Source organism: Diplotaxodon limnothrissa, linkage group LG23 (genome assembly GCF_057381915.1).
Source record: "Diplotaxodon limnothrissa isolate DT_005_m linkage group LG23, D_limnothrissa_male_GT1.1, whole genome shotgun sequence".
Lineage (NCBI taxonomy): Eukaryota > Metazoa > Chordata > Actinopteri > Cichliformes > Cichlidae > Diplotaxodon > Diplotaxodon limnothrissa.
In genome coordinates this window covers 9,929,285-9,990,232 of record NC_140617.1, presented here as the reverse complement: position 1 = coordinate 9,990,232, position 60,948 = coordinate 9,929,285, and the positions used below count along the sequence as shown (strand labels likewise).

Genomic DNA, 60,948 nt, shown 5'->3' with positions numbered 1-60,948 from the left:
AGAATGAAAACAACGGAATTTGAATGAAAAGAACAAAATTTGAATGAAAAGAACAGAATTTGAATGAAAGCAACATAATTTAAAGGAAAAGAATGGAATTTAAATGAAAACAAAAGAATTAGAATCAAAAGAACGCAATTTGAATGAAAACTAAAGAATGTGAATAAAAAGAGTAGAATTAGAATGAGAAGAATAGCATTTGAATAAAAACAACAGAATTTGAATGAAAACAACGGAATTAGAATGAAAAGAAGAGAATTTGAATGAAAACAACGGAATTAGAATGAAAACAACGGAATTTGAATGAAAAGAACGTAATTTGAATGAAAACAAAAAAAATAGAATGAAAGCACCGGAATTTGAATGAAAACAATGCAATTAAAATGAAAAGAACAGAATTAGAATGAGAAGAATCGAATTTGAATTTTAAGATTTTAAATGAAAACAAAAGAATTAGAATGAAAAGAACACAATTTGAGAACAAACAATAGAATTTGAATGAAAAGAACAGAATTTGAATGAAAGCAACAGAATTTAAAGGAAAAGAATGACATTTGAATGAAAAGAACAGAATTTGAATGAAAACAAAAGAATTAGAATGAAAAGAACAGAATTTGAATGGAAAGAACAGTATTTGAATGAAAAAAAGAATTAGAATCAAAAGAATGGAATTTGAATGAAAAGAAAAGCATTAGAATGAAAGCACGGGAATTTGAATGAAAACAACGGAATTAAAATGAAAAGAACAGAATTAGAATGAGAAGAACAGCATTTGAATGAAAACAACAGAATTTGAATGAAAACAACGGAATTAGAATGAAAAGAAGAGAATTTGAATGAAAACAAAGGAATTAGAATGAAAGCACGGGAATTTGAATGAAAACAAAAGAATTAGAATGAAAAGAACAGAATTAGAATGAAAAGAACAGAATTTGAATGAAAACAACAGTATTTGAATGAAAGCAACGGAATTAGAATGAAAAGGACAGAATTTGAAAACAAACAATAGAATTTGAATGAAAAGAACAGAATTTGAATGAAAACAAAAGAATAAGAATGAAAAGAATGCAATTTGAATGAAAAGAATGCAATTTTAATGAAAACAAAAGCATTAGAATGAAAGCACGGGGAATTTGAATGAAAAAAACGAAATTAAAATGAAAAGAGGAGAATTAGAATGAGAAGAACAGCATTTGAATGAAAACAACAGAATTTGAATGAAAACAACGGAATTAGAATGAAAAGAAGAGAATTTGAATGAAAACAAAGGAATTAGAATGAAAAGAACAGAATTTGAATGGAAAGAACTGTATTTGAATGAAAACAACAGAATTAGAATCAAAAAAATGGAATTTGAATGAAAAGAACGCAATTTGAATGAAAACAAAAGAATTTGAATGAAAGCACGGGAATTTGAATGAAAACAACGGAATTAGAATGAAAAGAACCTAATTTGAATGAAAACAAAGGAATTTGAATGAAAGCACCGGAATTTGAATGAAAACAACGGAATTGAAATGAAAAGAACAGAATTAGAATGAGAAGAAACGTATTTGAATGAAAACAACAGAATGTGAATGAAAAGGACAGATTTTGAATGAAAGCAACGGAATTTAAAGGAAAAGAATGGAATTTGAATGAAAAGAACAGAATCAAAGAATGGAATTTGAATGAAAAGAACGCAATTTGAATGAAAAGAACAGTATTTGAATGAAAACTACAGAATTTGAATGAAAAGAACAGTATTTGAATGAAAACTACAGAATTTGAATGAAAAGAACAGTATTTGAATGAAAACAACGGAATTAAAATGAAAAGAGTAGAATTAGAATGAGAAGAACTGCATTTGAATAAAAACAACAGAATTTGAATGAAAACAACGGAATTAGAATGAAAACAACGGAATTTGAATGAAAAGAACGTAATTTGAATGAAAACAAAAAAAATAGAATGAAAGCACCGGAATTTGAATGAAAACAACGCAATTAAAATGAAAAGAACAGAATTAGAATGAGAAGAATCGAATTTGAATTTTAAGATTTTAAATGAAAAAAAAAAAGAATTAGAATGAAAAGAACACAATTTGAGAACAAACAATAGAATTTGAATTAAAAGAACAGAATTTGAATGAAAGCAACAGAATTTAAAGGAAAAGAATGACATTTGAATGAAAAGAACAGAATTTGAATGAAAACAAAAGAATTGGAATCAAAAGAATGTAATTTGAATGAAAACAAAAGGGTTAGATTGAAAGCACGGGAATTTGTATGAAAACAACGGAATTAAAATGAAAAGAACAGTATTTGAATGAAAACTACAGAATTTGAATGAAAAGAACAGTATTTGAATGAAAACTACAGAATTTGAATGAAAAGAACAGTATTTGAATGAAAACAACGGAATTAAAATGAAAAGAGTAGAATTAGAATGAGAAGAACTGCATTTGAATAAAAACAACAGAATTTGAATGAAAACAACGGAATTAGAATGAAAACAACGGAATTTGAATGAAAAGAACAAAATTTGAATGAAAAGAACAGAATTTGAATGAAAGCAACATAATTTAAAGGAAAAGAATGGAATTTAAATGAAAACAAAAGAATTAGAATCAAAAGAACGCAATTTGAATGAAAACTAAAGAATGTGAATAAAAAGAGTAGAATTAGAATGAGAAGAATAGCATTTGAATAAAAACAACAGAATTTGAATGAAAACAACGGAATTAGAATGAAAAGAAGAGAATTTGAATGAAAACAACGGAATTAGAATGAAAACAACGGAATTTGAATGAAAAGAACGTAATTTGAATGAAAACAAAAAAAATAGAATGAAAGCACCGGAATTTGAATGAAAACAATGCAATTAAAATGAAAAGAACAGAATTAGAATGAGAAGAATCGAATTTGAATTTTAAGATTTTAAATGAAAACAAAAGAATTAGAATGAAAAGAACACAATTTGAGAACAAACAATAGAATTTGAATGAAAAGAACAGAATTTGAATGAAAGCAACAGAATTTAAAGGAAAAGAATGACATTTGAATGAAAAGAACAGAATTTGAATGAAAACAAAAGAATTAGAATGAAAAGAACAGAATTTGAATGGAAAGAACAGTATTTGAATGAAAAAAAGAATTAGAATCAAAAGAATGGAATTTGAATGAAAAGAAAAGCATTAGAATGAAAGCACGGGAATTTGAATGAAAACAACGGAATTAAAATGAAAAGAACAGAATTAGAATGAGAAGAACAGCATTTGAATGAAAACAACAGAATTTGAATGAAAACAACGGAATTAGAATGAAAAGAAGAGAATTTGAATGAAAACAAAGGAATTAGAATGAAAGCACGGGAATTTGAATGAAAACAAAAGAATTAGAATGAAAAGAACAGAATTAGAATGAAAAGAACAGAATTTGAATGAAAACAACAGTATTTGAATGAAAGCAACGGAATTAGAATGAAAAGGACAGAATTTGAAAACAAACAATAGAATTTGAATGAAAAGAACAGAATTTGAATGAAAACAAAAGAATAAGAATGAAAAGAATGCAATTTGAATGAAAAGAATGCAATTTTAATGAAAACAAAAGCATTAGAATGAAAGCACGGGGAATTTGAATGAAAAAAACGAAATTAAAATGAAAAGAGGAGAATTAGAATGAGAAGAACAGCATTTGAATGAAAACAACAGAATTTGAATGAAAACAACGGAATTAGAATGAAAAGAAGAGAATTTGAATGAAAACAAAGGAATTAGAATGAAAAGAACAGAATTTGAATGGAAAGAACTGTATTTGAATGAAAACAACAGAATTAGAATCAAAAAAATGGAATTTGAATGAAAAGAACGCAATTTGAATGAAAACAAAAGAATTTGAATGAAAGCACGGGAATTTGAATGAAAACAACGGAATTAGAATGAAAAGAACCTAATTTGAATGAAAACAAAGGAATTTGAATGAAAGCACCGGAATTTGAATGAAAACAACGGAATTGAAATGAAAAGAACAGAATTAGAATGAGAAGAAACGTATTTGAATGAAAACAACAGAATGTGAATGAAAAGGACAGATTTTGAATGAAAGCAACGGAATTTAAAGGAAAAGAATGGAATTTGAATGAAAAGAACAGAATCAAAGAATGGAATTTGAATGAAAAGAACGCAATTTGAATGAAAAGAACAGTATTTGAATGAAAACTACAGAATTTGAATGAAAAGAACAGTATTTGAATGAAAACTACAGAATTTGAATGAAAAGAACAGTATTTGAATGAAAACAACGGAATTAAAATGAAAAGAGTAGAATTAGAATGAGAAGAACTGCATTTGAATAAAAACAACAGAATTTGAATGAAAACAACGGAATTAGAATGAAAACAACGGAATTTGAATGAAAAGAACGTAATTTGAATGAAAACAAAAAAAATAGAATGAAAGCACCGGAATTTGAATGAAAACAACGCAATTAAAATGAAAAGAACAGAATTAGAATGAGAAGAATCGAATTTGAATTTTAAGATTTTAAATGAAAAAAAAAAAGAATTAGAATGAAAAGAACACAATTTGAGAACAAACAATAGAATTTGAATTAAAAGAACAGAATTTGAATGAAAGCAACAGAATTTAAAGGAAAAGAATGACATTTGAATGAAAAGAACAGAATTTGAATGAAAACAAAAGAATTGGAATCAAAAGAATGTAATTTGAATGAAAACAAAAGGGTTAGATTGAAAGCACGGGAATTTGTATGAAAACAACGGAATTAAAATGAAAAGAACAGTATTTGAATGAAAACTACAGAATTTGAATGAAAAGAACAGTATTTGAATGAAAACTACAGAATTTGAATGAAAAGAACAGTATTTGAATGAAAACAACGGAATTAAAATGAAAAGAGTAGAATTAGAATGAGAAGAACTGCATTTGAATAAAAACAACAGAATTTGAATGAAAACAACGGAATTAGAATGAAAACAACGGAATTTGAATGAAAAGAACAAAATTTGAATGAAAAGAACAGAATTTGAATGAAAGCAACATAATTTAAAGGAAAAGAATGGAATTTAAATGAAAACAAAAGAATTAGAATCAAAAGAACGCAATTTGAATGAAAACTAAAGAATGTGAATAAAAAGAGTAGAATTAGAATGAGAAGAATAGCATTTGAATAAAAACAACAGAATTTGAATGAAAACAACGGAATTAGAATGAAAAGAAGAGAATTTGAATGAAAACAACGGAATTAGAATGAAAACAACGGAATTTGAATGAAAAGAACGTAATTTGAATGAAAACAAAAAAAATAGAATGAAAGCACCGGAATTTGAATGAAAACAATGCAATTAAAATGAAAAGAACAGAATTAGAATGAGAAGAATCGAATTTGAATTTTAAGATTTTAAATGAAAACAAAAGAATTAGAATGAAAAGAACACAATTTGAGAACAAACAATAGAATTTGAATGAAAAGAACAGAATTTGAATGAAAGCAACAGAATTTAAAGGAAAAGAATGACATTTGAATGAAAAGAACAGAATTTGAATGAAAACAAAAGAATTAGAATGAAAAGAACAGAATTTGAATGGAAAGAACAGTATTTGAATGAAAAAAAGAATTAGAATCAAAAGAATGGAATTTGAATGAAAAGAAAAGCATTAGAATGAAAGCACGGGAATTTGAATGAAAACAACGGAATTAAAATGAAAAGAACAGAATTAGAATGAGAAGAACAGCATTTGAATGAAAACAACGGAATTAGAATGAAAAGAAGAGAATTTGAATGAAAACAAAGGAATTAGAATGAAAGCACGGGAATTTGAATGAAAACAAAAGAATTAGAATGAAAAGAACAGAATTAGAATGAAAAGAACAGAATTTGAATGAAAACAACAGTATTTGAATGAAAGCAACGGAATTAGAATGAAAAGGACAGAATTTGAAAACAAACAATAGAATTTGAATGAAAAGAACAGAATTTGAATGAAAACAAAAGAATAAGAATGAAAAGAATGCAATTTGAATGAAAAGAATGCAATTTTAATGAAAACAAAAGCATTAGAATGAAAGCACGGGGAATTTGAATGAAAAAAACGAAATTAAAATGAAAAGAGGAGAATTAGAATGAGAAGAACAGCATTTGAATGAAAACAACAGAATTTGAATGAAAACAACGGAATTAGAATGAAAAGAAGAGAATTTGAATGAAAACAAAGGAATTAGAATGAAAAGAAGAGAATTTGAATGAAAACAAAGGAATTAGAATGAAAAGAACAGAATTTGAATGAAAACAACAGAATTTGGATAAAAAGAGTAGAATTAGAATGAGAAGAACAGCATTTGAATAAAAATAACAGAATTTGAATGAAAACAACATAATTAGAATGAAAAGAAGAGAATTTGAATGAAAACAACGGAATTAGAATGAAAACAACCGAATTTGAATGACAAGAACGGAATTTGAATGAAAACAAAAGCATTAGAATGAAAGCACGGGAATTTGAATGAAAACAACGGAATTAAAATGAAATGAAAAGAATTAGAATGAGAAGAATCGAATTTGAATGAAAACAAAAGAATGTGAATGAAAAGAACAGATTTTGAATGAAAACACAAGAATTAGAATGAAAAGAACAGAATTTGAATGGAAAGAACTGTATTTGAATGAAAACAACAGAATTAGAATCAAAAGAATGGAATTTGAATGAAGAGAACGCAATTTGAATGAAAACAAAAGAATTTGAATGAAAGCACGGGAATTTGAATGAAAACAACGGAATTAGAATGAAAAGAACCTAATTTGAATGAAAACAAAGGAATTAGAATGAAAGCACCGGAATTTGAATGAAAACAACGGAATTGAAATGAAAAGAACATTAATGCAATATAGCTAATTTTCTGCAAGGATTAATTCTTCTGTTTGTGTCATCTACAGATAAAGGAAGAGTTCAAGAGAATAACCACTGTAAGCCTGGAATCCACGTTTATGGCTAAACTTGACCATTGCACCCCAAAACTGATGGATGTCGTTTCATCAAGGGGAGGAGCTAAAGGAGTGAGAATCAGGCAGATCAAGGACATGCTTCTTGAGGTATGATAACTATTTAGACTTTGTGTTGCACTTTGTGTTATCTTTGAAATGCACTTTGTTGGCAGTCACCCATGTAGTTTATACTCATACTTTATCTTTTTTTTTTCTTGAATAGCACAATACAATTGAAATGCGCAGAGAAGTAGCCATCCGCTGCCTTATCACATACCTTGGAGAGAAGGAAGAAGACCTTTTCATGGAGTTTGGTGTAAGTAATTCAGCATCTTAAACACAAATAAATCCACACTGATCACAGTGTAAATTTGTATGAACAATTCAACTAATGATTGTAGCGTTTCACTTAATCATTTCAGCTAATCCAATATGTCAAAGCTAATAATTATGTATATGTTCAATTTGAGTTTATTGTTTTCCTTAGTTTTACATTCTAAATTGATGACCAAACCTGGCATACTGTTGTTTAGTTTTCTTAAAAACAAACTAGAATGTTGTCTTTAGGCCTACACAAGTGAACCTCACATTAAGCAAGTAAATCCCATGTTAGAAATCGATTTAGGTAGAGCAGGTCAAACTGGTCATAGAAAATGTTGTTCATGTTGTGTGGTTAAAAAAAATCAAAATAAAAAATGGGCTGTATTTTTATTGATTTGTCTTATGATACCATAATTTTGTCTCATGCTTATTGATAGATCCTATTTGGGTCAGTGTGTGTGTGTGTGTGTGTGTGTGTGTGTGTGTGTGTGTGTGTGCACTGATCTTCTGAATTATTAAGATTCAGCAAGGATAAAAGTCTAATCTATAATCAACTAACCTATTTTTTAAATGTGCTTTACAAGGACACAGAAGAATTTGAGGCCAACCTAGAAAGGCAGGTGATGAAAATTGCCATCATCGGTGACCGGTATACCCCTGGATCTGACCACAAGACTGCAACCATTGTGGTAGAAGGAACAAAAATCCTGGAGGGCCCGGATATCCCAAGTTGCTGTGCGTTACTCATGGGCATAATATATGCTCTCAATCTGAGCTATTGCAAGGAACTGAAATATACTTTCGAAGTCTTTCAGAAGCTGTTGCTTGATCTTGATGGACTGCGAGCCAGTGCAAAAGTAACAAGTCTCAAGAACAGTATGTTCTAAAGATGTCACTTGTTTTGAGCACTAAGAAATTTTATTCAGATTGTGTTGCTTTGTATTTGGAAGTCCACTGGGAAAAAATGATAGTGTTGATAAAAAATAGAAGACACTAATTGTTTTCTATCTAGTTATTTTTGATATTATATTCAAGAAATGTGTCTTGACAGTTGTTGTACTACCCTGTCCTTAACACTTATCCTGCATTTAATCCTCAAAGAGATGTGCTGATGAATGAACCAGCATTATGTTAAACATGTTGACTCTGTTTCAAAAATTGTTAACCATTTTGAGTCCTGTATGTGTAAAATTAATCTTAAATGTGTTTACTGCATAAAAGTTTGAACACTGAAAGTTAACATTTACTGAACACTTAGTACAAATGTTTTCTAAGTGGATTTCTGGTTTATTTTCACTGTTTAAATATAAGGTGTTGAATTGCCTAAAGTAAAATATAAATTGTACAAACTGTACAAACAATAAAAAAAAGTTAATTGCTTAAAAATGTTGAATTCATTCCATTCTTAAAAGCTAGTTCAATAATAAAAACAAGAAAAAGCTAAAATTATGATGATAATGAAGAAAATCACCTACTTAATATTTTAAATGATTAACTTAAAAATAATGTTTTCGTAACTACTATCATTAATTACATAACACTTAAAAAATAGTTTTGAATAATATGGAAAAAGAAGTTGGAGGAACATAAATTTTTTGAGTAAACAACTTAAAAACATGTTTTTAAGTTACCAATTATTAAGTATATGGTAATTAAAATTACCTTTACTTATAGAGGAAAAGTTCATTCCTCTAACTCAATGTAGTTTGTTGGTTCAACGTAATTTCTGCACAAGTTATCTTAACGCAAAAAGATTAATGGAAACTGTTGCGTTAATTTTTTTTGTTTAGCTTAAACAATAGTTTTTAGAGTGTAGAATTAGAATGAGAAGAACAGCATTTGAATAAAAACAACAGAATTTGAATGTAAACAACGGAATTAGAATAAAAACAACAGAATTTGAATGAAAACAACAGAATTAGAATGAAAAGAAAAGAATTTCAATGAAAAGAACAGAATTAGAATGAAAAGAAAAGAATTTGAATGAAAAGAACAGAATTTTAATGAAAACAAAAGGGTTAGATTGAAAGCACGGGAATTTGAATGAAAACAACGGAATTAAAATGAAAAGAACAGAATTTGAATGAAAACAACAGAATTAGAATGAAAAGAAAAGAATTTGAATGAAAAGAACAGAATTTGAATGAAAGCAACGGAATTTAAAGGAAAAGAATGGAATTTGAATGAAAAGAACAGAATCAAAGAATGGAATTTGAATGAAAAGAACGCAATTTGAATGAAAACAAAAGGGTTACATTGAAAGCACGGGAATTTGAATGAAAACAACGGAATTAAAAATAAAAGAACAGCATTTGAATAAAAACAACAGAATTTGAATGAAAACAACGGAATTAGAATGAAAACAACAGAATTTGAATGAAAACAACAGAATTAGAATCAAAAGAATGGAATTTGAATGAAAAGAACGCAATTTGAATGAAAACAAAAGAATTAGAATGAAAGCACGGGAATTTGAATGAAAACAACGGAATTAGAATGAAAAGAACCTAATTTGAATCAAAAGAATGGAATTTCAATGAAAAGAACGCAATTTGAATGAAAACAAAAGAATTAGAATGAAAGCACGGGAATTTGAATGAAAACAACGGAATTAGAATGAAAAGAACCTAATTTGAATGAAAACAAAGGAATTAGAATGAAAGCACCGGAATTTGAATGAAAACAACGGAATTGAAATGAAAAGAACAGAATTAGAATGAGAAGAATCATATTTGAATGAAAACAACAGAATGTGAATGAAAAGGACAGATTTTGAATGAAAACAAAAGAATTTGAATAAAAAGAGTAGAATTAGAATGAGAAGAAAAGCATTTGAAAGTAAACAACAGAATTAGAATGAAAACAATAGAATTTGAAGGAAATGAATAGAATTTGAATAAAAGCAACAGAATTTGAACGAAAACAACAGAACCTGAGTGAAAACAACGGAATTAGAATGAAAAGAAGAGAATTTGAATAAAAACAACGGAATTAGAATGAAAACAATGGAATTTGAATGAAAACCAAAAAAATAGAATGAAAGCACCGGAATTTGAATGAAAACAACGGAATTAAAATGAAAAGAACAGAATTTGAGAACAAACAATAGAATTTGAATGAAAACAATGGAATGTGAATGAAAAGAACAGATTTTGAATGAAAACAAAAGAATTAGAATGAAAAGAACAATTTGAATGAAAAGAACTGCATTTGAATAAAAACAACAGAATTTGAATGAAAACAACGGAATTAGAATGAAAAGAAGAGAATTTGAATGAAAACAACGGAATTAGAATGAAAACAATGGAATTTGAATGAAAAGAACGTAATTTGAATGAAAACAAAAAAAACTGGAATGAAAGCACCGGAATTTGAATGAAAACAACGCAATTAAAATGAAAAGAACAGAATTAGAATGAGAAGAATCGAATTTGAATTTTAAGATTTTAAATGAAAACAAAAGAATTAGAATGAAAAGAACACAATTTGAGAACAAACAATAGAATTTGAATGAAAAGAACAGAATTTGAATGAAAGCAACAGAATTTAAAGGAAAAGAATGAAATTTGAATGAAAAGAACAGAATTTGAATGAAAACAAAAGAATTGGAATCAAAAGAATGGAATTTGAATGAAAAGAATGCAATTTTAATGAAAACAAAAGCATTAGAATGAAAGCACGGGAATTTGAATGAAAACAACAGAATTGAAATGAAAACAAAAGAATTAGAATGAGAAGAACAGCATTTGAATGAAAATAACAGAATTTGAATGAAAACAAAGGCATTTGAATAAAAACAACAGAATTTGAATGAAAACAACGGAATTAGAATGAAAAGAAGAGAATTTGAATGAAAACAACAGAATTTGAATGAAAACAACAGAATTTGAATGAAAACAACAGAATTAGAATCAAAAGAATGGAATTTGAATGAAAAGAACGCAATTTGAATGAAAACAAAAGCATTAGAATGAAAGCACGGGAATTTGAATGAAAACAACAGAATTGAAATGAAAACAAAAGAATTAGAATGAGAAGAACAGCATTTGAATGAAAATAACAGAATTTGAATGAAAACAAAGGCATTTGAATAAAAACAACAGAATTTGAATGAAAACAACGGAATTAGAATGAAAAGAAGAGAATTTGAATGAAAACAACAGAATTTGAATGAAAACAACAGAATTTGAATGAAAACAACAGAATTAGAATCAAAAGAATGGAATTTGAATGAAAAGAACGCAATTTGAATGAAAACAAAAGCATTAGAATGAAAGCACGGGAATTTGAATGAAAACAACGGAATTAAAATGAAATGAAAAGAATTAGAATGAGAAGAACAGCATTTGAATAAAAACAACAACGTTTGAATGAAAACAACGGAATTAGAATGAAAAGAACAGAATTAGAATGAAAACAACAGAATTTGAATGAAAACAACAGAATTAGAATCAAAAGAATGGAATTTGAATGAAAAGAACGCAATTTGAATGAAAACAAAAGAATTAGAATGAAAGCACGGGTATTTGAATGAAAACAACGGAATTAGAATGAAAAGAACCTAATTTGAATGAAAACAAAGGAATTAGAATGAAAGCACGGGAATTTGAATGAAAACAACGGAATTAAAAATAAAAGAACAGCATTTGAATAAAAACAACAGAATTTGAATGAAAACAACGGAATTAGAATGAAAAGAAGAGAATTTGAATAAAAACAACAGAATTTGAATGAAAACAACGGAATTAGAATGAAAAGAAGAGAATTTGAATGAAAACAATGGAATTAGAATGAAAACAATGGAATTTGAATGAAAACAAAAAAAAATAGAATGAAAGCACCGGAATTTGAATGAAAACAACGGAATTAAAATGAAAAGAAGAGAATTTGAATAAAAACAACAGAATTTGAATGTAAACAACGGAATTAGAATAAAAACAACAGAATTTGAATGAAAACAAAAGAATTTGAATAAAAAGAGTAGAATTAGAATGAGAAGAACAGCATTTGAATAAAAACAACAGAATTTGAATGTAAACAACGGAATTAGAATAAAAACAACAGAATTTGAATGAAAACAACAGAATTAGAATGAAAAGAAAAGAATTTGAATGAAAAGAACAGAATTAGAATGAAAAGAAAAGAATTTGAATGAAAAGAACAGAATTTGAATGAAAACAAAAGGGTTAGATTGAAAGCACGGGAATTTGAATGAAAACAACGGAATTAAAATGAAAAGAACAGAATTTGAATGAAAACAACAGAATTAGAATGAAAAGAAAAGAATTTGAATGAAAAGAACAGAATTTGAATGAAAGCAACGGAATTTAAAGGAAAAGAATGGAATTTGAATGAAAAGAACAGAATCAAAGAATGGAATTTGAATGAAAAGAACGCAATTTGAATGAAAACAAAAGGGTTAGATTGAAAGCACGGGAATTTGAATGAAAACAACGGAATTAAAAATAAAAGAACAGCATTTGAATAAAAACAACAGAATTTGAATGAAAACAACGGAATTAGAATGAAAAGAAGAGAATTTGAATAAAAACAACAGAATTTGAATGAAAACAACGGAATTAGAATGAAAAGAAGAGAATTTGAATGAAAACAATGGAATTAGAATGAAAACAATGGAATTTGAATGAAAACAAAAAAAAATTAGAATGAAAGCACCGGAATTTGAATGAAAACAACGGAATTAAAATGAAAAGAACAGAATTTGAGAACAAACAATAGAATTTGAATGAAAACAATGGAATGTGAATGAAAAGAACAGATTTTGAATGAAAACAATGGAATTTAAAGGAAAAGAATGGAATTTGAATGAAAAGAACAGAATTTGAATGAAAAGAGAAAAAAATAGAATGAAAGCACCGGAATTTGAATGAAAACAACGGAATTAAAATGAAAAGAAAAGAATTAGAATGAGAAGAACAGAATTTGAATGAAAACAAAAGAATTTGAATAAAAAGAGTAGAATTAGAATGAGAAGAACAGCATTTGAATAAAAACAACAGAATTTGAATGTAAACAACGGAATTAGAATAAAAACAACAGAATTTGAATGAAAACAACAGAATTAGAATGAAAAGAAAAGAATTTGAATGAAAAGAACAGAATCAAAGAATGGAATTAGAATGAAAAGAACAGCATTTGAATGAAAACAAAAGGGTTAGATTGAAAGCACGGGAATTTGAATGAAAACAATGGAATTAAAATGAAAAGAACAGTATTTGAATGAAAACTACAGAATTTCAATAAAAAAGAGTAGAATTAGAATGAGAAGAACAGCATTTGAATAAAAACAACAGAATTTGAATGAAAACAACGGAATTAGAATGAAAAGAAGAGAATTTGAATGAAAACAACAGAATTTGAATGAAAACAAAAAATAGAATGAAAGCACGGGAATTTGAATGAAAACAACGGAATTAAAATGAAAAGAAAAGAATTAGAATGAGAAGAACAGCATTTGAATGACAACAAAAGAATTTGAATAAAAAGAGTAGAATTAGAATGAGAAGAACAGCATTTGCATTAAAAACAACAGCATTAGAATGAAAACAACGGATTTAGAATGAAAAGAAGAGAATTTGAATGAAAAGAACGGAATTAGAATTAAAACAACGGAATTTGAATGAAAAGAACGTAATTTGAATGAAAACAAATAAAATAGAATGAAAGCACCGGAATTTGAATGAACAAAACGTAATTAAAATGAAAAGAACGGAATTAGAATAAGAAGAATCGAATTTGAATGAAAAGAACAGAATTTGAATGAAAAGAACAGTATTTGAATGAAAGCAACAGAATTAGAATGAAAAGAAAAGAATTTGAGAACAAACAATAGAATTTGAATGAAAACAACAGAACTTGAATGAAAACAACAGATTTTGAAAGTAAACAACAGATTTTGAATGAAAACAATGGAATTTGAATGAAATGAACAGAATTTGAATAAAAGCAACAGAATTTGAATGAAAACAACAGAATTAGAATGAAAACAACAGAATTAGAATGAATACAACGGAATTTGAATGAAAAGAACGTAATTTGAATGAAAACAACGGAATTTGAATGAAAACAAAAAAAATAGAATGAAAGCACCGGAATTTGAATGAAAACAGCACCTTATCCATATCACAAGCAATGTTTGCCCTGGTTGATCAGCAGGGCAAATATTGCCAAGCATGGCGAATCCAGCCATGAATAGCATCAACTGCTATATCTTCACATGCATCTTCCATAGCTTGGGAAGGGGTATGTGTGTGTGGATTTCGGTCATACACTTTCCATCTCCAGGCAGAAAAAGATTCCTTATAATGGGCTTGAGGAATGGAGAATATGGAGGGAGATAAACAACTAAAAAGTGTGGGTGGACAGTGAACCAGTTACCAACTCTGAAACAAACATGATACGTAATACAGACTTGGAGTGGTCACTATTGTGAAGCATAATCAGAGTATGCGTATGTACAGTACTGTAATTTATATACTGTTGAGAGTATGCATTAATTGTGGGATTGTATGGGACTTACTTCCACATGTATTGCAATTCATTGACTCTTTCTGAATTGCGTTCAAATGGCACCCTGTAGAGCTGGTTCATCCTCAGATTATTTCTGAGGACACGTTCCAGTGTTGATAAGCTGACCTTATCAGTATTTTGAAACATGTTGTTGTCTTTTATTATTTTTCTTTGTATTTGCTGTGCTGTTATGGCATTATTTTCTAGAAGCATGTTAATGATTTCATTCTCCTGTTCAGGAGACAGAAGACGTTCCCGACCACCTCGTGTTGGTAAGCTTTCAGCTCTGCAATACAAATAGTATACTGTAAAATACTATGAATAGGCCTACTATGTAGGAATATAATATAGGAATACATTTCCCAAATACATGACACATACTTTACTTTCACATTCTACAGAACAGTCCACAGGCAATACTGTGCTACAGTAAAGTACTCATTGAGTACTGTAAGATTTCTTACCTATTCTCACTTCAGAAAGTCCGGATGATGGATGCTACAGTGCACCTGATCAAATTTGGCTGTACACTTTGCCTCCCTTATTGTTAGACCATGGTTGACCACATGGCCAACCAAAGTGGCTTTGAGCTCATCGGAGATTACGTTCCTTGGCCTTCATCGTCCTTGTCCTCCTCCTCTTAGTCTCACTCCTCTGGTTAGCATCCATTCCTCCAAAACAGAAGAGTTCACCTGTTGCCCTTTTATATAGCTCTGATTTCTTAATTGCAATTATGTGTGAAAGGTGTTTACCCATTTGGGCAGTGCATTTATTCCATCATATAATGTGTTTTCTGGGTACACTGTGCTATTTCAGGGTTCAGAGATTGATAGCTCCGTGTCAGAGGACTGGCTATGAATTTCAGACGGATCAGGCCTTAACTTAACAAAAAAGTTATCAATAGTTCTTTTCATCTTTTCTTATTACCCACAGCTAAATCCACTTCTGTCAGGCCTAGACTGCTCACTAGGGCTGGGTATCGTCACTGATTTCTATAATCCATTTGATTCCGATTCACGAGGTCCTGATTCGATCCAATTTTGACAGTCAGACATATTATAATTCTGATCACTTATCAGTACTGATACATGTGAGACTTCATCAGAGGTGTGAGCATCACAGCAGATGCCTTTGTGTCAAAAGTAACTGAAGTTTTATTTCCTGTTTGGTGGTTGTTGAAATAGTTTTGTGAGCTTTATCGTTTTATTCAAGCAACTCACCTCTCTCTATCCACCTGCACGTTCAACTGGACCATGGCCAATCAGAGAGGTCCTGCCCTTGACTAGCTCTGATTGGTTTAGACCAGGGGCGGAGCGTGGGGGTGGCTTACTGGGCTTAAGCCCGGGTTGTTTTGTCAGAAGCCTGGGGTCTTTTGGAGTGTAATTTTTTCATAGTTAGATGCCTGGCTGACAACTGTATAAAACAAAAAGTACACACAATATTCGAAGCACATAGTGCACACTGTGGGAATTTACGACTGTGCGTGAATTCCCCCTGATATTGGTATGATCCGAGCTCAGGCACTAAGGACTGAGTGAGAGGGCGGGGCAGCTGCTGCCTGTGAGTGCGCTGTTGGAGAAACGGAGCCAGCCATACTAAGGAGAGCTTAAGTTTGACCAGGTACCAAAACAAATCATTCGTACCGTACAAATAATGTAAATATGACGGTGTATCACGAAAGATTGATATCAAACTGATCGCTTGACCCATATTACGTTACTTGCTCTTCAAGTGAATCAACAAATGGCAAAATGAAAAGCCGAACAACAACAATGCTGTTTCTTTAGAGAGTCTTAGCTTACATGCAAGGCTGGACTGGGACAAAAAATCGGATAAAGGATAAAGATTGAAAATGTGACGTCATTCAGGGATAAAACCGCAAAGGATTCTGGGAACTTGTGGCAAGAGGTACTAGCGCACGCAGGCTTTCAATTGAACTCAGTTACACAGCGATAAAAAGAAACCCAAAAAATGGCAAGAAGCTGTTGTATTATTAACTTCAATAGCCGGTCGCATGACAGCCATGGGAAGCCGATGGGTAAAGAGATCGTTTTTTTTTTTTTATCGGATTACATCGTTGAAGAGAAATTTTTTAAGCCATGTTTCCGAAGTAAGAGCCGACGGATGGTCTGGATATACCAAATATAACGTCTCAGAACACTCCAGCTCACATGTTAGTCTGCTCCAAGCATTCCCACAAAGGTCAGAGTTTTTTAGTAGTTAATACGTCATTTTTCTTAACATAATTGGTGATATAGGTTACAAGCAAGTCTGGCGCTGAACAGAAATTGTCGCGCTATGCTCCTTTATTTATTGTGCATAAATAGTGAATTGTCCTGACACAATATTGTGTTTCGCTTCTGTTATTACCATGGTACATTGACAAAAACATATACTTTTATTCACAGGATAAAACAGTTGTTTTGTATCACTTATTGTCCATTGCGATTACAACATACAATATTATTGTCACTGCTACATTTCTGTAATGCTACTGTAACCGGTTTCTGCTTCATCCCGCTGCAACAGTTCGGCCCAAACAGACTCCTCGACTCTGCGTTGTGTAGTGTTTTTAAAAAGACAAGGAGTCTCTGATCGATCGTTGCCACTTTATTTCCTGAATGGAAACAACGGTGTATTATCAGTGCACAAGCTCGCCATACACCACTCCGCACAGCACACTCTCGTATGGCTACGGCAGACTGGCAGCGATTACTGCAGCAATATTACAATTTCTAATATACAATAAAATAACAGCAACAACAAATTATGTACCTGAATGGAAACAACGGTGTATTATCAGTGCACAGGCTCGCCACACACCACTCCGCACAGCACACTACGGCAGAACATCTCATTAGCATTCCGCTTTAGCATACAGTTTCACACATTACAGTTTTTTACAGACGCTAGGACACATTTCTCAATACTTAGGTCACTTTTGCAAAACTCTTCACACAATTCTCCTAACTGACCCTCAGCTTGGCAAAGCAGTTCATTCCACATTCAAAATGCACTACAACTACCAAAACACTTCATTCAGGTCTCAAATAAAAACATTCCTCCAGAACACTAGCAAAGGTTGACAGCCGACAAACACACTTTGTCACCCACAAAACAATGACCTAAAAAACACTAACAACATGTAGCATTACACAGTGTTTTCCTGTGTAAAACAAGGACACATCTCTGTTTATAATTTCAATATATGTTACTGGAATGAATCAGACATCATGTATTTATGTTTATGTATTTTTATTTTTTTGCACTAAGTAATCCCAAAATACAAGAATTCGTATACACACCATCCACTGATACACATACAATAGTAATGCTAATCTACTCGGTCTTCTCCATTTGGCCACAGGTTCTCATCCACATCACATCTTATGTCATCTTGGGCAACACACCTAGGAAAGAATCTTCTGGCATGCCAGAATTGAAGGAGTTGAAAAATTGAAGGAGTAACAACTGTGTAGATGTTCATCCACAATGAGAATCAGCTGTGGCTGGTTAAACTGCATTGTTAGATTTAAAATATGTTTCAGTAAAATATTGCCGTTGGATTTTGCTGTCTTTTCAAGTTTTGCATTGTGTTATTGTTTTGACCATGAGTTTAACAGTTTTGAAAACAGTATGTAAGCACATGCAAAATGTCCTGTCCGTACAAAGGTTTTTGGCAGTTGTTGTGTCTGAGTGAGAAGATGATTCATGTAATTTGAGAGATGTAGTCATTGAATGCATTTTGTGCCAAAACAATGATAACTGGTCCTCAGTTTAGCCCACATAGACTTCTGTTGTGCTCACTGTGTGAGGAGTTTTGCAAACGTGACCTAAGTATTGAGAAATGTGTCCTAGCGTCTGTAAAAAACTGTAATAAACAAATGAAAAGTACATAAAACTGGTGTTGGACATGTGTCCACTAAGCACTTATTACACTCGGTGCTCGTCAGCTAATCAAACATGTTTTATGTGTCTGTACTACTTAGCTATATTGTGTGCGGAACAATACAACTCACCTCTCGTATGGCTACGGCAGACTGGCAGCGATTACTGCAGCCAGCCTCACCTAACTCTCAGCCACACTGAGAGCGGGGGGGCGCTGTTTCCCCATTACACTGATATTTGTGGCAAGTGGAATAATACCACAAACACTGTTACACTACCAGAAATTATTTCCACTACTAATTAATTACCGTTGAGCTCAAAGGTCCTATTAATAAACTGTTAATGAATGTGTATTTATGAAGACGATTTGTGAGACTGGTAAACTTATGATACGTACAATAGTCTTTCGTCCTACACGGCGATCGTGGCTCAAGAGTTGGGAGTTCGCCTTGTAATCGGAAGGTTGCCGGTTCGAGCCCCGGCTTGGACAGTCTCGGTCGTTGTGTCCTTGGGCAAGACACTTCACCCGTTGCCTACTGGTGGTGGTCAGAGGGCCCGGTGGCGCCAGTGTCCGGCAGCCTCGCCTCTGTCAGTGCGCCCCAGGGTGGCTGTGGCTACATTGTAGCTTGCCATCACCAGTGTGTGAATGTGTGTGTGAATGGGTGGATGACAGGTTGTGTAAAGCGCTTTGGGGTCCTTAGGGACTAGAAAAGCGCTATACAAATACAGGCCATTTACCATTTACCATTTCAAGGTCCTGCACCCATCCGTCGGTAAACTGTACCTGGGCTTGTTGCAGTGACCTGAAGTTACTAAACTTCATGAGTGTATGCACTCACTCCAAGAACCGTGTAATTATAAATCTGAGCGTGGTGAAAGTGGGCAGCACACTGACGTCTTTTGTCCACTCTGTGTGCTCGTAAGGGTCTGACCCTTTCACTCCTTTGATTTTTTCCTCGTATCTTTTCTTTGTCTTTTCGTCGAGTCTGTCTTTGTACGGACCGGCATTGTTCTCCTTTTGTTTTGTACATTCCTTTTTTGTGCGGCAAAGAAAAAAAAAGAAGGTATTGGAACCGGAGAATGAACGTTTTGCGGTGCTGCAAATGCTTGCATTTGATGCGGTACTTGGATTGTTTTGCCACGAGTTCCCGGCATGCAATGCGCGAAAATCACGTGATTGCTAAACAAGGGGGAGGGTGCATCCAGCCTCCTCGGCTGTAATTGGTCCAGCCCAGAGTCGATCATGACCAATTGGCCAATCCAACACCTTTCATTATATATACCCTTCCTAAAAAAAAAAAAAAAAAAAAAATATCCATCGGCCCATAAAAACAACAAATCGCCAGCGGCCCACCGGGCAAATGCCCGGTATGCCCGATGGCCAGTCCAGCTATGCTTACATGTGTGTCTATTTCATATTTTCAGTTGTTACCCTCCACGGCTAAATAAATCGGTTTCAGTAATGCACTGATATACAAGAATGGACATAAGAAGCTTCTTTCAAAGAAAAAACTCTGGTAGTATTTTATATATTATGCTTTGTATGTTGTTCAGTATATTCCTATGCAAAACAAGAGGAACTTCAATACACAGCAGTATATTCACAGTTGAAACCAGATATTTACATACATTTTATGGAAAACACAAGAACATTTTTTTACTGTACAACATCAATTTAGAGTAAACTTGTTTTGTTTTGGATAAATAAATATTGAAATATCTTTTGAATTAGTTAAATGTCAGAATAAAGAGAGACAAAGCTTCCTATTTTTTTATCACTTTCATCAAATTTAGGAGTACATGTACACTAAGTTTATTGTTAATTAATAAGAAAACTCCAGACAATTCCATTCTGAGCTGAAGAAGCTTCTGATAGGTTAGTAGAGTCCATGTGAGTAAATTGGTGGCACAGCTGTGGATGCATAAAAGGCAAAACAGAGCCTGTTTCTTTGAAATGGGAAAATTAAGAGATATCAACTAGGGGTGGGTTTTTATAATCGATTTATCGATTAAAATCGATTCTGGCTTGGATAATGTAAAATCGATTCATTAAAATCCTGAATCGATTTTTTAATATAAATTTATTTTGCCCGAAATGCCAGAATCTCTGGTGAAATCTCACAAAATTTCAACAACCACCAAACAGCTAAGACAATAAATGAGAGCAGGAACACAGATTCTGCACAAAGACTTAAACACACAGCACAACCCGCGGTTCAAATCAGTTAGATGTGGCCTTTCTCACGGTCGGGGCTGAAAGCCGACAGCTCGCTGATTCTGATCTGTCCGCGCTTTGTGTTCACGCCCTTTATGCGCTGATTCTACAGCTGTTAGTTTGATGTCTCTCCAAACAATATTGACCGAACCAGCAGCAAAAGAAGATCCAAACTACGCTTCACATAAACATCGTCATGTATTCACTCTTACTTTTACTGTTTTGCTTCGACCACGATGCACAGCTCTCTCTCTCTCCCTCTCTCTCCCTCTCTCTCTGTACTTCAAGAACAGTTTCCCGTCTAAAAATCTGTTTTCTTCATTATTCGCTTGCTTGTTACGCACAAGTCTACCGTTGTTTACAGCGCTGTCGGCCGACGTTTTTTTAAGTTTTTTTTTATATACTTCCGAAAAGAAAACCTAATTTCTGCCGTTCAATACTGAACAAATTTAAACTTTTTTAAATTATGCAAAACGCTTAGCCGTGTCTCTAATAAAACCGCTGTAACGTCAGAGGTAATGTTCATGTGTTGATTAATGGTTTTCTTTCGTTTTTGATGTACTGCAGAATATTTTTATAAAATCCAGGCCAGGAAAATCGCCTTCATGTTTTTCTGTGTTTTATCCTCAGCTACTTTGACACAAAGGCATCTGCTGTGATGCTCACACCTTTGATAAAGTCTTGCGTGTGTCAGCTTCCTTTTTCTGACTGTCAAAATTTCCCAGATTCAAATTGAATTGAATTGAATTGAATCAAATCAAATTAAATCGAATCGTGGATCGAATCGATTCGGGACCTTGTGAATCGGAATTGAATCGATTCTAGAAATCAGTGACAATACCCAGCCCTAAATTTATCAACCAAAACACCAGGAAAAGAATCGTGGAGCTCCATAAGTGTGGCTCAATTTTGAATACAATTTGGTGCCATTTACAATTAAGAAATACAGATAGTTTCTCTCTTTACTCTTAAAGCTAACAAATATGTTATTGATAAATGATATATTTATCAATCTAAAAAAAATAAACATTTAGTCTGATTTGATGTTACAAATAAAAAAGTATTTGTGTTTTGATCTGAAGAGTATGTAAATATCTGGTTTCAACTGTATATTTGATGATTGTCAGCACAAAGAGGGAGAGAGAGGAACAGAGAGGGAGATGGAGAATGAGGACAGAACAGAGATGAACAAGAGCAGGTGAGACACACATGTTAGTCAAATGGTTGTTTACCAAAAGTATCACCGTATCATAGGTACTCATGTATCTCGTACCTAGTGTTTCTTTTTAGGTTTACTATTTTTCAAATTCTACATTTATTAAGTTATGCAGGCTTGTTTGCACAACAAGGCTAAATAATTATATAAACTTTTCTCAATCTAAATATTGTACTTTGGTAGAATTAAAAAAATAAGTGTAGTGCAGGTCTATGATGATTTTTAGTGCTACTATCATCTAGTTCTGATTCTGGTTCTGTCTTGGTTAAGTCATCAGTCCTGATTTTGAACTGTTGTAGTCCTGTTTTAATTCCGGATCAGTTCTGGGTCTGGTTGAATTGGGGTTTAGTCCTTGTGTCTTAATACAGCCCCACCTTTGTTCTGCCTTGCTGCTTAATTAAAAAACTAGTTTAAGGTGTCCTGCATACGTGATATATATTTTTCCCTATATGAAGTCATTCTTTTTTGAACAAAACTCAAAACAGAGCCAATTAATCAGTCATTTCTAAACCCCCCCCCCCCCCCCCCCCCCCCCCAAAAAAAAAAAAAAAAAAAATCCCACATGCATACTACCCTTTAGAGCTAAGCCCTGGGTGTTTCAAATGTCTGGCTCCGCCTCTGGTTTAGACCACAATAGGGGCATAATGTGTGTCTGTTTTGACCACACGGAGACTGTCAGAGTTGTGGGGGCTTTTCTTTTTCTTCTTTCTTTTTTTTTCCCCACTCAAACAGTTGGTCGCACCTGTGCGACCTAGGATTTTTTAAGTTGAAAAATTTTGCGACCAAATTGGTCGCAGTCTAGAGCCCTTCATGTGATGAGTTAGTAGGAAAAGTAGGGCAACTGAGCTTACCATTTTGAATGAAAGTGTGTTTCTTGTGAAAACAAAGATTTTCTTCATGAAAATTGTGCCAAATGCAGAGAATTGCATGTAGTGTGTTTAAAAAAAAGTGTGTTTTAAAACTGCAATTTGAGTGTAAAGCAGAAATTGTGTTTGTAGTTTAGCAGGATTGGTTCAGGGGGTTGGTGCATCAGATACATGTTGTAGTCATTGTGTCTGAAGTACAAGAAATTGTGTGTAAATAACTGTGAAAAACTGTAAAAGGTTTTTTTTTCCCCCTCCCACTGTCAACAGAGTTCTTGCTCATAAGGGGGTCATGTGATTGTTGGGGGTTTTGCTGTTTTCTTTTTATTATTGTAGGGTCTTTTCCTTACAATATAAAAGGTACAACATTTGCGGGAGTTGACCATCTCATTCTGAGCAGACAGATGTTTTACAGCTGGATGTTAATGTTTGGGTGATGTCATGTTTAGTTTTCTGGTACACGTGTTGTTGGTTCTATTTTATAAATAAAGTTCTTCAGTAAAATCAAAACAAAACTTCTGATTTGATTTTCGTGTTTTCCCAATGACTCCAGCAGGGGGCAAATAAGGAGCACAGTCCTATTTTACAGAAGAAGAAGAGGAAGGAGGACAGGGGGAGATCTCGCGATACTTCACTGGGCGGCAGTTGGTTCTTTGTGTGCAGTAGGGAACGTGCTTGTTAGGATCGACAGATCATCTCATCTTCCAACTGCGGATCGAAATCTGACCCAATCACACCGGATCACCTGTCCGCACTCCCACAGGTAAGAACGGTGACGTCTTTGAGTGCCAAGGTGCGAGTGGCCGAGTAGCCTCGTGGTGTGTCCGCGGTGCTAACAGCGGCTAATGCTAGCAGCTCCGCGGCCTCAAAGTGCGCGCTTTTATTTTACCCACTTTACCTGCTTACCTATCCACATGTGAGACCCGACTGTAACGCGAACTGGACCGGAACTGGAAACCTACGGGTTTTTCTGAGAAACGCCAGCGATCTCTGTAATTAAGTAAATATGTGTTAATCCATTAAGTTAATGTGTTCACCTGGACCTGTGGGCGGTGCTTCAGCGGTTAGACGGTTCTCGGGGTGTCAGGCAGGTAAATGTAGTTCTAGAGCTCTTTGGTTGGTTAGAAATGTTGATGACATTCTCAGACGTCATTCTGATTGGCAGTGTTTGGGGTCAGATGTCATCTTATAGAAAGCTGCAGGTGAGTCAAACAGGCCGAGAAACATCTGGAATCAATGTCTTGATGCATGCTCAATCATCCAGGTAAGTAATTCCCAAAAGGTTGATTCTGTTAATCTTGATGTGGCTTTTCCGATGGGAGAAACATTTCATCCTTATGTAGGTGACTTTCAGCTGACTGCATGACTCCATTGTTTATTCAGTAGGTTAGCTTCCGTTGTTGTGCAAATGTACTGTTTATAAGGTTGGAAACCTGCAGTCAGCTGAGACTGAAGAAGTCACCTGGATGGTGATGAAATGTTTCTCCCACTGAACACGTCCAGATGAACATAATCAACGTTTTGGGATCTGGAATCAACATCTGCACATTGATCCACAGAGAACACCTGGACTTCACAGGTGCTTCTCAATCAATAATGCTACTGTAGCAACAGGAACATAAGATAATACAGAGTGAAATGAGCTAAACTGGGGACCCATCATCAGAGTTACTGGTTTGGGTTTCCTGATTGAAACAGATTGAATTCTGATCACCTTCAGTTTATCGAGTAGCTTGCAAATGATAAGCAATGATCAATAATCAGCTGCTTTTGCTATTTTTCCCAGACGCAGTTAACTTCCTGAATCATTTCCATGGCGCAAAGACGAGGACACATCAGGTACCTGAAGGTGAGTGGATCAGTAGTGATCAAGTGTTTTTAACCTGTTCAGAGGCTGTGCTGTGAAGCGGGTTCAACAAATTCAAGCTTTCTTTCAGTTAACCAGCTTAACAAAATGATAGCACGAGGACCAAACATCAAACTGTTTCTGCATTTTCTACATCAGCAGCTGAACATATGCATCATGTGACTTCACACCTGGGTTTCGGCCATGATGTCACCCAGAGGCCATTGAACAGGTTTTACAAATAAAACGATGAGTAGAGGATCTCAGTCTCGCTGACTCAGACCGTAAATGACAGAATCGGTGAAAACAAGGCAGTTCCATCAGATTTAAACCTGCTCCTGACCATGTGATCGGCACGCATTACCACGGTGATCTCACAGGTACAAAGAATGCCACCTTTGTGGCACAGAACTCTGAGCTTAAGCTTGCTAAGTCGGCAATCTGGCTTTGTACTACAAATGTAATCGCAAAGAGAATTCAGAGCTTATCTGAAAACCGGAGCCTATGATTCCTTTGGGTGATCTGGTTCTGGGTCAAGTCGGTGAGACTTTTTCAGGCGATTTTCAGACTTTGAACATTCATACGAACACTTTTTAATATACCTGACTGCTTTCTGTTTCGCCTTCACGCACCGATAAACGCATCATAGAGCAGCTCAGGCTTCGGTGTCTTGCTCAAGGACACTTTGGCCTGCAAACTGCAGCAGAACCACTAACCTTCCAATTAGTAGATGAGTGTCACCCATCCCAAATGACAGAATCTGAATCTGTGAACCTATGTCAGCATGAAATGTAATCAGACTACAGTCAGACTGTCTGCTTATAAAATGTCACTTTAAACACATTTAGTTCAGTTTGGATCTGAAAGTCATTTCAGCCTTATTGTCACTAAAATCCATCACTGAGCCTGACGATTGATCGCTGATCGATGTCATGTAAACGGTGATTCTACAATAACTGTAATCGTATTACACTCATACTGTCACTAGAGATTTGATTCTAAGTTGTAATCTGTCATTGATGGAATAGCTGTCTCTGTGCTGATATATTGATGAGTGGTTGGTTGGACTGACTTAATAGCTGTGACTTTATGAAAGCAAGGGTCACTCAGCTAATTCAGGTCCAGGAGGAGGGGAGGAGTCAGAGGGAACACCTGTCAGAGGTTACCCAAAGTTTAGTTTCCAAAATTCTTTACCCTGGTGGCTCTCTTTCTGGAACAGAAACCCAAGTCTATCTTATCTCAGGGTTAACAAACTCAGAGTTTTAGCTGAACCCAATTCCTGAATCAGGGCCTGGGGATTAGTGCATGTTTATGACAGGTGTGTGTGGTGTGTGTGTTTCAGGTGTGTGAGGTTCAGAACTCTCAGGGTGATGTCAGAGACGCTTCGCTCGCCGCTAAAGGAGCTGCTGGAAATGTGAGTGCTACGCTTTGATTGGCTGAATCTGTTCACTTCCTTTATTCTGGCATCTTTTTGACTTTAGTGAAAGTGATGATGGTGATGATGTAATGACCTCAGGAGCTGTACGATAACGGGTACGGCGAGCAGATGATGGAGGACGAAGACGCACGCACGAACCTGATTGTGAACTACCTGCCGCAGAGCATGAGCCAGGACGAGCTACGCAGCCTCTTCAGCAGCGTCGGCGAGGTCGAGTCTGCCAAGCTCATCCGCGACAAAGTGGCAGGTAACGATGAAAGTACTGCTAATGTAGTGCTGAAGTACCACTAATACAGTACTACTGAAGTGCTGCTGCAGTATCACTGTTAGTACCACTACTGCAGTACTACAGTAGAATCACTGTAGTACTTCTGAGTACCTGGACTGCAGCAGGTGCTGAGCTCCCCAATCGTACTGCAGTATTATTCAGGTAGTACTTAGAGCTGGGCGATATGAGATTTTTTCATATCACGATATGTTTTTTTCATTTCAGGCGATAACGATATCTATCACGATATAAGCCAAATAACTATATTTGTAAGATTTAAATGTGCCGTTGCTCACAAGTAAAATGTGAAATAATCAGCAGCTTGTTTTTATTTAAATATTTATTTCCCATAATAAGTTCAACAGGGTAGATGTACTTAAGGAACATGAGACTTTTTCAGATAAATAAAGGCAAATATTGCAAACTACACAAAAGGCAGCCGCTAAAGCGTTTAAGTTTCAAAATAGAACAAACGAAACAGACTAAATTGTCAATTCCACTTAGAAACAAAATATTAATTCTAAAAATAAATCTTAGTTTGTTTTACAGAAGAACAGACAAAACTGACTAACTTTTGTCAATATCAAATAAACTGAGAACTAAAAGGAAATTCTCAATCTCTCCTTGTTGTATAGCTGAGCTTTTCAAACAGTTTTAACAGTTACTTTAGTCTGACAAAAGCCGAATGACGAATTAGCGCTTCCAGTCAGAGACTGAGGCTACGTCCACACGTACACGGGTATTTTTGAAAACGGAGATTTTCCGTTTTCGTTTTAAAAAATAATCCCGTCCACACATAAAGGCAGAAATGAAGGAAAACGCTGCTATGAACATGCCAAAGCAGCAGGTGGCGCTAGATTCCTAACCGTGCCGAAATGTTGGCCAATCAGAAGTCTAGAAGCCTCGGTGGGAAAAAGTAAACAAAGCTGGGGCATAGAAGCAGAACCGAGTCGTATGTGTGGAGGGACAGTAACTTTGTGTATATGTAAGCATTTAAACACTGCAGAGAGTAGAATTAACAGTATTGTAGAAATTCATTTCACCGAAACAATAACGTGGCGCACAGTGTGATGCATGCACCAGTTTATTGTATTTCCAGACTTGCTTTCGGCACAATTTACAGTGCACGCTACTCTGTTTTTTGTCAGACTTGAAATAGCCGAAATACCTTCACACTACGGAACTTCTATGGCTCTTCCGTTCGACAATCTCTCCGGCATTGGAACCATCATCTGTTTTCTCTTCGGTCACGCTCGGTTGATTTTTCTAGTCGGCACACTCATTTCCTCCATTACGCACTGGCTCCATTACCCGCTGGCTGTTTCCCAAACAAACACACGTGCGGCTTGGCACTTGTGCTGTACGTAACAAGTCACGCGACGTGACGCTGCGGCTGTGATTGGTTCGGCTCTGCGCTACTTAATTTGGATTGGCTGACCTTCTTTTTTTTTTTTTTTTTTTTTTCTTGAGGACAAGAGCGGCGAGGTCTATCGCGATAGCTTAATTTCTCTATCGAGTCAAAGTTATATCGCGATACATATCGTTATCGTTCTATCGCCCAGCTCTAGTAGTACTATGGTATTACTGGGGTACTGTTACACACAGTAGTACTGTGGTATTACTTTGCTTACGACTAATGATGATAATTTTACTAAAGACAAATACCAGATTACTTTTGAAGCATTATAAGTTTTACTGTGAATATGTTTTATTTCAGTACTTGAAGTAAATGTATTTCAGCATTAACACGTGTACTTGTTCATGCTTCATTGTACTTTGTACTCCTTATACTGCGAAGTAGGTCACAGCTGTATTTTGCAGTAGTTGTAGTATCAGTACATAGTCGTTATAGTACTGTTTGCAGTATTTCCTGTTCACTGTTGTTTTTTGGGGGGTTTCAAGACGATCAGCTGATTTTGTTTGTTTTGGGGGGGGTTTTAACTCTGTTTTTTTGTTCTTCTTTTTTTTAGGTGAATTTTGTGATTTTTCTCTCTCTCTCTTTTTTTTTTTTTTTTTTTTTTGTCATAAAACAATTTGGATATTTTTGTTGTTGTAATCTTCATTTTTTTTCACACCAGGTTTAATGACATCAAAGTGTCTAACAGGTACTTAATGCTGATTGGTTACATCAGGGCTGGGCGAACAAAGTAAATAAAAAGTTATTTACTGAATGATTCAAAACAAATTAAAGAATGATTTAGAAAAGAGGTGTGGCAAGAATATGTTGACACTAACTGAACTTCTTGTTTTTTATTTTATAAGAATTTGAAACTTTGTAATTACATTTTGAGGCGACGGCCGTCTGGTGATGAATGTCTTCAGATGACACGTGGCTTGGTTGCAGGTTTTCAGGTCTTCTGCCCTACAGCAGAAACAGAATAACTTTGATTGGCGAGCAAATGGCGAGCAAATGGCGAGCATGTCAGTGCCTGAGCAAAGAATGAAAGTTTTGGTTGAATTTTTTTCGTCCAGCCTCTGATAAAGGTGTTTTGTTTTTTATTTTTTGTGGGGTTTTATTTTGTTTGTTTGTTTTAAAAAGTATTTTCACCTGTTTGATTTTTTTTTTCAGGCTGTTTGTAAAACTTTAAAAATATTTGAAGATTTTTTTTGTTCTGAACAAGTCGAGAAAACAATCGTTTTCAACAGTCGTGTGGGGTGATGCAGGATTGCATCCTGCCAGCGTGTAATCGTCAGGTCGTCGTGCGTTCAATACAACCATGTGCAGATGATTTGTGCCGACGGTTTGATCATCATCATCATGTGGCTAACCACCCTCATGCCAAAGTAATATATCACCAGTGAGTCATCTTTAACCTCATTCACTGACGACGATAAATTATTTACTTCCATGGACAGATCTTACCTGAACTGGCCAAATCAGGTGAGATCTTACCTTTTCAGATAAAAAATAAATTAATATTTATATTGAATATTTAAACATTTAATCTGTATTTTATTTCAACTCGATGTAAGTGCAGTTTTTATTTTCATCACTTTATTTTCTGTGAGAACTAACTTGTGTTGAAGTGTAACAGGAGAGATGACCTTTAACTTCTTTGTTTGTAGTGAGTTTTTTTCCAAAGTTGATTTTTTTTATTTTTTTTTATTTTTTATTTTTTTTAAATAGGTGACACTGCAAGGTACATTGGCTAACTGTTTTGAGAGCTAAAACGTGGTAGGTGCGCGGCGGTCAGGCAGCGTGGTGGGTGGCGGCAGGTTTTCTCGGTTTGTTCAGAAAACTGATGTTTTCCAATTGACTGTATGGATCTCTGTACTTAGTTTGAACTCTGTGTTTGTTTCTCTCGGACTGTGTAGCAGCTGTAACAGACGCTTTTGTTTTTTATTTTGTTGTTTTCCTTTGTGTTTCTCTAGGCCACAGTTTAGGTTACGGCTTTGTTAACTTTGTTAACCCTAGTGATGCAGAGAGGGCTATCAGTACCCTCAATGGCCTGAGGCTACAGTCTAAAACTATCAAGGTAACGTGCCACAGGTGCTCTTTGTTTTTCCTGTCTCAACTGATGTGTTATGTTCCCCGGACAGTAGAGGGCACTCTCACCTGTCTGATGGATGAAGGTATTTTCAAACTCTGCTGTTTTGTTTTTAATTGTTTTCGCACCGACACGTGTCAACACTGAATCTGTGAATTTCTTCAATTCAGTGAGACAACGTACTGCACCTTTTACTTTCAGACATTAATGATATTAATGCTTTTATTTTGGTGATCAGAGCCTGTTTTGATGCTTTTATTTTGTGTTTTATTTTGTTGTTTGGAAAAATTGTGGATTTTTATTTATTTTTATTGAATATTTAAAAATTTAAATCTGGATTTTATTTGAACTCAATGTAACTGTATTTTTTATTTTCATCACAGTTTGTTTTCTGTGACAATTATTTTGTAAAGATGATCAGCTGACTTACTTCCTGTCACTTCCCCGCAGGTTTCATTTGCACGGCCGAGTTCGGACGCCATCAAAGATGCGAACCTGTATATCAGTGGTTTGCCACGGACTCTCAGTCAGCAGGACGTGGAGGACATGTTCTCGCACTACGGTCGCATCATCAATTCTAGAGTGTTAGTGGACCAGGCTTCAGGTACCGCACGCGCTCAGTAAGCTCAGGGTCATGTGATGGCTTGTGATGTTTGGAACTGAAAAAATTCTGTTCTGGTTGGCTGTTTAGGTCTGTCACGTGGCGTGGCCTTCATCCGCTTTGATAAGAGGGCCGAGGCCGATGACGCTGTCAAACACCTGAACGGACACACGCCTCCCGGCAGCGCTGAGCCAATCACGGTCAAGTTTGCTGCCAATCCCAACCAGGCCAGGAACTCCCAGATGATGTCACAGATGTACCACGGCCAATCACGACGCTTTGGGGGGCCTGTCCATCACCAGGCACAAAGGTTCCGGTATGCTGACCTGCTCAGAATAACCTGATTACTGTAGTCTGAGTACTCTAACCTACCTTGTCCCGAGATCCAGCAGCTAATTGACTTAGATGTTTGTTACTGTTCGATGAGAATCAGTTAATCTGCAGCTGTCTAATACTTCGTGTGTCCAGGTTTTCTCCAATGAGCACCGACCACATGAGCGGAGGGGGTGGGGCCTCGGGGAGCTCATCCTCTGGTTGGTGCATCTTCATCTACAACCTGGGCCAGGAAGCTGACGAGGCCATGCTGTGGCAGATGTTTGGCCCGTTCGGTGCAGTCTTGAATGTGAAAGTGATCCGAGATTTTAACACCAATAAGTGCAAAGGCTTTGGCTTTGTTACAATGGCAAACTACGAGGAAGCTGCCATGGCGATCCACAGCCTGAACGGGTACCGCCTGGGGGACAAAGTCCTGCAGGTCTCCTTCAAGACCAGCAAGGGGCACAAATAGAGGAGGGGGCAAGGCTAAAACTAATAACAGGTGTTTTTGTTTTTGTTTTTTGTCTGTTTTCTCAGTTTTTCCCAGCATGCCCTCTTTCTTTATGTCAGTAAGTAATTTTTCTGGCTGTGTGGGCATTCATCCACAATAAAGGACTGAAATTTGCAGTATGACTGACAGCTGACTGTCAGCATTGTTATGAACATAACTGGAGTTGTATCAATTTCTGCAGGTTTACTTTAAAACATTTGGGGTCAAAGGTTACGGAAACTAAATCTGCTCTTTTCTGATTTGAGTAAAACGTTCAATTGGTTTTATGTACAGTTTATGTAAATGATGTCATGGTAACCACTGACAACTGATTAAAGGATTAAAAGTTTGGACAGGTAACCTGACGTTATCATGTCAGGTGATCAGGTCAGTGTTAGACGATTAGTTTCATGTTGTACAGGTGAGGTAGAGGAATGCACCTGATGAACAGGTAACTGATGTGAAGTCGATTTTCATTTGTTTTATTTTTGTATTGCAGCTTCATTGTGACATTTATTCAGCAATAAATCTGTTATTGTGAAAACTTAACCTGTGTCTGAATGTTTGTCTCCCCTTTGTCTGAATTTCTTTAAACTGTCAAACTTTTTCTTTATCGATGGACACAAAGTGTGGAGTTTATTTTACTATTTCTGTGTCGTTGCATATTCAGTACAATGGCGTGACTGAACGATGACAAATGCAGTGGTCTGTTTGGACAAATCTGTTTATTTGGATCCAAAACATCAGAAAAATCTAGCTCGGTTTGAAAGAATAAATGCCACAAATTTGTCCTGTGGAATTACGCATCCACTGTGTAAGAATAGGTAAGTCCGAAAATATTTTTAATGTGGGAATTTACGCATCCTGTGTGAAAGTTTTAAAAGTTTTACTGGGAGCCAGTTATAGAGGACCACAAGGCCACATGCATTGAAACAAAGAATTCTGTGCTTAAATTATGAATTGTATAATAAATCATCCATTTGTGAATTCATTTTTCAAAATGATTTTATTTATTCAAACAAAATTAAAGTAATTGGTTTAATAGTTTAAAAATAAAAACATTTAAATCAATTTTTCAAAGTGAATTATTAATCCATTAATAAATGAGAAATTGATTTCATAAAAAAATTACACTCAATAGAAACAGATTTTCAAAAACCATTTTTGAATAGAAAGCCCTCTCTTACTAATATTTTCCATATATCGTACTTGTTTAAATCTGTCATCTAAATTCTTTATAGGATTCAATTTGTTGTGCACCAAAATATCCTTTAGATTTTTATTTCTTCTATAAGCTGTAACTTTTAAATTGCTGTAAAGGAGGAAGGGCTTGTTGGGCCATCAAAAAAGAGGTATTAAGAGATTGATTCAAGACTCCGATGTGTCTTGAAAAGGTGATTACAAACTGAATCAATTCACTCTGATTATTCCTCCTAATTGTTGGCTGATCCTATCAAAGAGTGCTTTCACTTCACTTTAAATCTGCCCTTAAAAGCGGACTGAGTAACCTCTTGGTCTTAAAGCCTTAAACAACGCTGAAGTAGCTTCTTCCACATGCATCTTAAAGGTACAGATACGATGGAATCTAATCAATTGAGATTTAATAATACTCCTGAAAACATGTCTAGGATGAAAACTTTTTTATATAACAGTATGTGTCTATCTGTATCCTTAAAACAACAAATAGTTGTTTGCTTTGATTATTATTGTTTCTAAAGAAAACTATTGTGTCTAAAAAGTTAACTTGGAATTTATTTAGTTGAAACTGTAACTTCATTAAAGGGGTGGTGATTGTTCAATTTATCAAAAAAGATTTTGAAAGCTTCTAAGCCATGTGTCCAAATACCAAGGGGTTGGCGATAACCACAATCGTCATGTGACGATCATCAATAACTGGAGAAGCATAAGCACAGTGGGGAAATTTTGTGTGAGTGGTGTTGGTAGCAGTAGGCTCGTGCCTGCCAAGTTTGGTGGCAATCGGAGAAAGTTCAATTTTTGAGCCCCTTAGGTGCCCACTGTGGTATTTAAAGGCCTGTGAGGGAGTGGCTGGTTGAATCATGGTTGCAAGGTAGGACATTGAGGTATGTGTATCATAGGATAGAGCTGGAGGAGACCTTTAGGGCAATATAGCACCTGCTGGATGTAGGAGGTACAGAAGCTGAGTTGGGAGTGAAAAAAAGGGTTCCATTTTGAGGACCCATAATGCATTGGAAGAAGGACATAATCAATTTTTTTTTCACTTTTTGCATTTTTTATATATAATTTTTTATTAATTGTCTGTTTCTGTGTCTGTGTGTGTCTGTGTTTGTTTGTTTTTGTATCCCTCTACAATGTGAATTGCAGCCCAGTGATGCTCCAATTCAAATTTGACAGTGCTTTGACAATGCTTCCATCTAGTGGTGAAACAGTTTGCGGCAAACTAACTGGAGCGTGCCTCACCAGGAGAGAGTTATTAGGGCTCTCAGAAAAAATCCCAGCCTTGGAGATCTTCTGGTGAGAGCATAATTGGAGGGGAGAGTCAAAATGCCCCCCACACAATATCCACACTGAATCAGTTTCTTTCCGTTCCGTTGGATCCACTGTGACTTACCTCTCCCTGTGTTGCAGTGCCTCCAATCTACAGTTCACTAACGTGCCACTATCATCCCTGGGTCTCCCGTATCAAGCTTTCACTCCTGTTCACGTAACTTTCATAGCTTTAATCAGCGTATGCCTCTCACAGTTAGTGTTTCTATGACTATGTGTGTATGACCTTGTATATAGCTTTGTAGTTTTATAATGCCTCACAGTTCATGTTATTAGGATTTACCTTAGCTTTGCCCTTGCACCTGTATATAGTCACTGGCAGAGTTTATCTCACAGCTATTGTTATAGTTCACCTGCTCTCAGCTCATATTGTGTCACGTCCTGTACATATGACTGTTTACACCATATCACAATCACTGTAAATAAATCTCGTTACACTAACCTGTGCCGCTGTCTTGGGTCTGTGTTTTTGGTCCATTCTGTGTTGTGACAGTTTTGCCGTGACAATATATTTAAAGTGAGTATGTAGACCGATGTCTTACGCGTATTAAATACAGGTCATACAGGTGTCCCCTCACTGGGATTGCATGCTAAATGATTGTTTGTAAATGAAACCTGTGAATATTAATTGGAAAGTAGAGTTGAGTCAAATTGGTGTGCGCCACCCCCGTCCTCACGGAGCACCCCTCCCCACGAGACAGGCACCATTCCTGGGATAAAACCTCCAGCAGTGATCCCCCTTTTTCTTTTTATTTGATTTCACTGTAACTGAAAATAGTTTATAAACTAATGAACCAACTGCTAATCGTCATCTGTGAAGGCTGAGAACATGACTACAAAGTCTCAAAGGTCAAAAGGTATTCTCTCTTAACAAGTGAAAGCTCAGTAATGGCCAAAATATTAGTCACATTCTGCCCAATTCTGTTTGCAGATTGCAATTTAAAAAAAAAAAAGAAAGATTTTAAATACTAGTGGGGAACTTTTTCAGTTGCTTTCTCCTTCGTGACCTGTACCTACCTGAGAGATCGTGAGAGAAACAAGGCACCTCTGTGTGTGTGTGTGTGTGTGTGTGTGTGTGTGTGTGTGTGTGTGTGTTTCCAAGCCTCTGCTCAAAACAGACTGTGAGAGGGGAGATCGAGACAGAGAGAAGCCGTCATCTGCTGGAGTGCTGGTCTGTCTGGAACGTGCTGCTGCCTGGCTACTCAATTTGTGCCTAGGGCCATCCGTCCTCAAACAGTCACCAGCAGTGGGCAATTTTTCAAAGTCAACTCTACTAGCTGTCAGAAGAGTCTGACTGTAACATCTATTCATAGAAAAACTATTCCCTGATTAGTTGGACAATGCAAGGACTGGCTTTAAATTATATCATAACTGACTTACACACAGATGATGAATTAAAAGAAAACAAAACACAGTTAAGCATCTTAGAACATCTACAATAGATGATCAAGGTGGTTGAAATTTGGTCAGTTTCATATATAAAATTAAAATGATTCATGTGGTGTCATGACTTCATGCTTCATGTTTGACTAGTTTATATTCTATTGTTTTATTGTTATATTAAATGTAAGTATTCTTATGTAAACAGTATGTTTATGAGGGAAGACAAACTCAACACATGACGCACTCTTCAATCTAAATTCAAATTTTAACATATATTAAATTAATTAACAAACTTTAAAAACAACAACACTAAAATCTAGAACCATAATAGAACCACATGAAGTATATGAAAAAAAAAAACATCATTAAAATAAAGAGTTTCTTCTATTGGGGAGATTCTTTGAAGAACCAGACCACCTTTATTAACCTGAGAGTGCTCATTGAACCATGCAGTGTGAATAGGAGAGACCTGGGAGAGACCACTCCCATTGCATATTTTATCACAGGATAAAAGTGATCAATCAAAACAACTTTACCAAACCAATTACCAAACCATACCAGCAAAATCCCCCCTGTCATCAGAGCAAAGCCCCAAATCCCCTCACTGTGGAGAGCCAGAGTTCAACTTTTTCCTTTAATTTGTCACTTGTCTCCGGTTCTTTCTGTAGTGAATTTAATCCTTTTTGTTTTTCAAATACAAATATTTCTGTTTTTCAGTTTCATTGAATTAAGAGCAAGATATGTAAAAATCGATCAATCTGTTAAAGTTGAGCATAGCACAAAACGTGTGCCCGCCCTGAACATAATCGATTCTTGCAATGAAGGCCATAAAATCAATTTTGCCTGGCACCACATGTGATGTGAGACAATAACCTTGTGTGTTACATGTGTGATGTGTGTGTAGCTGTGGGAAGATGGATGGATGGATGGATGGATGGATAGGGGCTACTAAGAATGTCTGATCTTCTGTTGACTCCACCTGTTATTCCTATAAACTGTGCCTGCTATTGTTAGCACTGCGTGGCTCAGTTGTAGCTGCTGCCAGCAGGTACTTGGTAACCTGTGATTACTGAGACGTGTCTGTGCTCTCCTGATGCACGTGGCATGTTGTTTGGAAATGTAAATCTTTACAGATCAGCTATGTGAACACAGCAGATTATTCCATTTAGATTTTTAAATCTGATTAACATAAATTCATGCTGGTATATTTTATTCATGCAGGTTGTTGTTGCTGCTCTTTCTGCAGTGCAGTCTGTTGATTAAGTGAGTGAGTCCAGGGTAACTCCTGCTTCCAGGGATCATTTTGCAAACATTGTTCTTCATTTATAGTATTTATAAAATCCACTTTTTTTTTTACAAATCTCAAATATTCAGATCATATTTGAATAATAAACTTGCTCTAATAATAATAAACTTGTGAGGCCCGTCTCATGTCATGTTTAAACAGGATTTTAGAAAAATGTTTTCAAAATCAAGTCCTAGAGACTGATATCGTATCCCAACATACTTACAGCTAATAGCTATGAGTAGATAGGTGATCTATCTGAGTCAACTAAACAGAAAGTATTGCCTCATTTGTCTCTTTAATTGCCCAAAGATGTATTCTCCCACACTGGAAGTCACCCAAGCCACCAACAGAAAAGTCTTGACCGACAGATCTAATGTCATTCCTTAAATTGGAAAAGTTTATAGTTTCTCTTAGAGGGGCCAATAAGAAATGTTATACCTCACGTAAGCCTTTCCTTTCATATCTCCTTCCTTCTAAGGAACCCAAATTCCTTTTCCCTTAAAAAAAACCCAAAACAAACTTTTTCTTTGTTGCTTTTTTTTTTCTTTTAGCAAACACTTGTTGTGACACTAAGGTTTAACTATATGTAGACTGTATGTTTTGTATGTAAATGTATAATAAGGTCTCAATAAAACAATATAAAATATTGTGTTTGTGCATTCCTTGCCTCCCTTCATTGGCCTCCAGTGAAATCTGAAATTCATTTTCTAATTTTACTATCATACAAAAGACTGAAAGGCCGGCCCCTGCTTTCATAAGAACTGTTAAAACTGTTAAAACCCAATTCCACTCAGGGTATTTTAAGTGTTGTGCATTCTGATTTTAAATGTAGAGGTGACCAAAACTAAATTTTGGAACAGCCTTCTTCAACTTATCAAGTAGGTTATGCCTCTGCTTTGATTTAAACTAGCTTTAATACGATAGCATTTTCTGAAACATTTTATACTGATTATCGTGGTCATTCGGCCTTTAAAAAAAGCATGATGATTATGTAATTAATCGATTAAGAGTACGATTATGTGTCTGCATGAATGCATGCTTGTATGGTATGCAACAAGCTGCTGTACACAGTCACTTATCAGTAATAACAAATTATCAATAAGTCATTGTATTTTTATTATGTATTATATGGTGTGGTGTTGTATTGTATAGCTATTCTCTCCTGTTTTAGTTGTTTGATACAGAGGGTTTATCCTAAATCTGAAACACAATTTTAATTTTATATTTAAAAAAAAAAAACCTGTGCAGATTTGTAATGTATGAATACGAGATTGTTTTCAATACTTTTAATTCAATTCAATTTTATTTATAGCACCAAATCACAACAGCAGTCGCCTCAAAGTGTTTTATATTGTAAGATAAAGACCCCATAATAATACTGGATGGAGGCTCGTTGATATTATAATATCTCAACGGCGCACACGGATAGTACTCTTCATTTATTTAATAAAATGTGGTCATTTGTCTTCAGGTGTGACCTTGTTTCATCCTTATTTTTGGAAAGAACACAGATTACCGTAATCTCTTTCTCAGTGGGGATCTGAGGTTACATGATAAAGCAGCATGAATGTCTCATAACAGTGCCTGCCCTGCCCTTCTCTTTGAGATCTTTACAACATTATTAGCACAGGGAAACTTTGAGTTTGTAAAAGAGCAGAAAAAGACTTTTATATAATTTCTTCTGCTTTTTTGTTAAAAAACACAAAAACCTAATGAAAACATGGTGTGTCTAACATGAATATTTCCAATAATACACAATCCCCTTTGTGTAGTAATATCAATAGTATTTAATACTACTACTACTAATTTTTCAGACTGAACTGACACGATATATACTGAATTATGATGCCAGAGATGTTGCTTTTCTAGCTGATGGCCTTGTATTACATGTTTTCATTGTTCATGTATAAAATCTGGATTTTACATACTTGACTTAAAAGAGCAAAACAAATAAACTTGTATACAGTGTAATATTAAAGCTCTTTGCCCTGTATTGCACAAGCCTTGGGCTCTCAGCACCCAGTTGCCTGCGCTCCATAATTATTGACAGGTTTGATGTACTCAGCGAGTGGAAAGTATGGGGAAATTGGAGTTTCAGTTGTCTACCCCGAGGCTGATGACTGTAATGGAAAGATTAAAAGGAGTGGTCACATCACCCACCCTGTGCCAAAATACTAGCTGTTCCGTCACAGCTACCACCTCGCTGTTTATTCCAATCACCTCCAGTTTATGTTCTACCAGTGACGTTAAATAGATTATAGAGGATTCACTTATTTAAAGACTGGAGCTAAATCTCTGCAGGTTATTTTTAGATTGTCCAAGGATAACAACAAAAGCGACAGCTTGATTCACTAGAGGCATCTAATTGAAGTAAGTCACTTTTGCCATGTGGGACAGTGCAGTGTAGCAGAGCAGCTGGTCTGTTAGACACTCAATAGGTCAGCTGAGTGTTGTCAGTACTCACCCCATTCACTTTCATCTGTTGTACCAAGACCTGCTGCACCAAGAAGCTCCCTGCACAGCTCCATCATGTCTCTACGGCTTCTGCCTGCTATCATTATGGACAATGACGAGGACGATGATAGTAACTTCACAAAATGGATGAGCAGTTACTGGGGTCACGGACCAGACGCTGTACATTCCAGAGAAAGAAAACACAGGCCTTCAAAAACACAAGTTGATAGACGAGCATCACTCCCGACTGCGGTAAGGACCGGCTGCACTTCACGTATGTGTTCAGCTCTGCAGCATTCGACTTGATGCATGCACTGACATTTAAACAGCAGCAAAACACTTTTAACAAACATTTTTTGCAGTTTCTCTTGTCCAGTTTTACACCACATATGGACAGCATGCTTGTACACTTGACACTATAAACATCTTAAATTTTATTCTGTATAGCCCTTCATTGATAATTGGAGGGAAAATAAAATATATGCACTCTCTGATGAATGTATTTCACTATACTAATTAAAGGCCAGTTTAATAAATATAATAAAGTACATTTATCAGACAGTATACTTTCTATGTATTTCTTTAAAAGCAGCTCAGGGTGTTAGAAAGATCCCATACCTTCACTGACTGCAAATATCACTGCATGGAATATTTATAAAACACAGAGTTTTATTTTCTCTGAAAAAGACAAAATATGGACTATGACAGCAGAATAATGCACATGTATGTTTTACAAGCTGGTATGAGAACTAATTAAATATTAAAGCTTCCGAACAAAAAGCCTCTAGTAGTGTGCAAACTGTTGTTTTGGTAAATTTCCCCATGAAAGCCTGCAAAGTACGAAATTATTGATGCTCTAAGTGAGTTGTTTTCTATTACTTTACATCAGAGCGATCAAACACTGCAAATGCCGTGCCACGTGCTGAGCTGTTCACAGTCTCATTAGGAAAAACAGTATAGTTCTATAATGAATACAGACCAGTCTGGTGTTTGTGTTGTAGCTGTGTCTGTGTAGGTCTGTAGGAAAATTATTTTTTCCAACTAAAAATGCCTTCACATCTGATATCATTTTCTTATATAAACAATGTTTTTAAGTCATGGGCTGCCGCATGCCAAAGCTCTTACACATATTCTTCATTCAATAGCGTTCCAACTCTTCCATAACCTCTGGCTATGTGGATGTTTAGCAAAAAATAGAGGTACAACTTAAAGCAGCAAACAAGCAGAAGAGCAACCAACATGAATGGCGCACAATTTAGTGATTTGTATTTTTTATTAATAACACAGAACAGGGTAACTTATCTATCAGCATAGTCAAGTGTCATGGCCTGTGTGGTGAATAGTGGTGCTTACTTTATAGTTTTCTGGTATATTTTCATTAGTGTGATGACAAATTTCATAGGAGTTAAGCGAAAACTAAAGGATGGAAGGAGCCAAAGAAACTCTTTCTAATCTAAAGCAGGTGATAAGAGTCACAAAAGTGTAAGTGCACACATATAAAGTGGTCTCTCTGTGGAAGAAAAGAAACTTACAAGCAAGTAGTTTACAGACAACACTGGGTGAGCACAATCAGTTCTCATCATGAAGGAAGCACTGACAAATGCAAAAAAACAAATGTAGTAGCATAGTGTAACCTTTCACTAATAATCAGAAGAAGTGCTGTTTAAACTGAAGCCTGCAGTTCCCCGTATGCTCTGTTTTTAAGCAAGCAAATAGAGAAGTAATGCACAGATTCTTGGTCTGATAGTGGAACTATTGGTCAGTATATTTAAAATAACAATTTTGCTGGAAGCCTATGCTATATAAGTTTATTCTGGGAAATAAAGAAATTCTCATTCAAATAACAACTATTCTGAATATTTTTAGCCTTTCTTCATACTACATTTATCTTTTAAAATGCAGCAAATGCAAAAATGGTGTCACAGATGAGCCCATGACGTTACTAAATGTTCCAGGACGTTTATCAGTCAACAAGGCGGGCAGCTACAAATAGCAATGTTTGTCCTATAACAGTTAAAACTAGCAACATCAACATAACAAGCCACTTCCTTGCACCGCAAAACAAAAAAAGCTTCTTGCAAATACCATAAAAACATAGTATATATATATAAAAGATGTAATTAACCCCTATGACCGTTCTTTTTTTGAAGTCCTGTTTGAAGCTTAAAGTTTGAAATTTTGGCTGGTGAGATCGAGGTTTATGAAATCGAAGTGAGGGGTTGATCCAAAGAAAAAAATACACTGCACATATAAAAACGTTTGACTCCTAAAGTAGCTACACCCTAAAGCGGTGGTAGGCGATTAATTCAAAATTGAAGAACCTGCTCAGTTAAAGAAGTCTTGACAGTACTAACTGAGATAGTAGATCAACAGAAAATCTGACATATTAAGGTGCATCAGCGTTGACTGCACTTTTCACACCTTTACACATATTTTGACCTATTTAAAGTAACATTTATCACATTGTTTAGTTTCTTTAAACAGAAAAAATCACATTGTCACAGATCTCTCATGTTATTTTTTTTCCTCAAATTTAAAGTCAAAGGAACATCTAGACATCGTATTTTTTTCCTCAGCAGCAGTAATAAAGTTAAGTAGAACCAGAAATAACTTCTGGGGTTGTAGAATGTCAGCCTGTGTCTAGTGCATCGCTATTTAAAGCTCCCATTAAGAGTTAAACCTTGGTTTAGTAATGAGTGCTCCAGAAATACATCATTTGAAGAGAACAGTTCAGTAGTTACAGATTTACAAGTCTAGCCAAACACTGAAATTCATCTGTACCTTCACCTTTGATGTTTTACTGGAGTTGCATTATCAGATTATTGCTGTTGTGTAAATATATATTTACGTTCTGTCCTGAGTCTAGAGTCAAACTATATATAGGTAGCTGCTTTGCCAACATGTTACTTAAGGATATTAGCGAGTGAGTGTTTAACCCCATTGACAGACATAAGGCAGACATGGTTGTCTCTCTAGTTTAATCTTCTTACAACTCCGCCTCACTATTAGAGGGAATGTGACACAATAATTTTACTCTCAAGTGTTGTTACGTGGTGTAATAACACTTATCGTTGTGTTCTTAATCCTCAGTCACAGTTAGATGTCATGAAGTTAAACAGGTTTCATGCGGCTACAATGGCGCCCACTCCCAGCCACGTCAAATCAAGAGAGGATAAGGGGGAAACCAGGGTCCACCAGAAGCCTCGCCGTGCCTCTGCAGATGACAACATCCGCGCTAAGACTGCGATCGCAGAGAATCGCATCACCACCATCCCAGAGCTCACAGAGACACTTGAGAAGAGGCTCTGTCTAAATGATAAGAAGACCACGTCTCTGGTGAGCAGGAGGATTTATAACATTAACTAAACGAACGATAAATGGTCCTTACAGATTTTTACCTTCTCATAGTGTTATAGATGACCGAAGGACGATCAGACTTGATGGTCTTTCTCCTCCTCATATAAAATTACGAAGCCCGTAAAAATTAAGGAGCCTGAAACGCTGCATTACTTTTATGTGCTGCCAAAGACAAAGCTGTGAATTACATAACCTACAAATACCCACATAATTAACTGGTCTTGAATGCACACAAGGACCTTGAAGTTTTCTTTTTCTTCTATTGTCCATGCTTTTTGTCGGCATACTAAAGAATATAGTTGTGAATGCATGTTTAATCCTTTTTCATTTTTATACCTGATTTTTCTTGGAACAAAATTTTTTGTCAAGCCCTGTTAAAACTCATTGTCAGGGGTTTAATGTTAATGAAACGGTGTTTCTGTATCTTTGTGGTGTCACAGGAAATCAATAAAAAAAACGTGATACATAACATACACAGTGCAAATAACATTTACAGCTTATCATAACTTTGTGAAAAATTATATCTTTATTTATTAGTTTACTGAAATTAAATGGAGCTCCTTCACTTTGGTATATAAGTTACATATATGAAGTTCCTGTCACTTAATCTCCCACTGATGCAATAATACAGGTTTATTATTTTTATAAATACATAAGTTATTGAAATCTTGGTCAGATGTTGTTTCTTTTTCTCACAGAAGAAGGACGATACGTTGTGCTTGATCTGTCATGAGGACATGCGTAAGAATGGGAGGGGAGTGCCACATTGTACACACCGCTTTCATAAAGAGGTAAGAGAACCTGCACACGTCAGATCTACTGCATGACCTCTGTCTACACTGTGTTCCCTAAAATCCCTGCAAGTCAGACACCAGATCTCTGATGCATGATATCAGCCTGTTCCCTGACATGCATGATGTGAACTGGAATGAAAACACAATGCCTGCAGCAGAAACTTATCCCTGTAGATGCATGGAGTACACTGAACAGCCTGAGGTCCCAGGAACTGGATACTTACTCATTATGATGTTTCCATCTGGTGGGTGCTGAAGGCAGCTCGGAGGTTAGAGCAGTGTCGGCCCCAAAGCAGCAGTGAAGCAGCTGTTTTACAGGGGAGGAAGCTCTATGAGGAGAGGAGGAGGTCTGCAGATGGACAGATTTCCACGGAGAAGGAGCAGCACACACTCCATCGTCAACATTCCCTGAGGAGACATCGCTGATATTGTTTTCAAGAAGGGGAAAATGCATGATTTGCAGTGAAAACATCAGGATTTCTCCTGAACTTTTACTACGATGTGACACTGAAAAATCAGGGCCTCAAATCCCCTCTGGGCCAGAGTTTTAGGTCACTTTTGGAATAATTGCAACTTCTTCTCTTCAGTGTGCAAACACAGAGTTAAAAATGTTTGAAAAGGGTTAGAGTTAGAAAAAAAAATTGAGACCGAGTTTAAAGGTTTGAACTCAAAGTTTTCTGAGTATGACAAACTGTACTGCACCATGACTATGTAAACAGGGGTGTTGCTAAAGTGTTGGCTTGGGGCCTGAAATTTATTAGGTCCACCTGGTGCCCCAGCTTAATCTTTATTATATAAATGCAAACATGAGTGAAAATAACAGGGGGATGTAAGGTGTCCAGTTACATTTTTGCTGTAAAAACACTGTGGTACTCCTCAATACATTATTGTAAATATAACTATATAATGTTATATAATATGATAATACACACTAAAAGCTCTTCTGCTCAGTTATGGATGTATGACTCCCCCATGACATGCCTCACAGTGGTTTGATCCACTGCTTGTTGTTTCCTGACTCTAGTGCTGCATTCTGCAAATTTTGGCATTGATTCAATACTAACTAAATACAGGGCCAGTATTACCGATACCATTTAACCAATGAAAGCAGCTTATGTATTGAAGATGAGATGAAGTATCATCAATATACAAAGTCTGAACACACTTTAATGAAATCACTGTGATTTTTCCTTTCACCAAAACAATTCAGCTGTGTGCCTGTTTCTAAAGCACTTTGGATCGGTTTATGTTGGATCAGTTTATGTTGTTTAAATAAATAAAGTAGGCATGACGGCCAGCACAAAAAGTTTCAGGGATTTTTCACTATTGTTTTTCACACATTTCACTATTGGTTAGAAACAAAGTATCAATCCTATTGCTCTAGTATCGATTCAACACTAGTACCAGCATTGGTATCCATGGATACAAGTCTGGTCAAAGTTAAAATCACCATAACTCAGTGGATTTTCAAACAATTTTCAAGTGGTTTCGTTTGGCATTTTTTTCTGATTTCATTTGGTGTTTTCTCCTTTTCTGTGCTCTACACCACCCTTACTGGTTCTTGGGTCCCTCTGTGCCAAAACCATATAAAATTTCCTGGAAACGCCTCTGTATGTAACGGTCATTGTATTCAGTTATTAGACTTACAGCACGTTATTGGATGAGAAGATACCTCTATGATTATACTAATTAAATGGTTTTAAATATCACTTTAGAATAAATATACTTTATAATCAATAGAGAATATTTACAGTTTATAAAAGCATTTCATCAGAACTACAGTGAGTCACTTTATATACTGTTGAATCTGTTGACAATCAGAACTTGTAAACATGTTAACATTTTGTCAAAGTGAATATAATAAAAGTCAATAAAAAGCAAGGCACCACATTATTAACTGTAAAGAAATTTATTTAAAACCTTCTTTGACTCGTAGCCTTTGAAACAGAGAAAGCTGCTCAAATAGGCAGCAACACTGTCCCTTCCAGCTAAGGGTTAGGGTCTGTGAACGTAGATCCTGTTGCTCATGCATCAACATGTTGGAAATGACCTCCTGGCATCAGTTGAAAATATCAATGACTGCATAAATGATACATGATACAGATCATAGCAACAATGATGCAATGGTGTGTTTTAAAATGTGTTTCAGTGCATGGAGCAGTGGCTATGGAGGAAAAGGAACTGTCCCACATGCCGTGTCTACGTATCCATGCTAAAGCCCCTCTATTGGCCTTCTTGTCGCACCACCGTCCCATAATGGTCCTGCACCTACACTTGAAATGCCTGCATGTATATGTGACCCCAAGACCTCCTCCTCTCCATCTCCACGCCTCGTTCTTTCTGCATGAACACCCTCTGCAAAACTGTCTTCTGTCCCTGAAGGAAGCAGGAAATGAGAGTGAGGATATCTCATGTGAGAGACACGAGCTGTCATTGGACGGTGATTATTTATATAAGAGCTCTTGTAAATTAATGCACTATCAGGGGAGGATTAGTCTTTCTTGTTCTTATTTTGTTTTTGTCCAAAAATGATTCTAAACAATTTCTAATGACATGCAGTTAGGTGGAGCAAATATCCTCAAAACTGACAATATTTTTTGGTAATGAACAAAATAATCTGCCTGAATTCTGCTGAGTTTGTGGTTGAGGTTGAATATTTCCAAGTTCTGAAGTTGAACTTAGATATAAAATCACATCATGAAATATAAACAAACAACTCATAAATTAGTCTTCTTACAGCAGGTAGCATATGAATGTGTGCATCAGTAGCAGTCGAATTTCAGGGCTCATAAGACCTCCCATCTGAGTTCCACTGAGCACATCTTTGGCAAGCTGTTTCCCCTCAGTTTAAAGCTTTTAAATGTTAAAAGTTTAATGCTAAGCTGACTAGTTTCTGACTTTGGTTTTATATTTAGCACAGAAATATGGGGAACGTAAATATTTTCCCAAAACCATTCATACACACAAATATTCTATATATTTTTTGACAACATTTGACTGACATCTTATAATAATCACAAGTTCCTGATATAGTTTTAATTAAAAATCTTGAAAACAGTCTTAAAAAAAGCTGAAAACTACAGAGAATCAGCTCTAAGACAGGTGACAAATTAAAGGAAAACCATCAAAACCAGTGACCCACGCACTGAAGGGGTCCAGTGGCTATGTTTTGGTGCACTGATTTGAGTCCAGACAGCGTCACTGTATAGCGATACAAACTTTGTCTGACTGGTTACTTTTATGCTACAATGAAAGATGCCACCTTCTACTCGACACAAGGGGTTACTGAATGCTTTTATTACTCAGAACATGATTTTAAGTTAAGCAGTGCTGTACACCATATGAGAGAATGTCTTTTGGAATGATAATGTTTCAGAGGCTTCAGTCGGTACTAAGGTGCATTAGAATTGCTCTGTCAGCACATGGCAGCTCAATACCTTATTGAGAAGCATGAAGTTGATTTTCCTTCTTTGTCACCTGTCAGTATGGGTTTTTTGCATATTCTGCAGAAGGTGGTTGGTGTATTTCAGTCAATGCTGATTACCCAGTAGAGAAATTTCAACAGCTGCACTAGCAATAGCTCTGCTCTGCTATTTTGAAGGATTGAGCATGCACATTTATTTATTGCCTGCATTCACAATGCTTTCTCTTAAGTAACAAAACTCCTCCCCTGCATCAGTGTCATATCTTATCGTACATCTGCACCGTCTTCCTGCCTTACCCAATTAGCTTTTGTTTTGCATGTAAAGGTTTTTGCGTGTGACTTCTATTCGATCGTTTTCAAACATCTCTCTTGTGCCGTGTGTTTTGCACTTCCATGTGAGAAGTTTACAGTATGTACACAAAGTCCAACTAAAAAGAGCTGGCCTATGTATATATTTAGCCATGTAAATATGCAGTTATATAAAGGATAGCTCTGTAGTTAATGAAAATTAGAATGCAATTTTAAAATGCTGCTATAGCAGTTCATTTAACCAGCAAATGCTCATAACTACCATTAGATTTATGCACAAAGACACAAAACCTTTGCACTCTGCAGAACAGTTAAAGGCTGTTGGGTTCAGTATGCTTACACCACGGAGGTTATGTGTTTAATTACATTTTCCAACCTTGTGCTTAAAAAGCTGAAGAACTTTTTATGACTCTCAGCAGCACCAACTTCCAGCTGCTGTGTTCACTGTTTCCATTTCACTGTTGTTGTTGTTTTTGCACTCTTGAATAAAAACACAATGAAATGAGTGAAACACCTGTTCTGTATCTCTTTGTTTATCTCTTGATCCCTTTTGTTGTTTCCTTATTCTATCCGCCTTACCCAGGTTAATGAAACAAGTAAAAACAAGTGTTCAGGTAGTTAGGTTTTTCTCCTCTGGTTATTTTCTGTTTTACTTTGTGCTTGTACAGAAAGTTTTTCTTAACTGTTGGTTAGCTGGATGTGTTAACCTTAATTACATATAATGTAATGGTTAACACCAGCTACAACATTAAAGTGCTATAATGAATAATTATGGCCCAGTACTATAATTGATAACTCTGCATAATAAGTTCTCTTCTTTCTTTCAAGGCCCCTGGTACTCCTACGGAAGAGGATTAGGGCCACTGGAAAAAAAAATCTGAGAAAAAAGTCAGAATTCTGACTTTTTTCTCAGAATTCAGGAAAAGAAGAAGAAAAAAGACGTGCCCACTTTTTTTTTCCAGTGGCCCTAATCCTCTTCCGTATACTCCCCTATGTCGCCCCACTGAAAAAAAAAATCTTGGAGACGCCCCTACGTGGCCAGTCGTTTCCTTCATGAACATTCACGACTTTCTACTTTTTTCCTCTATTGTAACTTAAACTGTGTGGACTGGTTGGAGACAATTAAGCGAGTAAAACGAGACTTGGTCAAGAAACCTCCTGCCTGAGGATGAGGAAGTCTTCCAGCTGTGGTGTACGTGCTGGAAATCTTGTCCCGGCCCAGCCAGGCCTGCCCTGGCACGACGGAAAGTAGCGGTTTTCCCAGAGTGAGGAGGGACCGAGCCGTGCACGAGCAGGCGGAGTGAAAGTGCACACGTGGACACCTGAGATTGACGTTACCTCCAACCAATGACCGCACAGACAGGTGACGCAAGCTCACACTCATCCAATGGGAGGGTTTGATAAGAGAAAAGCTCGAAGTGTTTAGAGTAGGGGAGGAAAAAAGGGTTGTGAAACGGATCTGGTCTGGATCCTGCTGGGATTCCGACTCGGAGAAGATGTTTACTTCTTGTGTCTAGGCTATAAGAGAGAGACCCATATTCTTTTCCAAAAGAAAAAAAAAATGATTTTATGCGATTGGGGGGCAAAGTGAAGATGCGTTAAAAAATTTCTTCCCCTTTTCTGTCTGAATACTTCCACTAACTTTTGATCTTCGGAGAAAAACAAACTTGGGTAAGAGACCCTCTCTTTTCCTCTCACAGTAAAGAAAATCAAGCCTACTGTGTCATGTGTAGATAAAATGTAAAGCCAGGTCAAGAAAGAAAGAAAGAAAGAAAGAAAGAAATAAAGAAAGAAAGAAAGAAAGAAAGAAAGGAAGGAAGGAAGGGGAAAAAAGATTAGGAAGGTCTCCATCGAGAATTATGTACAAGACATCGGGTGGCCGTTTAGACAATGTTGCTGAGTGATTTCACGATTTAACTTCCACAACACTGTTTCATCTCCTGAAGCTAAAATAAACTACTTAAAAAAGAAAAAAAAAACTACTAAAAAAAAAAGAAAGTTCTGATTCTGTCAAACGACTGTTTCCATTTTTTTTCTTTTTCTTTTTGTAGACCTCAAGACATCACTGTCCTCAAAGTTTACGTTCAGGAGAGATAAATCAGAGTAATTTCACTTCAGATTGGCTTGGAAATTTAAACTTGCTAAAACGTTTAGTATAAACCCTTAGAGTGAAGTATCACATATTGTAGGTTCACAAATGTGATGCAGACGCTACTTATTCAGTAATGTCTATATTTAATTTTGGCTTGATCTAGAATATTGTTAATCTTACAGTGGATGAGACGGGATCAGTGGTGGTATGCACCATGCTACATTTACTCAAAAACTTACAGAAAAACCTACTTTATTGAAGTGTGCACCCTTTCTAATTAGCTCAGCTGAAGTTTTTTTTGTTTGCTTGTTTGTTTTTTGTTATATTTTTAATAGCAAAACTCAAACAGGAACACCCTTTGAAGACAGCTGCCTCCCAGACATCCCAGCCTCAAACATATGCACCAAAACCTCTTCATGCTCATAGTTTTGACCAATTCACAGAATAGAAATCATATTTGTACTTGTGGCGAACACTTTTACTACACCACTCCCACCATGTTGGTGTAATAAAAGCATACTTTATTTTATTTTACGTCGTTGTCATAAAAACGGTCTGGCGCAGATGACTAGTGTTTGTGGCTAAACTAAATCAGCCAAAACACTGAATCAGCCAAACACTGATGAATCCTCTAGTGGCTCTTGAGTGCCATGGAGACTGGAGTGTTTTCCTCAGTCTGGAGAGGCTGCACCCCCAAAAGACTGTCGGACACAGATGAGCTGGGTTTAACATCTCAATCGGTTTCTATTGAGTGTCCTCCTTCAAAGGTTTCCTCTGTTGCTGAGCAGAATATTGCCTGGTCATCTCCATCACAAAGGACAGTACAGCCATGTGCCTTTTTCTTATTCTCTGCCTGCTATTCATACCACTCCAGCTTTGCTCTCACTTTACAAAGTGCAGTCATTACCTAAGAGCACTGCAGTCAAACACTTTAAAAAGCTTTCTTTCTTTAATTAAATATGAAGCCTTATGAATTTATAGAAGTCGGAGACAATATCATTATGTTTACCATTCCAGTACCTCTGATCACATAAGTAACATTTTAAGTTAATATGATAAAATTGTTCCAAAGTCTTGTTTTAATGATAATATGAACTATGTTGGACTATATCAAGCTTGGTAAATGATGTAAATTGTTTCTCATTTTGACATGTTTCTCAATATAATGACGTATTGACTGCTTTTCATGCTTTTTCCTGCCTTTTGAAAAAGGAGAATATCAAATTCTGAGTTTTATTTTTTAGATAAGTCTGCAAGTTTTCCTATTAACCTTTTGTTTGACCTAGAAACATAATTTAACTTGACACAATAGACATAGTTTCCACGTCTGAAAAGGGAAATTATTGAGCCTGCATTCTTTCTAATAACCAGCAGGGGGTGGTGATTCTGTTTTCAAAAATATATTTTGGTGCATAATAGACTATTAAAATAATCTTGGTCTTTTTCACCCTTTGACCTCAGTAAAACCTTTACATATGGGTTATAAGCTCAGGCTCTAGTTTCAGCTCTTCTTGAATACAACAGGGTGTTCCTTTTGTAAATGATGGTCCCCGTTAGTCTTTCATTCAGTCTCTGATAATGACCAACTGAGATCGTGTGAGTGAAAGTAATTGTTAAGAAACTGGCCAGACAAAGACTTCAGCAGTCCACATAAGTCGGTGCAGGTTTAATGATATTTAGTCATTATCAAGAGGATCCTATACTCAGTGTTAGATGCTGCTGCAGTCTTTGCAAACAAAGTGCTTTTTCTGGAGTGCATGTTAAGAAATGGGTTTCTATTTTTGCACGTAAAGGTAAATGACTCGTGACACTCCTAACAGGCCTCCTCCCACAGCTAGACGCACTTCTGCTGAGCTCAGCTGGAGGACGGTCGCCAACACACACGCTAATTATGTTTGATTACGCTGTTTAACTAAATTATGGGCACTGTTGCACTTTTTTCCCTTTTCTTTTATCCACTTATTCCAGTTGTGCTAAAAATAGATCTTGTCTACTCTTCAGATGATAAGTTAGGTTAAATTATTGTTTGTTTCAAGTCATATCTGGCTGATTTAAATAAACATGTTAGTAGTGGGAAGAAGTGTTTTTGTAATATGTACTTCTAATTCCATGAAGTACCTAATCTGTTTCTCTAGGTGTTGAGAGGTATCATGGGCAGCTTCAGAGGCCACGCTCTCCCTGGGACCTTCTTCCTTGTTGCCGGGATTTGGTGGACGGTAAAGTACTCGATTTGGCATGCCACGCGCAGGAACAAGGGTATTGGTTCTACTCGTCTGGCTAGCAGAGCCTCACAGCGACGGCTGGAGATCATTGAGAGCTCAGTCATACTCTTTTTCTCCCTTGTTGGTAAGCGTGTCCAAAAAGCTTCTTAATGCATCCATATATCAGATATAACTAGCAAGACTCTTCTCGAGTAAATCCAAGACAAATCAGGGCTTTAATTAAGGAGATGTGCGTGTTTCCTCTGATGTGGTGCTTTCAGGGATGTTGGCAGAACAGTTTGGATCGGGTGGACCGAAGCTTCAGTTGTACGACTTCGTAGAGAAACACTGGGACCATCTGCACAGCTGGCACCACGCCACCATGTACTTGTTCTTTGGGCTCTTTGCAACAGTGTCTCTGATTATCCACACCACAGAAGCGGCACCACTGGCACTGGATCGGTTAATGCTGGCAATTGCTTTCTTTAATGAAGGTAAGAAGAATAAAATGTAATCATTGTCTTTGAGATCCTTTGATATCCTTTTTATATCAAGCCAGTGCTTCAGGGCAGATCGCTTACTAATAAGTTAATCAGTTTAATCCTTGGTTCCTTCAAAGTCTAAACAATACTATTCTCGAAGATAGTCTTACATCTAAAACACAAAAAAATCCTCCATTAGTGTTTGGCCAAGCTTTATATTGAGGGGTTTATGAATGTGCGCCATTATATCCACCTTTATTATCCATCGCTGTAATTGTAGATGGACTGTTTTCACTGCTTCTGCCGTATGTTCCCATACAACAGACCAACTTTCATACTCTGATCTTTTTTTTTTTAATTCAGGTTTTTATTTACAACTTGTTGCCTGTCTGTACATTTTCCAATAAACTTGTATAAATACATTTCTTGTTAATCAAATTGAGTTCCTTCCATTCAAAGGTCATTTTAAGTGTACCCTGTGGGGTTAATTAAGCCTAATTTAAACCAAGCACAGATAGGACTTTCTGCATTTTTACAGCATTTTGAGTCAATTATTTTCGCACTGTTTGAATTTAAGACAATCTGTGGCGATGGCTTGGGATAAATATTTGAAGTTTAGATGCAGTTTAACTGATCAAGACAAACACATTTACCTACATTACCAGCTTTTTGTTCTCTGCAGGATTTCTTTTTCTCTACCACCTCCATGGCAGGAGCATGCTGGATGTCCACGTGCATCTGCTCCTTCTGTACGCGGTCTTTGGAGAGACTCTTGTTGCCTTCCTGGAGATCTTTCACCGAGGCAACATCATTCTGGAGCTGCTGCGGTGCACGCTAACGGTGGTTCAGGGGACCTGGTTCTGGGAGGTAAATCTGAATGTGGCTTTATGAGCAGATGTTTATGTTTGCTGATTTATAGTTACTCCCAATGTTTTCTCCTCTAAACCACAGGTTGGTTTTGTGCTGTACCCGCCCCGCGGCCCCGAGTGGGACTTGAAAGATCCCAACAATATGATGTTCATTACCATGTGTTACTCCTGGCACCTCGCCTTCGCCATGCTTATAGTGAGCGTGCTCTATTGCATCGTCAGCTGGTAAGAACCTGCTCCACAAAAGACAATCCAATAAGACATCCCATTGTGATTTAGATATATTCAAAGAATTGGAAATGCATTTTTTTTGTCTTATTTAGCACATAAGGCTTTAAATTGGCCATAGGTGCAGATATAACCAGATACAAGGAGAACAAACCTCTGATTCATATTTAATCAAATTTGGTTTTTGCCACTATTTCACCATAAAATCCAAGAGAGAAAATGTGTAATAAATGTGTTTTTGCTGCTCAAGAATGTAGATTTAAAAAACAGTGTTCCCTCGTTTATCGCAGGTGTTATGTTCTAAAAATAACCCACGAAAGGTGAAATCCGCGAAGTAGGGAACTTTATTTTTTACAATTATTATAGATGTTTTAAGGCTGTAAAAAAACCCTCACTACACACTTTATACACTTTTCTCAGACAGGCATCGACATTTTGACGCGCTTCTCTCTTGTTTAAACACTCTCAAAGTTCAAACCTCCATAGAAAAATAAGTCCAGTATTATAGAATGAAACCAAAGATCAAACCCTGTTTTCAAGTCCAGAACATGTGAATAGAGCAGCTGCGAGACAATTCAACATTAATGAATTAATGATACGGAAGTAGAGGAAGCAAGAAGAAGGAATTGAGTGAAGTTTTACTCATCTGACTGTTTGGTTTACTTAATGCTCCTTATAATCCTTTGACGTAGACACTGTTGTGTTTGTTGTCTTCTGCTAGCGAAGATTTATGTAGATTTGACAGGCTGAACGAATTCTGTACTGTATAAAAGACACAGCACGAGATTGATTGAAAATGGTCTATAGCCGATCAGGACGCAGAACACATTGCGCTGTTTAAAAAAATAAATAAATGAAAAATTGCACCCCCGGAAAAAATCCGCAAAACAGCGAGGCCGCGAAAAGTGAACCGCAATATAGCGAGGGACCACTGTAACACATCAATTAAAAAAAACAAACAAAAAGAAAACCTTTGGATTTCAAAAGTTATACATTTAATTTTAGTTCCAATCATTAGCCCTAGTGCATACCTATAGGGACAAAAATGTACTGTATTTTTCTATATCTGATAGACACTTGTTTATTTATCCTGGAGACCTGCACAGTTTACAATATGTGTGATTCTCGTGTTTGTTGTTATTTTCCTCTTGAAGTGCGGTTCGCTCCAGACTGAAGAAGACTCCTCCAGTGGAAATGGGACTTCTGAAGGCAAGAGAGCGAGATCCAGAGTCTGAGGATGAGCTTATGTGAGGAAGACTGTTGTGCATCTACGTTGTGGCTCATGAACATTATAGAACAATCAGGGATAAAACGCTCAAATTTCCAGGAGCAGAATAAGAAGCAAGGCACACAGATGTGGAAACTGATGTGGATACGGAACCTTAACCTTAGAAATGCGTCTCTACCTCTGCCTTAATTAACCAGCTGTACAACATTTTAAACGTACTTTTGTTATTACCTCCTCCAGAGAAGCTTTATGATTTGTTCAGTTTATTTTTCAGCAGGATTACTGGACAGAACTCTTGTGGCTTGGCAAAATTTGTGACTGTATATATAAACTATAAAAATATGTGCATCGCCACCTGGATCCAGAAGGTTTTGAATCATTTACCATTGCAAGAGAACAAGACTGGATGTTTCACAACATCACAGCTACAAAATACAGTTTTAATAATAAATATCAAAAGATAACATCTTTTGTGAAAATATAAATTAATCTGGATGCAGAGAGTCGGTTCATGCAAGGTGCGGAGGGGATTACCTACCTTAGTGGAGGTATGCAGTCACAAGCTGCTCTTATTTATTTTACAGCAATATAATTTTCATATACTCTGTCATATCTTTGTTACTACTTTGCGCATTCAATATAAATGAAAAGCTTTTAATGGATTTCATGCTTTACTTTTGACTTGCTAAACTTCTTCCACAGTTTGGTATTCAGTAGTGCTATTTTGTGGTGAAAACGTCACTGCATCATCATGTGTATTACTTGAAAGCACTAGTTGTACATTTTATATTGTTTCATGTTAGCAAGTGACTCAAACCAAGTGTCAAACTATAAAAAGAAAAATAAAATTGTTCAAACAGTAAATTTTTTTTAATTTTATTTAATTCCTATCATTTCCTTCACACCTTGCATAACATTATAGCTAGTATGTAAGTGTTTACAATGTGCTACTCAATACAGAATTTATGGTAGCCTCTATGATCAAATTTTACTTTTTTATATGTTTTAAAGTTGGTTCTCTTTATTCATGTATCCATAATCACCATCATCTATCAGTGGCTCTCAGACAGGGTCATTGAAATGATCAATTAATTTGCGACAAATTATTATAAAGGTGACAGCAAAGGATGTGGTTTCTACCAATAAAGGGAAGTCTAATAGTTCAAATACTAAGACTACTACTAGCCCTAAAATGCCTGAGAACCCCTGATTTTTAGAACACAATCACATTAATACCAAATGATCAGTCCTAATAAAGTGCTTGTGCAGATTTATTTTTGTCAGGGCAGGGCAACACAAAACATCTGTTGACAAGAGGGTTAAACAAAGATGTTCTGTTTTGACAAGATTAAACACTCGGTCTTGAAAAAAGTGGGCCTCTGTGTGACAGTCTTTGCACATTTAATGGAGGTATGATAAGCAGTTCGGTTAAAATACTACGAAAAACGCAAAAGGTGCTTTATTTGATTATTTCTATCAATTCATTCAGAAATGCAAGAGAGGTGTAACAATTTATTTCTACCACTAACTAGTAGAAATAAATTGTTTTAAGCCCAGCTTTACAAAGTAAAGAAGTGAATTATATACGATGGACCAAACCACTTTGTTTTGATTCCCCGGGGAATCAAAACAATTATTTAACTTGTATAGTTATTTTTACAGTTTTAAGAGAAAACTTGTTATCTCCGAAAAAAATAAATAAAAGTGGTGTCTGGACCCTCTTGTTCACTCATGGCTGTACTGGGTGGTGCGTTTAAATTTTTCTAACACTGAGTCACGTCTGGGAAAAAAAGATCAGAGTGAGACGTCTTTGCTGCTGTTCCGGTTCAGGTGTGACGATGAAGTGACCCACCTGGCCAGGTAAGGTACTGGCAGCTCATCCGGCTCTCCCTCTGCTGGCATGTGACGCTGTTGTCCATTCACACAGATCTGAGAAAACCCGGCAAAGTTCCTATCAGTTCAGGAAACAACTATAATTCTTCACCACTTAAGCCGAATTTTAAAGCTCCTCGGGCATGGATAAATTAAAGTCGGTTCTGAGCGGTGAGGAGGCGCGCAGAGATGACCGGAACATTATACAGGTAAAGCCTTAATCCCATCTTTCACTGTTGTGGCTAGTAATCTCAGCTGGATCATTAATCGATCGTTTATTCAATCTCTACTAATGCAGCAAATGAACCAAGCTTCGACTTTAGGCTGGGGCACACGTATAAAGGGATTCATCGCCTGCTTCGTGGTGGGAGCTGCATGCACAGTTCTGGTAAGAATTTAATTTCTGTGTTTTTTGTTTTTGTTTTTTCTACGACAATATTCAGTCGCTCTCCACAACGAGGAAGAGCTCAGAGAAAGCTGGTGTTGCCCTACTGGTTCTTCTTGCTCTGAGGAATGCTGAAGATGTGATGCTCTTTCATTTGGCGACACTGCCTAGTCCCTCCTTAAAGTGAGGCTTATAAAACATGACGTGTGATCCACCTGCATTCACGTGTGTCTTGCAGGGAGTGTGTGTGCTCTTCCTCCCCAAGATTGGGATCACTCTCTTTATTGTCTTTTACACATTTGGCAACATATGTGCTCTGTGCAGGTTAGTGATGAAAAAAATACCTTGAAATGGGAAGCTTATTTTGCATGTTTTACACACTTAATACATGCTTTTCTTTCTTGCACATTTCACTGTGTCCAATAGCACAATGTTTCTGATGGGCCCAATGAAGCAGCTGAAAAGGATGTGTGACAAAACAAGAGCGCTGGCTACTACCCTTATGTTGGTAAGTGCAAAAAATAAAAATAAAAAAATCAACCCCCAAAAGACAGAACATGTTACACAAACATGAGTGGACTGAGTTCAGTAAATTTAGATTCATTGCAAAAAAAATTCTGTTTTCCTTAAGAGTTCAAGAGCTGGTTAAAGGTGAAAGGATTGCATAACACAGCTTTCTGCTTAGAGGATTGCATGACAACACCAAGCTAGAGTTCATAAAACTTGGTTGTGGATGGACTGACAAAAATCAGACCCTGATGTGCAAACGTCTCTCTTTAAAACTACAATATTTGCTGTGATGGAAGATTTGCTCTCAGAATGTCCCACAGCAGGTGCAATTAGGTTACCATCCTCTTTCTTTCAGTGCTCAGTATGCAAATATTTAAACTACATGTAGGTAAATAATTAAATCAGACACTAATGTGACACCTGTGTTGTAGATCTGAAGATTTTCTCAGCTTTAATGTGGTTATGAGCATGGCCATGTCGCCTATGTAATGCCCAAGCATCATACTTTGCAGTTCTGACATATACAACTGGAAGCAAGGGTATTATAGTTAACTAACAGGCCCTAAGAGATGTTAGTGCAAGTGAGGGAGGTCATCACTGGGCTGAAACAAAACAACATCAGATAGAAACCAAAAACTTTAGGGATAGCCAAATGAGCAAACTGGTAGAGTCATAAAAAGAAGGAATGCACTGACTCGCTCAGCAAAACCAAAAAGCCTAAGGGAAGACCACAGAAAATATAAGACAGATGAAACCAGGATGACCTTGTACCAGAATGAATGGAAAGGAAAAGAAGGAGAGAAACTGCTCATGATCTGAAGCCAAGCATTTCACTACATATCGTACTGTGTATGACTGTGTACGTGACAAATAAAATTTGAATTTGAAGTGTACCACATTATCTGTAAAACATGATGGAGGCGATGTTATTGCATGGGCATGTATGGCTGCTAGTGCAACTTGGTTACTGGTGTTTATTGATGATGTGACTGTTGATAGAAGTTGCGGGATGACCTGTGAAGTGTGCAGGGGTATAAACTGACCAGACTGCACTTCACAGTGCAAATAGACCCAAAGCAAACTGCACACTAACCCAACAGTTTCTCAGGAAAAGAAATGAGAAAATCAATAGAGCATGCTTTTCAGTTATTAACTACATAACTGAATGCAGAAAGACTCACAAACTAGGAGTAAATAAAGGCAGCAGAAGTAAAGGTCTAGCACAGCAAGACATTTGGTAATATCCATGGTTTCTAGACTTTAAGCAGTCAATGATTTTTATCAAAGTATTAAACAATCCTTATATTTACAACTATGTTAGTTTGTACAGTTAATGTGAGAGCCTAAAAATGAGGGTCTGTGTCCAAAAAATAGCTGTACTTCAAAAACAGTTTACACAGACTTTTGTTAAAACCCTTCAAATTAAAGCTAAAAGTCTCTCTGTCATTGCTTTAGACTTGTCTCGTTCTGACTCTCTGTGCGGCTTTCTGGGTGAGTGAGCCTCCAAAAAATACTTATGATCACTTCTAACTTTATCTGTTTATCTGTTGGATTAATGTCAGTGTTTGATCCCAATCTCTCTCTTTTTTTCTCACAGTGGAAGAACTTTGGACTTGCTTTGTTGTTTGTTATCTTGCAAGTCTTGTCATTTACCTGGTGAGTCTCTACATATCTAATTAATTTTTTTTTTCAGTCTTAAATTGTTTTTTGTTACATAAAATGTGTGTGTTTTCAGGTACAGCTTGTCATACATCCCATGTGTGAGGTTTGTAGATTTTGCTCCATTTATTCAAATCTTCTGTATAAATAATCAGAAAAAAGTGGTGTTCAAAGCCTAAATGTCTGGTTTATGTTCTTTACCTTCCAGAGAAGCAATCATGAGGATGCTGGCCATGTGCATGAAATAGGCCATGTGTGTTTGCGGTGAAGGTTCAGCTTGGATGAAGTGTTGAAGAATGGGGCAGGTCTCTTACTGAAGTTGCTAAAATTGGCTCCTTTAGAGAGTCTCTGGCCCTTCCTGCTGCTCAGACATTTGTTTATAGGTGAAAAAGAAGCAAATTTTCTATTTATCTTTCTCAGTTGTGCTTCATTGATTGATTGATTAATTTTTGGTGACCACTCAAATTTAACCAGTTTATAATTATTGTAGACTTTGTTTGTAATATGTGTAAATATCTGTAATAAATCAGTATTTTAAACTTTTTAAATTTGTTGTTGTTGATTTTTGTTTTCATCTTGCTCAGAAAAAATCTATTTTTATTAAAAGTTCTTATGGTCTTAAATTGTGTTGGTATTTGAATGTGAAGCTCAAATAGTTAATCAGGGTATGAACAGGTCCTGTTAATATTATAATATGCAAAATGTATTTTTTTAAATGGTGAATTTTTAGTTATCAGGAATTATCTCTCATTTAGTATAAGTTTATATTTTTGGTTCTTGTTTCTGTTTTCAGAACTAAACTGTCAGAAAATCTGTTTCACGTTAAAACTCGAAGCACTTATTTTTACATCTATTTGTGGAGCTTTTAAGACCTTTTCTTATTATTTTGTTTCTAGGGAGCCTTTTTTGTAAAGTCTTTTTGTTGGACATTGGCTTCCTTTTCGCTCATTTTCAGTCCAGTCCTCGAACCCGTCCATTTAAAGAGGAATGTCTTTTGTTTTCTGAGGTCATGAGTAATTCAAGCATAAAAAAGACCCCGGGCTTCAGAGATTAACCAGTGTGACTTCTAGCAAAGAAAGCACCATTAAATTTTATTATCAGGCACTTAGTTACTAGCGACCTGTCACAAAAAGCCAAAGTTTAAGAATTTGCACATTTTACAATCGTTTCTAGAATTTAAAAACAGTTTTCCCCTTATATTCTGTAGTTGCATTTATGTTTGCATATATTTCCCGTTTTCCTAGCAAAATATAAAGAAATGAGCGTTGCTCAAGAAAGAAAACAAACTTTTGGCGAAGTTTAAAAAACCGCGCGCCTTTCCGTAGCGTCACGTGACCCAGTCAGGAAGCATAAACTGCATGAAAACAACAGTGGGAACTCGCATGTCTGTACATGTCTCCGATAAAGTCGTCTTTCGTATAAATTGTAGTCCTGCCGGTCAGCAAACATGTCGGACATTTTGGTGAGAATAAAAAACAGCATCGCGGAGAAAAAGAAGGCGGATGTTGCTCAAAGTGACCTGAAGAAATGGGGATTGAGAGGTAGAAAGGCTATTTTTAACCTGGACGACTGACCTGCAAAGTACATACAAACTTCAGGCTGTCTTCACTCATTCACAGTGACATGGCGTTTTCTGTGGATACAAACTAAACGCACTTAGAGCAGATTAATACACTTTCAGCGCCGTCCTACATGTAATTTTCAGAGATTATATTAAACGTGCTCCAGCGGTGATGATCTTTCTCCTCACAGGGATACAGCTGAGACCCTACCAGCTGGACGGGGTGCACTGGTTAACTCAGTGCCTGAAGAACCAGCAGGGATGCATCTTAGGAGACGAGATGGGCTTGGGTAAAACCTGCCAGGTATGACATCATCTGTTTACCTGTAATCCAGAGCCCTGGCATGGCTGGACAGTTTTTATATAGGCGGTGAGGCTTGGAGCATCTGTTACACTGGGGGTGCCCAGAAGTTGATTCTAAAAAGCCTCAGTGCCATGTGACATATCAATTGTGCCTTTCGTTATATTTTTTATAGCACTTTTCTGTCACTTGGACCTAACGTGACATTTGTATAATTACTATAATTACATTTATTTTAATGCAGTTTTTCTACTCCATAGGCTTACACCTTTATAACATTAGCATACACTGGATCAGAGCCAGTGCTCTTCAAAGTTAAGCAATGTTTCTCTGAAGAGAGATTCTTGGTTTCCAAGTGGCTTGTTAGACAAATTACACACTTTGCTTCAATTGAATGAGAAGTTTTCCCCTTATGTGTCACACACTCATGAATCTGACCATTTGGGGGCTGCTTTATATATGGCTTATTATTTACATGTTCTAACGGTGTCCTGGTCATCATGTATCCCTTCAGACAATCTCTCTGCTGGTGTACATGTCAGGGGCTCTCAGGAAGAAAGGA

The 60,948-nt window shown here is 36.1% G+C and overlaps 5 protein-coding genes across 6 annotated transcripts in view; all 5 read left to right on the top strand.

Moving 5' to 3' along the window:
• The first annotated feature begins 23,644 nt into the window (after positions 1–23,644).
• Positions 23,645–31,968, top strand: LOC146607559 (ELAV-like protein 1). The gene is made up of 8 exons (XM_085347796.1): positions 23,645–23,780; positions 24,804–24,866; positions 26,206–26,277; positions 26,380–26,548; positions 29,942–30,045; positions 30,508–30,661; positions 30,749–30,974; positions 31,127–31,968. The coding sequence occupies exons 2-8, from the start codon at positions 24,831–24,833 to the stop codon at positions 31,443–31,445; spliced, it is 1,080 nt and encodes a 359-aa protein (XP_085203922.1). The 5' UTR covers positions 23,645–23,780; positions 24,804–24,830; the 3' UTR covers positions 31,446–31,968.
• A 7,221-nt stretch (positions 31,969–39,189) lies between these two features.
• lnp1 (leukemia NUP98 fusion partner 1) lies at positions 39,190–43,691 on the top strand. Of its 2 annotated transcripts, none has more exons than XM_085348910.1 (4): positions 39,190–39,366; positions 42,205–42,450; positions 43,173–43,262; positions 43,524–43,691. In XM_085348910.1, exons 1-4 carry the CDS (start codon positions 39,190–39,192, stop codon positions 43,689–43,691), a joined length of 681 nt encoding a protein of 226 aa, XP_085205036.1. The 2 variants fall into 2 exon arrangements, with proteins under 2 accessions (XP_085205036.1, XP_085205035.1); XM_085348909.1 differs by having other exon boundaries at positions 43,170–43,262.
• Positions 43,692–48,486: 4,795 nt separating this feature from the next.
• Positions 48,487–54,368, top strand: tmem45a (transmembrane protein 45a). Its single transcript, XM_085348221.1, has 6 exons — positions 48,487–48,669; positions 51,226–51,436; positions 51,573–51,785; positions 52,456–52,640; positions 52,725–52,867; positions 54,025–54,368. The coding sequence occupies exons 2-6, from the start codon at positions 51,241–51,243 to the stop codon at positions 54,119–54,121; spliced, it is 834 nt and encodes a 277-aa protein (XP_085204347.1). The 5' UTR covers positions 48,487–48,669; positions 51,226–51,240; the 3' UTR covers positions 54,122–54,368.
• A 1,745-nt stretch (positions 54,369–56,113) lies between these two features.
• Positions 56,114–58,772, top strand: sft2d2a (SFT2 domain containing 2a). The gene is made up of 8 exons (XM_085348254.1): positions 56,114–56,179; positions 56,269–56,358; positions 56,594–56,679; positions 56,782–56,863; positions 58,321–58,356; positions 58,463–58,521; positions 58,601–58,630; positions 58,733–58,772. Exons 1-8 carry the CDS (start codon positions 56,114–56,116, stop codon positions 58,770–58,772), a joined length of 489 nt encoding a protein of 162 aa, XP_085204380.1.
• Positions 58,773–59,869: 1,097 nt separating this feature from the next.
• chd1l (chromodomain helicase DNA binding protein 1-like) overlaps positions 59,870–60,948 on the top strand; it is a 19,275-nt gene continuing 18,196 nt past the window's right edge. Inside the window, exons 1-3 of the mRNA XM_085348159.1 lie at positions 59,870–60,065; positions 60,277–60,389; positions 60,901–60,948. The exon at positions 60,901–60,948 is cut by the window's right edge and continues 59 nt beyond it. Of these exons, the coding sequence (XP_085204285.1) occupies positions 59,972–60,065; positions 60,277–60,389; positions 60,901–60,948 (255 nt within the window). The 5' untranslated portion in view covers positions 59,870–59,971. The remainder of the gene's footprint in view (positions 60,066–60,276; positions 60,390–60,900) is intronic.

Coding starts and splice junctions, on each gene's coding strand:
- LOC146607559 (XM_085347796.1), top strand. CDS start 24,831: ATGGCGCAAAGACGAGGACACATCAGGTACCTGAAG. Junction 26,549..29,941: donor CATCCGCGACAAAGTGGCAG/GTAACGATGAAA, acceptor GTGTTTCTCTAG/GCCACAGTTTAGGTTACGGC. Junction 30,046..30,507: donor TACAGTCTAAAACTATCAAG/GTAACGTGCCAC, acceptor ACTTCCCCGCAG/GTTTCATTTGCACGGCCGAG.
- lnp1 (XM_085348909.1), top strand. CDS start 39,190: ATGTCTCTACGGCTTCTGCCTGCTATCATTATGGACAATGACGAGGAC. Junction 39,367..42,204: donor GAGCATCACTCCCGACTGCG/GTAAGGACCGGC, acceptor CTTAATCCTCAG/TCACAGTTAGATGTCATGAA. Junction 43,263..43,523: donor CACACCGCTTTCATAAAGAG/GTAAGAGAACCT, acceptor TGGGTGCTGAAG/GCAGCTCGGAGGTTAGAGCA.
- tmem45a (XM_085348221.1), top strand. CDS start 51,241: ATGGGCAGCTTCAGAGGCCACGCTCTCCCTGGGACCTTCTTCCTTGTT. Junction 51,437..51,572: donor ACTCTTTTTCTCCCTTGTTG/GTAAGCGTGTCC, acceptor TGGTGCTTTCAG/GGATGTTGGCAGAACAGTTT. Junction 52,868..54,024: donor CTCTATTGCATCGTCAGCTG/GTAAGAACCTGC, acceptor TTCCTCTTGAAG/TGCGGTTCGCTCCAGACTGA.
- sft2d2a (XM_085348254.1), top strand. CDS start 56,114: ATGGATAAATTAAAGTCGGTTCTGAGCGGTGAGGAGGCGCGCAGAGAT. Junction 56,359..56,593: donor GAGCTGCATGCACAGTTCTG/GTAAGAATTTAA, acceptor TGTGTCTTGCAG/GGAGTGTGTGTGCTCTTCCT. Junction 58,631..58,732: donor TCATACATCCCATGTGTGAG/GTTTGTAGATTT, acceptor TTTACCTTCCAG/AGAAGCAATCATGAGGATGC.